Below are 72,089 nucleotides of genomic sequence, written 5' to 3'. Positions count from 1 at the left end.
GTGGTTCAGTTAGGACACCAAGTCCCTCCCTACGTCCATGGCCACTTGTCCAACAAGAACAAGTGTGATGCCGAGTCTCTTCGCTTGATCACCGTCTTGCGTTCGCCACCAAGGCTTCCGGCAAGCAAAGGCTAAGTGACCCCAAGTCACCAAGACAAGGCCACCGCCACCGTCTCTCTCGAAGCGTCACCCACGGCACCGTCTTCACTATCGGAGCTTCTCACCAAGAGGGGTCTCCTTCCCTGCACAAAGTGTCGTTGCTTCTCCACACCATGTCGGAGGGTCACATGACGAGTACACAAGATGCTTGCCGCAGCAAGACTTCTCTCAAGGGAGCTCTCACAAGAACTAATCCCTATTACAAGCACTAAGCACTCTCACAAGTGTGCTTAAGCCTATATGATGTACAATAAAGCTCTATGGTGGTTGGAGGTGTTCTTCAAGTGTAGTATGCTTCCTTAGTCTCCAGCAACCTCAAATGACCCGGCCTTGGGGGTATATATAGGCAGCCCAAGCAAATATAGCCATTGGAGAAAAGCTGGCAGAAAAACACTTAACGCCGGTTAATCCGACGCACCTCCAAAGCCATCGTCAGTTCAACCGGTGATACTAAACTGCCCGCCTTAAAAACTAGTTGTTACGTGTATGGGCAATCAACCGATGCAGCGTCGGTTTAACCGGTGAGTGTAGTTGTCATGTGAACTCTGAAAAACAAACTCTCTGGACAACTGCACCGACGTTCACCAAAACCCAAACGTCGGTTCATCCGGTGTATAGACTTTGCCTCAGCTTCTGGGTCCATTGCACCAACGTATTCAACTTTCCTAACGTCGGTTCAACCGGTGATACTAAACTTCTTGGTGTGCTCCAAGTCAATGCACCGACGTATGTAATTTTCTCAGCATCGGTTTAACCGGTGATACTAAAGTATCTCTGTCTTGATTTCTTTGACTTGGATTTCTTCACGGCCTCCTCAATTCTTGTCCTTTGGACCGGAGAGCTTTCAGGGCGCTGCCCTGAGACCCACGAGGAGCGGAACCACCGTAGGGGCGGCCCTTCGGGCCTAGCTATGCCTATCTTCTCTTTGTCATCACTTGAACCTAAAAGCCTGAGAATGGTCATCTTAATAATCACAGTAGTCCAAGTGTTGTGTTGTCTATATCAATCACCAAAACATTATATTAAAATATGGCATGAGAGGCCATTTTCGCTACAGCCGCGACTCGACTTGGTTGGGGGAGGTGGTGCGCCCCTCGTCCTAGTCGCTATCCGCGGCCATCGCGCTGTACTCCAGCGCGGGAGCACGCCTCGCGGCGATCGGAGTCACGACGACCAGAGATTGGCGAGGGGGAGACTCTTCGTGATGCTCCTCTTCGGAGTCACCCTTGGACAGAGTAGACCCAAGCCCAAAATAGACTCCAATAGCCAGAGGCGCGCATCGGCGAACGCGTCTGGGCGTGTGAAATTATAGGATTGCCCTCGTATCCAACGGTCAAAAGGCAGTGGAATGTGTGCCCCCAATGGTCGAGCTTAGGGGCATTTGCGTCTTTGTGCAAAGCGGCGACTCCTCGACTTTAACAAAAAATAAAAACAAAAAACAAAAACATGAATTATCCTTCATCTCACAAAAAAGCCCTCGGGATTTTTCTCAAATTGCAGGAACACCAAATGCTCGCAAGAGAACGTTCGAGGGGTGGCGCTTAGAGGGCACGGCTTCGCTCGCGCGTCAGTCGAGGCCGCAGCTGCTCCGAGGAAAAGCCGTGATGTGGCAGAACCACCTGAATTATCCCGGCTCAAGTGCGCAGGCCATCACCATAAAGGCAACACCAGCTCAAACGCACTTCAAACGGAACAATTCTTGGTCTGTCGGGTAACGTCCCGATACAACCACCGGTTCTCGGATCGAACAAGCATACCCCGCACGAAGGCGAGTCCAGAGATATTACAACCATAATTTTACAACACAGGCATAATAATGATTACAAACCAGTTCAAACCATTATTACAAAACCAACTTTGGTAAAACAGTTATACAAGCCTTAAGAGTAAAACTTCAGAGTTTAAACAGCGGAAGATAAAACATGACGGCTACAACACGTCGCAAAAGTATACCAAGCTAGCCCAAGCAAGGTATCACTCGTCAAGGTCATTGCCGGCCGAAGATGTATCCCACTCTACGGACCAGCCAGGAGGCAACGAGCAAGGATAGGTCAAGCTAGCGATCTGATCCTCAAAACTCATACCTGAAAAAGGGTTTCAACAGCAAGGCTGAGTATTCTAATACTCAGTAAGACTTAACCGTCAACGGGTATAAGTAGCCCACCTTAGCTAGACTATGCAAGGTTTTGTGAGGCTCTGGTTTTTCTTTTGCTGAAAAGCAATAAAGAGTAGGTCCTTACTTTCAAGTTTTAGCTTTCAAGATTCTAGTTGATTAACCATTCTATGTAAGCAACTACCATCCAATCATGGTAGAACTCTAAGCAAACATCAAGATTGATCATAATATTATTGCTCTTATTACTCTGTGTGGCAAAGAGATCAAGCAGTCCCAAACTGTGAGAAGCAGACGATTCAAATCGAATTTCTTAACCTGGCCAGGCAAACCTAACACACACGTCTAGAACACCGTCGGGTCGTTCCCAAACAACCGTTTACCTTTCTTTCTGGCTTGTGGATAGGGTCACTCTCCCCGACTACAGGGCACCAACTTCCTCCCTGCAGCCGCGGTGTTGCGCAACATAAACATAAATAAAACCTATCTCTAAGAGAGAGTGAAAGGTATATCCACTCCCCGGTCCAATCGGTTACTAGGCTTACCGCGTACCATATTTACGGCATGTGGCTAGTACGTTCAGAAACTTAACCAGCACTACCACACACCGCGACCTTAGCAAGTTCATCAACACAGACGGGGTCTCACATAAAGTCATGATATCGAACACAACCCCGTCTATCGTCCTTATATTGATAACATAAAGTAAACAAGTAGTTCCTATAAAGCTCGCGAGTGACAGGCAATCACTCGACTTTTACCGGTCCTATAAGCTTAGCAATTATTCGAACTCAGGTCTAGTGTTCAGTACATAGGTTCCTAGGATCATGCATCTAGGGTTTCAATTCAAATCCTAAGAACTGTAAATGCACAAGTAAGTAATAACAATAAATGATAATACTTTGAAATATAGGTTATGTCCGGGGCTTGCCTTCTCGGTAGTTGCTAACTATTTCAGCTCTAGGCTCTTCCGAACTTTGGTCAGGGGCTTCAGTTAGTACGGCGGTGTTCGCTTGAGCTTCGAGATCGCCTCCTTCGGAATCCGGGATCAGCTCGTACGTCCCGTCCGACAAAGCAGTCGTATATATATGTAATGCAAGAACAACATTATAAACACATATGGGCAATCGTTTACAGAGTAGTTAAATAACAATTCTAACTACACAAGGCATCATGATCAACAGCACAAGAAAGCTATACTAACTTCATAAAGTGAGTGGTGGGTGATTCCTATAGCAATTAATTCAAGGTTTGCTAATAAATAAACAACTCATAGCACAAACAGTAATAAATTTAGCAAAATTTAACCTAAACATAATATGAACAGGTTAAGCTATCCTATAAAATTCATGCCAAAACACGTAGCCAATTATTCATAACAATTCAATCATTCAGACCACACCTAGAACAAGATTGAATTATACATATTAAACTAAAGCAAAACAGAAGCTCAAAATTTAACAGCAGACCTACACGGGGATGAATTAGCTACTGTGAATTTTTCATGATTTTATCTACATAGAATTAATTCTGAGAAAATAAACAAAACAGACATCAGATTAACAAGGTTCATTTTTAGCTCCTGTTCTAGTCATGAACTGGGGCTCAAACTTTATTTACAAGCTAAAATATTCAAAAAGATCACTCAAAAATATTTTCAAGATCTACAACTTTGATGTTGTGCAAAAATTTATTTGATCAAAGATTCAAGAGCTAATTTTGAAAACATAAGAGGGATTTTGAATTCTAGGAATTTTGTCTTTTTCAATGCAATTTCAGTTCAAATTTAGGCTGGTTTGAAAAGTTTCCTGCCATGTAATGATTACACTACATTTTGCAAAAACACCCTCCGCAAAATCTATAATTTCACAACCTATTCAAATATAACTGCAGATAGGACCTTGCATAAAATCATAATTACACATATAACCTTTATAATTACAAAATGATCCTTTTTCATGCAATTCAAGCATATGATGCACACAATAGATACACAACTACAGTGCAGACACCTAGGGTGTCACAGCCTTCCCCCCTAAAAGGAATCTCGCCCCGAGATTACAGGAAGAAAAGGAATGGAAAGATTTGATACCTGAATTTGTTCTAAGAAAGTCGGGAAAGTTTCTTTGGAGAAAATTTTCAGTCTCCCAAGTAGCTTCTTCTTCGGTATGGTGATTCCACTGAATTTTGTACATTTTGATTGGATACTCCGTATAAGATAGATCGGATTCAATCTCGATATCTTGTGGTTCAGGGATCTCAGTAGGTACTTTGATGCACTTCCGGAGTTGTGATACATGGAAGACATTATGAATGGCGGCCAACTGAGAAGGAAGACGAAGTCGGTAGGCAACGGGTCCACAAGTTTCGTTGATTTCAAATGGTCCGATGTATCGGGGTGCTAATTTCCCTTTGATACCGAAGCGTTGAACACCTCTAGTAGGAGATACTCGCAAATATACGAAATCCCCTACCTTGAACTGTAAATGATCTCTTCTTTTGTCTGCATAACTTTTCTGTCTTGATTGGGCTGCCTTAAGATTAGTTTGGACAACTTTGACTTTCTCCTCTGCCTCAGAGACTAAATCTGGCCCAAAGATTTTGCGTTCTCTAGCTTGTGACCAACTCAAAGGAGTTCAACACCTTCGACCGTATAATGCTTCAAATGGTGCCATTTGCAAGCTGGATTGATAACTGTTATTGTAAGAGAATTCAGCTAGTGCTAGGCACTTATCCCAGTTCTTGCCATATTGAATAGCACATGCCCTCAACATGTCTTCAAGAATTTGATTGATTCGTTCAATTTGCCCATCTGTTTGTGGATGATAAGCTGAACTACGAATCAATTTTGTTCCAAGGGATTCTTGCAATTGTTCCCAGAAACGTGCAATAAACTGAGCCCCACGATCAGAAATGATCGTCTTTGGAACTCCATGCAAACGGACAATCTGATCGAGATAAATCTCTGCATACCTCTTGGCAGAATAAGTTGTATGCACTGGAATAAAATGAGCGGTCTTGGTGAGTCTATCAACGATTACCCAAATAGAATCATGCTTCTAAGAAGTAGTGGGTAGGCCAACGATAAAATTCATACTGATGTCCTCCCATTTCCAGGATGGATTGGGTAAAGGTTGGAGAGTACTAGCTACTTTCAAGTGACTAGCCTTAACTCTTTAACAGACATCACACTCAGAAACATATCTGGCGATCTCTCTTTTCATTCGAGTCCACCAGAAATCTTGTTTAAGATCTTGGTACATCTTGGTGCTACCGGGATGAATCGAAAACTTTGATAGATGTGCTTCATCAAGGATTTGCTTTCTAAGCTGATGATTTTTGGGTACAACCAGTAGAGATTCAAACCATAAAACTCCTCTATGATCCACACGGAAACATTTGTACTTTGCTTCTCCTTGGGATAACTTTTTCTTGATGATTTTGATACCCTCATCATGTAATTGTGCCATGATGATGCTATCATGAAGTGTAGGCTCAATAGATATATGGTTCAAACTTCCTTGAGGTACCATTTCTAGGTTTAATTTCATCATTTCCTAGCATAGAGTTTCATTGAATGGCTCTATAGATAGACAATGGCATTGTGACTTGCGGCTGAGTGCATCCGCAACCACATTAGCCTTTCCTGGATGATAGTGCACTTCTAGATCATAATCCTTTATCAACTCTATCCAGCGTCTCTGTCTCATGTTGAGATCAGCTTGGGTGAAGATATATTTGAGGCTCGTATGGTCAGTGTAAATATTACAATGAGTTCCCATAAGATGATGTCTCCAAAGCTTGAGGGCGTGTATAACAGCTGCTAACTCCAGATCATGTGTTGGATAATTCTTCTCATGATTCCGGAGAGCTCTTGATGCATAAGCAATTACTCGGTTGTCTTGCATAAGCACACAACCAAGTCCCGTACCAGAAGCATCACAATAGACATCAAAAGGTTTGGTACTGTCCGGTGTAGCCAACACTAGAGCAATAGTTAATCGTGCTTTGAGAGTTTGGAAGGCTTCTTCACATTTGTCATTCCAAACAAACTTCACTCCCTTCTTTAATAACTCCGTCATAGGCTTGGCTATTCTGGAGAAATCTGGAATGAATCGACGATAGTATCCAGCTAAACCAAGGAAACTGCGAATTTGATGAACTGAAGTAGGAGATTCCCAATCCATCACTTCTTGTACTTTAGTTGGATCAACGGATATACCATCACTGGAGATAGTGTGGCCTAAGAATTTCACATTATCCAGCCAAAATTCACACTTGGAGAATTTGGCATAAAGATGATGATCTCGTAATCATTGAAGAACGATACACAAATGCTCAGCATGATCTTCTTCATTCTTGGAGTAGATCAAAATGTCATCGATGAATACCACAACGAATTTATCCGGCTCCGGCATGAAGACTGAATTCATCAAGTACATAAAATATGCTGGGGCGTTGGTAAGACCAAAAGACATAACTAGATATTCATAGAGTCCATACTTGGTCGAGAAAGCAGTCTTTGGAATATCACAAGGCTTGATCTTTATTTGATGGTAGCCAGAACGAAGATCAATCTTAGAGAAAACCTTGGCTCCAGCTAACTGATCAAACAGGATATCAATGCGGGGAAGAGGATACTTGTTTTTAATAGTGACCGCATTGAGTGGTCGATAATCAACACATAGCCTCAAACTATTGTCTTTCTTCTTCACAAACAGGGCTGGACATCCCCAGGGTGAAGAACTTGGACGTATAAAGCCCTTGTCAAGAAGGTCTTGGAGTTGGACTTTCAATTCTGCTAACTCATTTGGAGGCATTCGGTACGACCTCTTAGAAATAGGGGCGGTACCGGGTTGAAGCTCAATAACAAACTCGATATCTCTATCAGGGGGCATTCCAGGCAAATCATCTGGAAATACATCCGCATACTCACACACAATAGGGATATCTTCAAGTTTAATTTCTTTTGTGGCATAGGCACAAGAGTTGAAGCACTCTCGTTGTGGTAGATAGAGTATGGTGGCTCCTTGATACGGTGAATCTATCTCGATAGCTCGGGAAGAAATATTTAACAGTACTTTATGTGTAGTCATCCAATTCATGCCCAGAATAACATCCATGCCTTCTAAGTTCAATAAGATCAAATTTGTCTTGATCAAATTACTACCCAGCTTAATTGGCACATGTCTAGTGATTTGATTGGAAGCTATCTTCCCACCAGGGGTTGCTATCATAAAAGATCCCTTAGTATGACAAAAGTCCAATCCTATTCTTGCTCCAAATTTGGCACTTATAAAACTATGAGTTGCACCAGAATCAAATAATATGACTGCGGGTTTATTGTGGATAGAGAAAGTACCCGTCATGAATGGTGCTCCTTCTGGAAGGTCTGCAAGAGTAGTGAAGTTAACTCGCCCTTGCCGGACTTGCACCATTTGCCTCTTGCCCTTGCCCTTGTCCTTGTTGTTGTTCTGGTTGGAGTTTTGCCCTGGATTATTTTTTCTGGTCTGCGGACAATGCTGTGGCAGAACCACCTGAATTATCCCGTCCTCCATGCTGCTGGCGAGGCTGATTCTGTTGCCCTTGGACCAGCTGGCGAAGCAGCTCAGTCTGCATGGCCATTAATTCGGTCAGATTCGGCGGTGGTGGCGGTGGCTGCTGAGATCCACTGCCACTCTCACGGCCGAAGCCTTCAGGCGTTCCACGAGTTTGACCAACCATCTGTAATTATGGAAGACATCCATTAGATACATTTTTCTTGCTCCCACAATCAATGGTACTGGTTCATCATTTGAGATTCTATGGAACGAAAAGATCTTCAAGACATCAAGATGGAACTAGGGATAAAGACATGACTCAAACTCCCTCTCTCAAACCAAGTTTTCATTCAACCCATTTGTTTAACCACACTAAACATAGTCATGAAAACAAACTCTAGAGATTCCTTAAGAAGGCTCAAGTACATTTTCCAATTCTAAGAATCAAAGCAAACATCAACCAATATGCATGCACGTCCTGAACATCCTCACAAGATAAACAATTGCCAACTATCATTGGGCTTACGGGGTTAGCACGGTGGCATAACATAGATACGGCTCTCCCTATATAGCTAGTCGATACATTCTAACCGTTCTTATCTTATCGAATCACGGTTAGTGTACCTGCAGAAGATTGACAGAACATATATATATATACATTGAACCTTTCATGCCAGCACTCATGAAAGCGTCCCCAAACATTACCGCTCACTATAGAAGCGGCAGCCATACAATTTCTGCCGTATGGCCAACGTTAACATACGCTACTCGGAGGCGTATTCACGAGTTCCTTTACTCCCAATATAGTCGACCGAGATCGATATATTGGCAGCAGCTCAAGTAGGCCACTGCTTGAGCGCAGCGTTCGGTTCGCATCGCCGACGGGAAGGTCAGACTCCCTCAGCTGACTGAGTACACTTTACTTCCAATATAGTCAACTAATAGTTGGTATATTGGGAGCACCTCAAGTAAGCCACTGCTTGAGGGCAGCGTTTGGCTCGCATCACCGACGGGAAGGTCAGACTCCCTCAACTGACTGAGGATCCTTACCTTCTTACCTCAACGTAGGTGCGTCGTTACAAAAAAATTAAGAGTTGCTTGTGAGTATGGTTTGACAAAATGTAAAGTGCTGGAAGTCAGATAACATAAACCATACATAAATAGCCATCTAGTAATTCCCGTAAATTCCCTAGGACTTTACATTCTATGCACAACCCTTAACGAATCCAATGTAGTTTTCCGAAATTCATTGTCATTCCAGTTTTATACGGAAAACGATTTTTAGGGTACCAACACCTCTGGTGTACGCTTGTAGCTCTGATACTAGCTATGGCAGAACCACCTGAATTATCCCGGCTCAAGTGCGCAGGCCATCACCATAAAGGCAACACCGACACAAATGCACTTCAAACGGAACAATTCTTGGTCTGTCGGGTAACGTCCCGATACAACCACCGGTTCTCGGATCGAACAAGCATACCCCGCACGAAGGCGAGTCCAGAGATATTACAACCATAATTTTACAACACAGGCATAATAATGATTACAAACCAGTTCAAACCATCATTACAAAACCAACTTTGGTAAAATAGTTATACAAGCCTTAAGAGTAAAACTTCAGAGTTTAAACAACGGAAGATAAAACACGACAGCTACAACACGTCGCAAAAGTATACCAAGCTAGCCCAAGCAAGGTATCACTCGTCAAGGTCATTGCCGGCCGAAGACGTATCCCACTCTACGGACCAGCCAGGAGGCAACGAGCAAGGATAGGTCAAGCTAGCGATCTGATCCTCAAAACTCATACCTGAAAAAGGGTTTCAACAGCAAGGCTGAGTATTCTAATACTCAGCAAGACTTAACCGTCAACGGGTATAAGTAGCCCACCTTAGCTAGACTATGCAAGGTTTTGTGAGGCTCTGGTTTTCCTTTTGCTGAAAAGCAATAAAGAGTAGGTCCTTAATTTCAAGTTTTAGCTTTCAATATTCTAGTTGATTAACCATTCTATGTAAGCAACTACCATCCAATCATGGTAGAACTCTAAGCAAACATCAAGATTGATCATAATATTGTTGCTCTTATTACTCTGTGTGGCAAAGAGATCAAGCAGTCCCAAACTGTGAGAAGCAGACAATTCGAATCGAATTTCTTAACCTGGCCAGGCAAACCTAACACACACGTCTGGAACACCGTCGGGTCGTTCCCAAACAACCGTTTACCTTTCTTTCCGGCTTGTGGATAGGGTCACTCGCCCCGACTACAGGGCACCAACTTCCTCCCTACAGCCGCGGTGTTGCGCAACATAAACATAAATAAAACCTATCTCTAAGAGAGAGTGAAAGGTATATCCACTCCCCGGTCCAATCGGTTACTAGGCTTACCGCGTACCATATTTACGGCATGTGGCTAGTACGTTCAAAAACTTAACCAGCACTACCACACACCGCGACCTTAGCAAGTTCATCAACATAGACGGGGTCTCACATAAAGTCATGATATCGAACACAACCCCATCCATCGTCCTTAGATTGATAACAGAAAGTAAATAAGCAGTTCCTATAAAGCTCACGAGTGACAGGCAATCACTCGACTTTTACCGGTCCTATAAGCTTAGCAATTATTCGAACTCAGGTCTAGTGTTCAGTACATAGGTTCCTAGGATCATGCATCTAGGGTTTCAATTCAAATCTTAAGAACTGTAAATGCACAAGTAAGTAATAACAATAAATGATAATACTTTGAAATATAGGTTATGTCCGGGGCTTGCCTTCTCGGTAGTCGCTAACTATTTCAGCTCTAGGCTCTTCCGAACTTTGGTCCGGGGCTTCAGTTAGTACGGAGGTGTTCGCTTGAGCTTCGAGATCACCTTCTTCGAAATCCGGGATCAGCTCGTACGTCCCGTCCGATAAAGCAGTCGTATCTATATGTAATGCAAGAACAACATTATAAAAACATATGGGCAATCATTTATAGAGTAGTTAAATAACAATTCTAACTACACAAGGCATCATGATCAATAGCACAAGAAAGCTATACTAACTTCATAAAGTGAGTGGTAGGTGATTCCTATAGCAATTAATTCAAGGTTTGCTAATAAATAAACAACTCAGAGCACAAACAGTAATAAATTTAGCAAAATTTAACCTAAACATAATATGAATAGATTAAGCTATCCTGTAAAATTCATGCCAAAACACGTAGCCAATTATTCATAACAATTCAATCATTCAGACCATACCTAGAACAAGATTGAATTACACAGATTAAACTAAAGCAAAACAGAAGCTCAAAATTTAACAGAAGACCTACACAGGGATGAAATAGCTACTGTGAATTTTTCATGATTTTATCTACACAGAATTAATTCTGAGAAAATAAACAAAACAGACATCAGATTAGCAAGATTCATTTTTAGCTCCTGTTCTAGTCATGAACTGGGGCTCAAACTTTATTTACAAGCTAAAATATTCAAAAAGATCACTCAAAAATATTTTCAAGATCTACAACTTTGATGTTGTGCAAAAATTTATTTGATCAAAGATTCAAGAGCTAATTTTGAAAACATAAGAGGGATTTTGAATTATAGGAATTTTGTCTTTTTCAATGCAATTTCACTTCAAATTTAGGCTGGTTTGAAAACTTTCCTGCCATGTAATGATTACACTACATTTTGCAAAAACACCCTCCACAAAAGCTATAATTTCACAACCTATTCAAATATAACTACAGAAAGGACCTTGCATAAAATCATAATTACACATATAACCTTTATAATTACAAAAAGATCCTTTTTCAAGCAATTCAAGCATATGATGCACACAATAGATACACAACTATAGTGCAGACACCTAGGGTGTTACACGTGACCCCGAGGGGCTACTGTTGGGGACGCCACCTTCGCCCGTCGCCGAAGGCATTCGACTGCGAGCGAGGACGCGGAGTGGAATGGCGAAGCAAACAGTGAAGGCGAAGAGGATACGCTCGAAGGCCCTGGAGCGAAGACAAGAGAACACGGGCGAGTCCCGCCCGAAGGGAAGCGAAGAGGGTGCACGCCGCGGTGAAGAGGCGTTCGGCGAAGCGGCCCCGAGATCCCCTTCACCGAGGTAGCGAAGACATTGATCGCGAAGGTGCGCGGAGCGAGGCAGTCCACTGTCAGGAATCTGTACGGAGTGTCATGTCCAGCAGTAATTCCACTACACAGTGTCGATCCTTGTAACATTACGAGAATACCTTAGGAATATTCCTAGATACTGGTAGTTAGGGGGTAGTTAAGGGATTTAAGCCTGAGAGTAGGTGAGCCATTGGGCTATAAATACCCCCTTGTAACTGTCTGATGGATCATTGAATACAAAGCAATTATGCCCTTGCTTTGATTTTCGTGCTGTCACTCTGGTTGTGATTGTCTCCCCGGGGCTTCGCCCCCGACGAACCGAGCTGTTGTGATACTCCTTCATTCCGAAGGGTGTCCTACACCAATAATGAGTTCCTTGTAGGGTGTCCTACACCAATAACTAGTGAGCTTCTCAACTTGAGCTTTGAGCATTTGATTTTCTTTCTCCAATGATGCTACACAAGCAATTGAGTTAGTAGCATTAGCATAATCATTGGACAACTCATTGCACCTATGAACCAAAGAAGCTTGTTCTAGTTTGATCTTTTCAAGGTCTTGAGTCAGAGCCTTGATTGCTTCAACTCTTTGGTCTTCATTTCCTTTGATCCTTTTCTTGCTTTTGGCCATCAAGCACTTGTGATCAACTTCACTTAAAGATGTTGATCTAGATGAAGGTTGCGCTTGTCTTGATCGCCTTCGGGAGTACTTTTTGCTTTGTCTGCGATTGTCACCGGTCAGACCGGTCTGACCGGTTCCAGCAGGGAAGCAACAGACTCAGTGAATTTTGCTCCTTGACCTTCGGGAGGAGTCACAAGTGGATGAATGCATGTTTCTGAAGTAGAACACTCCTCCAGTGACTCCTCTTCTTCTTCTTGATCCTCATCGTCACTATCTTCTTCACATATAGCTTCAAGAAACTTCCAAAGACGATGAACATCAACACGTGTCATTTGTGACTTGTCCTCTTTGTGTATAAGATCTGAAAGTTCTTTATTTATATTCTCAAAGAAGAGGTTAGTGACACAAAGATTGCGAAACCAACATTCTTTTTCCTCATTTGACAATTTTGACAAATTGTCAAAGTCCTTAGAGGAATACATGTTTCCAAAACCTGCTCAAACGAAGGACCGAAGGCACTTAAAGCATTAAGTACATGAGCTGACCAAGAATATTAGTTTGAGCCATTACATTGGAGTGGCTCAAAGGTTTCCTCACATAGGATCGACATCATGATACTCCAAGCGGTGAAGCTTCAATCTAGAAATCGAGGCTCTGATACCATGTGAAAGGATCTTTGGATGTCGCCTAGAGGGGGGTGAATAGACGTTCTAAAATTTCTGCACAAATCAGTACTTAAAAACAATGTCAGCACACTGACCGGTCAGACCGGTCAGACCGGTCTAAGACTTAGTCACTGAAATGAAAATAGGCAAGCAGTCAGACTGGTTGGAATGACTGGTCAGACCGGTCTTGTACAGAACCTGCACACAATCAGAGTTTCTCCCGTCTTTTGACTCTAGCACGAATGTAAATTGGTGTAGTTTCTCTGCAGGTGATATCAAATATATTTCGACTCCCTGCACACACAGAAACAACACAACCAAGTAGATCGACGCGGAAAGACAAAGTAAAGCTAGAGAAATGAGTAGTGAGGCAAACAACAAGGAGACACAAGGATTTGTTTCCCGAAGTTCAGATTCACCAAAGTGAATCCTACGTCTCTGTTGAGGAACTCATTGTGCTTGAGTCTCTTGCAACTCAATCCCTTGAGTTGGGTCTTTTTCAACAACTTCTCCTTTCCACAATCTTGATCCTTTCCACTAAGGGGGCAAGATCACGCCCGCACAGACTTGCCGCTGCTCACCACACCTTTGGGAGCTAGCCGGCGACACCTAGCTGTCTAGGAGGCTCACCTCCAAGAGTAACAAATGCGAATTTAATCCTTGGCGGAAAGCTATGGTTGCTCTCAGCTGCTCGAAATGGAGCTCTCACAATGGTCACTTTACTCTCACACACTCAATCTCTCAACCCAATCAATGGATATGCAATCTATATAGCACAACTCACAAAGAGTGTTGGTGAGAGCTAGCTGGTCAAGAAAATGCCTCAAGAAGCTCAGAAATACCCAAGGAACCAGCAGCCCTCGAAAGAGAGGGCCAAGGGGTATAAATACCCACCATTCAAAAACTAGCCGTTGAGACTGTAAAACTAGTCGTTACTCCCCAGACTGGTCAGACCGGTCCCCCTGAACGGTCAGACTGGCCAGGGCCAAAGAAAACCAAACCCCTATTTAAGAGAACCCTACTTGTTCCATCAAGTCAAAACATGATCATTCAAATATTTCTAAGTTAGTTCTCAGAGATTTGCTCTAAGGATTCTCACTTGGGTGACCTATGAGCACTTTTGACTAAGTCAAATAATCAATGCTGCATCCCTCTTGATAGTACGGCATACCTATACTTGAGATTAAACATACAACACAATTCAACCACTTGAGCATTGAATCACTTCAGTGTTGCCATACTTTGACTTTGTCAATCTTGGGATTTCAAAATTGCATTCTCTTTTCTTGAGCAAATCCATAATTGAGCTAGTGACTTAGGAATTCCAAATCTTAGGGAAATTTGTTCTTGAATCCAAGTCACTCCATAATATGCTTGATGCATTGCATTGCTTCTCTCAACAAGGCTTAGATATGATACTTCGAAAACCCCACGGATACTAGCAACTTCACCCTAGCAATTCGCACAAGGTAAGGCATCGCTTCACCAAAGCTTGCTTAGTCCCTCGCACTAGTCATCTCGGTTGGTTTCTTCACCACTTACCCTTGCCACATTGAGTTAAGCTTTGCACATCAACAATGAATTCCATTTGAACTTTCTATTTGATTGCTTGAGCTTGATCTTTCATATAACATTCCATATCTCAAGCTTCCAACAATATTCATGATCTAATTACTAAATATTCTCATCTACATGTCTTGTTTTGCAATCATTCTTTCAATCAAACACTTCTCAATTTATGCCAAGCCATACAAAGAAACCACTTGATGTCATTGCATGAACACTTGTTTCTTGTTTCTCTTCACAACATGCTTGACTTTCAATAATATTTGCCTTTTGTTTGAATCTATATCACATGAGCTAATGTCCATAATTGATTTGTAAATAAATCCCTGCTCATAACAACTTCAATAAGATTGTTAGTCCTTTAATTATGTTGTCAATCAACTCACCAAAACCCATTAGGGCCTAGATGCACTTACAGAGGGGCGTCCCAAGACTCTAATGCGATTGAATGTGGGAGAACTAAGCCGATGTTTGGTCGAGGCAGCAACTGGCGTCGAGCTGAACGGAGCTCCTATGGTGCCTCTTCTAGAGAGGGAATGTTTGTGTGTCTAATGGTCCAACGGATTCGATCCCTATGTAGGGGCCAGTTCTCTCCCCTTTATACGACAGGGGAGGGAACGATGTACCATAGAGAGAGAGGGGGGAAGGGAGAGAGTCCTTGTGGCAGAACCGTCCAAATTAATCCGGCTCAAGTGCGCTAACCATGTCCATAAAGGCAATACAGGATAACACGCACTTCAAACGGAGTAATCCGGCAGTGCTGTCGGGTAAAATCCCGATTAAACCACTTGAAACAGGATCGACAAAGCAGTCCAGAGCGTACAACATTCCGCAAATTTTACAGCACAGAGTATGAAATTGAATTATTATTACAAACCGAGTTTGAATTTATAAAAGTACAACAGAGTTTAAGTGTGGCAGAAAAATAAATGATAGTCTAGCGACGAAACCAGATGTCATGATGAAGCCCGTACATGACGTCATCCATATCCTCAAAAGTACCACCTGAAAAACAAAGCCACAAGCAAGGCTGAGTATACTAATACTCATCAAGGCTTACCCGACTAAGGGTATACTTAGCCCACTATCTAGGCATGCAAAGCTTTTGGCTTGAGGGGTTTGTTTTGCCAAAAAGCATCTAAAAGAGAGTCCTTACTTTCAACATTTAAGCTCAAGTTTAATGTAGCAAGTATTAACTAGGTTTGCAAGAATATCTAGAACAAGCATGGTATATCAAATTAATCCTCCAAGAATAGCATCATCATTCCATCCTCATTTCAATTTCTTACTACGATGTGACAAAGAGATCAAGGCTCTCATATCCGTGAGTCATGGCAAATCGATCCGATTTTAAACCTTGCAAGGTGGACCTAACACACACGACCTGTGTAAGCCCTAACGGACTATACAAGTCAACTGTTTCCTATATGCACACCGAATAGCTAAACTGCCATGCAACTCGGGACTGCTAGCCCTACCGTTACCTACAAAGGGTCAGCCATGAGTTTACCCACTAGCACCACTGGGAAGACAGTATCAAGTTCATACTACCAGTGTGCATATGGAACTGAGCTTACCGGTTTCGACTACCTCCTACTTCTGGCATGTGGTTAGTACTGTTTAATCCTCGATCAACACTGCCACAACAGATCGGTCCTCAACTGACACAGGCAGAGACGTACTCTCCATCCAATTCATATCCTTAGCCAAAATCATCTCCACCCGGTCTCCATTTTCTTTCCACATTGATTCATCCTCAATAACTTTTCCATAATCCAAAAGGTCCTAACTCTCACGAGTGACAGAAAATCACTCGACTTCTATTGAGTCCTATTTAGCATGGCGGTACTAACAACCTACACATACTAGTAGATCAACTGAGGGAACCTAGGAATCATGCAACTAAGGTTCCAGTCAACTCCTGTAAACTTAAGTGCATAGATACATAATAGGAACATAAATTGGTATAGCATTTAAAATACAGGAATTGATGCACCGGGGCTTGCCTGGGATTAACACTAGGTCAATGTTAGTTAAAGGATAATTGCTTGGTGAGCATCTTCCTTCGGTCGTGCACATCGGGATCCATTCGTCCATCTTCCAGATGTGTCCACCATTCACCGTCTTCTGGCTCGGCTCCATCATCACGTCCTCCACGCGGTTCATCCATCGTACCTAAATGAAATGCAGCAATGCATATGTATGAATGCAAAGTTCCGAGTTGTTTGCGATTTAGGTGTTATTATTTTTCCTTCACGATAAAGTTGCAGTCCAATAAAGCTCAAGTCAACAAAATAACCATTTCATTTCTACTTATTGGGCAGTCATTTATAGAGTAGTAATTGTATTTATACTAACTCATAAAAGAGCTGGGTGTGCTATTTTTCTTTTTATATAAGTGCAGAAAAATATTTCTACCCAAAAATAATTCCCCAGGCTAGGGAATGTAAGTGCTGGTAATGATATTTTAACTAAAAATTAGATTCCTTAAGATGAGCATGCTGTAAAATTTTCAAAACTAAAAGAGATATACACCAGGCATGAAAAATAGGATACTAATTCATTGCATGTATCAAGATAAATTTCTACAGCTAGTTCTAGTATGTTTCAGAGGTTCATAATTGACCAGAATGAATATGTACCCAAATAAAAGCTCTAGTAAAAAATATCAGAATTTTCCAGTTATAGAAACTATTTTTCCCTATTTATCACTATTTTCCTTAGCATAAATTGGTTAAGGCAGATAGACATTTCTAAAAAGTTTACAAATTTTTCTATAGCATCATGGTTTCTAGATAAGCCCACAGTAAAAATTCCAGATCAATAAACATAGTATAACAACCAGAATAAATAAAGCTACCAAGTTCTAGTAGAAACCAAGATTTATTCAAACCTAAGGTTAAAAGACTCTAAAGCCCTTCAAATTTTTACACAAGGTAATACTAGTAACGTGTGACATACTGTAAAAATTTCACAAGCACATCTTCAACATAACATGCTGAACAATATATTTTCCATTTCCTTGCCTAAAATAAGATTTATCAAAAACTAATTCTAGGTAACAGTAGTGGGTCTTAGATTTTTATAATAACACTATAATCATATGTACATCTCACCATAAAAATTTCATAGCATGACATGGCCCCAAGCATCAGTTACTAAATGGGTAAGAACAACTAGCCTTTATATACTATTAATCATAAAGCTATTTTTGTAGCAAAACTTTTTAACTAACTCCTGTCATATTATGGTTCTAGGGGTACATATTTTTATGAGGATTCCAAAAAGTCTTCATTTGCTATTTTATGATTTTTCTACCATTTACTATGAATTTTCAATGTTTCAGCCAGTTTTTCAAAAAGACCCTCCGCGGCACTATTCATATGAGTCTATGACAATGCAGAAAAGCCCCTGGACTTGACTCTGTTGCTGTAAAAAGTCCCTGGTCATGATTTTTGAGCAGAGGAACATGGGGAACGGCGATTCCGGTGAGCGCGAGGGTCGACGGCAGTGGGGGAGGGGTGGAGAGACTAGAGTAGCTCGGGAGATACCTCGTGGTGGCCTTGGACGGGGTCGGGGCGGCGGGGAAGGGCACCGGCGGCGAGCAGTGAGGGGCGGCGGTGGTGGAGCTTCGTGGCGGCAGCGCTCCGGTGAAGGAGAGCGGCCGAGGTTGACCCGTGGAGCTTCACAGGGCCATGGGCGACTGGTTCAGTGGGCTAAGCTCAAGCGGAGAAGGGTCGGGGGTGGACCTCCACGGAGCAGGACCGGCGGCCGGCCATGGAGTGCGGCGGCGGCAGTATGCCGGCGGCCCTGGGCGGCGGGAAATGGGATGGAGAGCTTCCCGGCGGCGGGAGGAAACTCGCTGCAGGGTTGTCTCAGGTGGAGGAGGCACTGAGCAAGGGGGTTTGACGCGGAGGCGGCCATGGCGGAGGCGGCGTCCGTTCTGGACGCTCGAGCAGGGTGCTCGGCTCTGAGGAACGAGGGTGGAGAGGCCAAATTGAATTTTGCTCGCGAGTGGATCGGGACAGCTTAAGCGGTGATGGAAACGAATGGCGCGGCGACGCGTGGGAGCACAGACTTCGAGAAGCGGTGACGGCTTCGGCGGCGCAGGACCGGTCTAACCGGTGCCCGCCTCCGGTCTGACCGGTCACGGCCAAACCGAAGTGAGTTCGTTTTCTAACCTCCCAAACTCAAAATTTTCAAAAGAACCTCGAAAAACTTTGAATACAAAAGTTGTTCAAATTTTTAAATCCTACAACTTTCCTTTCACGAACAAATTCATTTGAAGCTTAATTTGAAAGATAAAATTTGAAACTTGAGTGCATTTGAAAATGTACTATACACTTCGAAATTCAAATTTCTTCCCATTTTGTGTGCCAACACGTAAAACTTTGAACATGAAATTTTTTCCACATTTAAAACTCAACAACTTTGGTTTTAGGCAAAAGTTCATTTGAGCAATGTTTTAGAAATTATTTTCAGGGAATATTTGTAATAACTCAATAAAAATAGTTTAAATCTTTAAAAACCAAGATTCAAATGACTCGTCATTTCATGTACAAAATTTCACTTTCTCACTTTGACTTCAACTTGACTTTGGTTTATCATGACGTTAGTGACATGCCAACTCAATTTCATATGCACATAGACACACATACACATAGACATTCATGCATGCACATGCATTCATTCAGATGCTTCTTGGTTGCTTATGCATGATGATAGGTCTAATTTCTCTTGCTTAACATTTTAAAAACCTGGGCTGTCACAACCTACCCCCCTTAAAAAGAATCTCGTCCCGAGATTCCGATGAAGTGGTGCAATAGAATTGATATAGGATAACACAATGCATCACCTATAAAAACTTGGGGCTACCATGAGGATGCAATACAGAAGTGGAATAGAGTACAAAGATCAATGCAGTAGGGCCACATTCACATCAATCTAAGATACCAACTCATCCCAAATGACACAATCGTGTAACCTTCATTGTTCAGCACAAGTAGAGATGCACTGGTTGTCATGGTACCAGATGACCGTCCAAGTACAAATCCACATGCACCAAACCGAATAGATAGATACACGAGGTCCTTGGTTGTATCGTGGTACCCCATATTATTGCTCAAGGACCCATTACAAAAGAAAACAATTACAAAATCAAAGATATCGCATCTAGATACGGAAGAGAGAATAGAAGATTAGAAATGCTTATAGATAGCTAGCCTATTTTTTTTCTTTTCCTCAAAATGCACATGATCTAACAATGATACTAAAATTCTATCATGGAATGGTGAAATGCATGATTATTAAAAGATGCTTATGCATAAAGACATTTCATTTTCTAGTGCAGATCACAGGTAGTAGGCACCTAAATTGGTGTTATCAACCCATGGCATGATATGAAGTATTAGCAAGTTAACAAGCAAGAACCATACAGAGAAATTTAGCAGGAAAAATAACATTGTTTGCTATTAACCAAATTTCAAAACACACATAATATGATATGATACATGCACGTCCTATACGTCCTCACAAAATAAAACAACTGCCAAATAGCTTTGGACTTACGGGGTTAGCGCCGGTGGCACAACACAATTTATGTCTCTTCCTATATATATATTTAGTCGAATTCTATTCGTTCTTAACCTATCGCAATCGTGGTTAGCGTACCTGCAGAAAATTGACAGCATATATATATCCACTGAACATTTCATGCCAGCACTCATGAAAGCGTTCCCATATATTACCGTTCACTATAAAAATGATAGCCATATAATTTCCGCCGTATGGCCAACGTTAACATACGCCACCGAGATAGCGTATTCACGAGTTCCTTTACTCCCAATATATTCGACTGATGGTCGGTATATTGGCAACAGCTCAAGTTGGCCACTGCTTGAGCACAGCGTTCGGTTCGCATCACCGACGGGAAGATCAGACTCCCTCAGCTGACTGAATATATTTTACTCCCAATATAGTCAACTGATAGTTGGTATATTGGCAGCACCTCAAGTAAGCCACTGCTTGAGGGCAGCGTTTGGCTCGCATCACCGACGGGAAGGTCAGACTCTCTCAGCTAACTGAGGATCCTTACCTTCTTACCTTAGCGTAGGTGCGTCGTTACAGAATTTAAGGGTTGATTGTGCACAAAAGTAAGGTTTGACAGAAATATAAAGTGCTGGAAGTCAGATATAAATAAACCATAAGTAGGTAGTCACTTAACAATACTCCCATAATTCCCCTAGGGCTTTACGAACTAGGCACAATCCTTAACGAACCAACGCATTTGCAAACGCGATTTTTGTGGTGAAATTTTAAAAAAATAGGTTTTTAAGGTTTGTAGCACCCTCTGTAGTATACTTTGTAGCTCTGATACCAACTGCGGTAGTACCGTCCAAATTAATCCGGCTCAAGTGCGCTAACCATCTCCATAAAGACAATACAGGTTAACACGCACTTCAAACGGAGTAATCCGGCAGTGCTGTCGGGTAAAATTCCGATTAAACCACTTGAAACAGGATTGACAAAGTAGTCCAGAGCGTACAACATTCCACAAATTTTACAGCACAGAGTATGAAATTGAATTATTATTACAAACCGAGTTTGAATTTATAAAAGTACAACAGAGTTTAAGTGTGGTGGAAAAATAAACGATAGTCTAGCGATGAAACCAGACATCATGATGAAGCCCATACATGACGTCATCCATATCCTCAAAAGTACCACCTGAAAAACAAAGCCACAAGCAAGGCTGAGTATACTAATACTCAGCAAGGCTTACCCGACTAAGGGTATACTTAGTCCACTATCTAGACATGCAAAGCTTTTGGCTTGAGGGCTTTGTTCTGCCAAAAAACATCTAAAAGTGAGTCCTTACTTTCAACATTTTAGCTCAAGTTTAATGTAGCAAGTATTAACTAGGTTTGCAAGAATATCTAGAACAAGCATGGTATATCAAATTAATCCTCCAAGAATAGCATCATCATTCCATCCTCATTTCAATTTCTTACTACGATGTGACAAAGAGATCAAGGCTCTAATATCTGTGAGTCATGGCAAATCGATCCGATTTTAAACCTTGCAAGGTGGACCTAACACACACGACCTGTGTAAGCCCTAACGGACTATACAAGTCAACTGTTTCCTATATGCACACCGAATAGCTGAACTGCCATGCAACTCGGGACTGCTAGCCCTACCGTTACCTACAAAGGGTCAGCCATGAGTTTACCCACTAGCACCACTGGGAAGACAGTATCAAGTTCATACTACCAGTGTGCATATGGAACTGAGCTTACCGGTTTCGACTACCTCCTACTTCTGGCATGTGGTTAGTACTGTTCAATCCTCGATCAACACTGCCACAACAGATCGGTCCTCAACCGACACTGGCAGAGACGTACTCTCCATCCAATTCATATCCTTAGCCAAAATCATCTCCGCCCAGTCTCCATTTTCTTTCCACATTGATTCATCCTCAATAACTTTTCCATAATCCAAAAGGTCCTAACTCTCACGAGTGACAGAAAATCACTCAACTTCTATTGAGTCCTATTTAGCATGGCGGTACTAACGACCTACACATACTAGTAGATCAACTGAGGGAACCTAGAAATCATGCAACTAAGGTTCCAGTCAACTCTTGTAAACTTAAGTGCACAGATACATAATAGGAACATAAATTGGTATAGCATTTAAAATACAAGAATTGATACACCAGGGCTTGCCTGGGATTAACACTAGGTCAGTGTTAGTTAAAGGATAATTGCTCGGTGTGCATCTTCCTTCGGTCGTGCACATCGGGATCCATTCGTCCATCTTCCAGATGTGTCCACCATTCACCGTCTTCTGGCTCGGCTCCATCATCACGTCATCCACGCGGTTCATCTATTACCTAAATGAAATGCAGCAATACATATGCATGAATGCAAAGTTCCGAGTTGTTTGCGATTTAGGTGTTATTACTTTTCCTTCATTATAAAGTTGCAGTCCAATAAAGCTCAAGTCAAGAAAATAACCATTTCATTTCTACTTATTGGGCAGTCATTTATAGAGTAGTAATTGTATTTATACTAACTCATAAAAGAGCTGGGTGTGCTATTTTTCTTTTTATATAAGTGCAGAAAAATATTTCTACACAAAAATAATTCCCCAGGCTAGGGAATGTAAGTGCTGGTAATGATATTTTAACTGAAAATTGGATTCCTTAAGATGAGCTTGCTGTAAAATTTTCAAAACTAAAAGAGCTATACACCAGGCATGAAAAATAGGATACTAATTCATTGCATGTATCAAGATAAATTTCTACAGCTAGTTCTATTATGTTTCAGAGGTTCATAATTAACCAGAATGAATATGTACCCTAATAAAAGCTCTAGTAAAAAATATCAGATTTTTCCATTTATAGAAACTATTTTTCCCTATTTATCACTATTTTCCATAGCATAAATTGGTTAAGGCAGATAGACATTTCTAAAAAGGTTCCAAATTTTTATATAGCATCACAGTTTCTAAATAAGGTCACAATAAAAATTCCAGATCAATAAACATAGTATAACAACCAGAATAAATAAAACTACCAAGTTCTAGTAGAAACCAAGATTTATTCAAACCTAAGGTTAAAAGACTCTAAAGCCCTTCAAATTTCTACACAAGGCTATCCTAGTAACATGTGACATACTGTAAAAATTTCACAAGCACATCTTTATCATAACAGGCTGAACAATATATTTGCCATTTGCTTGCCTAAAACAAGATTTATCAAAAACTAATTCTAGGTAACAGTAGTGGGCCTCAGATTTTTATAATAACACTATAATCATAAGTACATCTCACCATAAAAATTTCATAGCATGACATGGCCCCAAGCATCAGTTACTAAATGGGTAAGAACAACTAGCCTTTATATACTATTAATCATAAAGCTATTTTTGTAGCAAAACTTTTTAACTAACACCTGTCATATGAGTCTATGACAATGCAGAAAAACCCCTGGACTTGACTCTATTGCTGTACAAAGTCCCTAGTCACGATTTTTTAGCAGAGGAACATGGGGAACGGCGATTCCGGCGAGGGCGAGGGTCGCCGGCAGTCGGGGAGGGGTGGAGAGGCTAGAGTAGCTCGGGAGATACCTCGTGGTGGCCTTGGACGGGGTCGGGGCAGAGGGGAAGGGCACCGGCGGCGAGCAGTGTGGGGCGGCGGTGGTGGAGCTTCGCGGCGGCAGCGCTCCGGTGAAGGAGAGCGGCCGAGGTCGAGCCGTGGAGCTTCACAGGGCCATGGGCGACTGGTTCAGTGGGCTAAGCTCGAGCGGAGGAGGGCCGGGGGTGGACATCCACGGAGCAGGACCGGCGGCCGGCCATGGAGTGCGGCGGCAGCAGTACGCCGGCGGCCCTGGGTTGTGGGAAATGGGATGGAGAGCTTCCCGACGGCGGGAGGAAACCCACTGTAGGGTTGTCTCGGGTGGAGGAGGCACGGAGCAAGGGGGTTTGACACGGAGGCGGCCATGGCGGAAGCGGCGTCCATTCTATGAGCGCGAGCAGGGTGCTCTGCTTTGAGGAACGAGGGTGGAGAGGCCAAATTGAATTTTGCTCGCGAGTGGATCGTGACGGCTTAAGCGGTGACGGAAACGAACGGCGCGGCGACGCGTGGGAGCACAGACGTCGAGAAGTTCGTTTTCTAACCTCCCAAACTCAAAATTTTCAAAAGAAACTCGAAAAACTTTGAATACGAAAGTTGTCCAAATTTTTAAATCCTACAACTTTCCTTTCAGGCACAAATTCATTTGAAGCTTAATTTGAAAGATAAAATTTGAAACTTGAGTGCATTTGAAAATATCCTATACACTTCGAAATTCAAATTTTCCTCCCATTTTTGTGTGCCAACACGTAAAACTTTGAACATGAAAATTGTTCCACATTTATAACTCTACAACTTTGGTTTTAGGCAAAACTTCATTTGAGCAATGTTTTAGAAATTATTTTCAGGGAATATTTGTAATAACTCAAGAAAAATAGTTTAAATCTTTAAAAACCAAGATTCAAATGACTCGTCATTTCATGTACAAAATTTTACTTTCTCACTTTGACTTCAACTAGACTTTGGTTTATCATGACATTAGTGACACGCTAACTCAATTTCATATGCACATAGACACACATACACATAGACATTCATGCATGCACATGCATTCATTCAGATGCTTCTTGATTGATTATGCATGATGATAGGTTTAATTTCTTTTGCTTAACATTTTAAAAACCTGGGCTGTCACAGTCCTGCGTCCTCTGCTGGTCTGCTCGTCATGGGCCCATCGTCGCCGACCACCTCCTCCACGGCCGGGTCCATCCTATCGTGTAGTCTATGGAGCGAAGAACGTAGAGGCGCCTTGATTGAGGCGCGGCACGCCCCTACCCTACGGCCTATACCGTCATAGGCCATGACGGGGACGGGCGTCATTCACCCTGCCGCCCACCGCCAACCCTGCCCCCGCGGTCCGCCCCTGACCAGAGCTAATGCCTCGCTGCCCCCAGCCACCACTCATCGACCCTAAGCAGCAGCTGCCAGGTAGTCGCAACCCCAGCTAGTCGGCGGCGGAGGAGGTAGAGGATGACACCTTCTTCTAGGTGCTTGACTACTCGATGCTAGAGGCCAACACGGATCTGCGTGACCTCTATGTGCCATGCGATCCAGCGGAGGTGGCCGCAGTGGAGGAGCTCACTGAGGCGGATCCCGCGGCGGAGGACCTTATGGCGGTGGAGGAGCTCGCGAAGGTGGATCTTGTGGAGAATTTTGGTTCCCTTGGTTAGAACCAGGACCACAAACCAAAATTCGTTGATTCCTACATCTAAAAAGAACCGATCGATTCTAGTTTCCTAGGAATCGAATTTTCAAACGGACCGAGGAACTAAACTAGAATTTTTGAAAGAACCGAGGAACCAAACTGATGGGTTTGGTAGCCCTATCCAATAGGGTGGATCGGGCGCGTTGCTGTAAAAAAATCAAAATGTGGACTAATTGCACCAGGTCAGTGCCTGAAAATAGAAGATTTGGGGTCCAATGGTGTGGATCAGGTACGTTCGTTGTGAAAAATTTTGACGTGGCCTTGTGGCATAAACTTATGAATTAATTGCACCAGTTTGGCCCATTTTGCTTCGACTTTCGAGCAGTAATAAAATAGTCTAATATGCACCAAACAAGAGTTTAGGGTCTAATGGGTAAGATCGGGTGTGTTCGATGCAAAAATTCTAGCACAACTTTAGGCACAAACTTGTGCAGTAGTTTCATCAGTTTCGCCCATTTCGCACCGATTTTCGTGCAATAACGAAATGGTCCAACACGCCACAACATATTAGTTTAGGGTCCAATAGAGAGGATCTAGCGTTTGTTGCAAAAATATCCGACATGTGGCACGAAATTGTGTACTAATTTCACTAGGTCAGGCCATTTTGGACCGACTTTCGTGCAGTAATGAAACAATCTAAAATGCTCGAAAATAGAAGTTTAGGGTCCAATAGATAGGATCGAGTGGGTTCGTTGTGGAAAATTCCGAGGCGACATTGTTGCACGAACTTGTGCACCAATCGCGCCAGGCAAGCCCATTTTTTACGCCGAATTTCATGTAGTAATAAAAAAAGTTTGAAGCATCCCAAAAAATCAGTTTAGAGTCCGATGGTGTGGATCGGCCGTGTTCGTTGCGATAACTTTTGGCGCGATTTTGATGCATGAACTTGTGCCCTAATTGCACCAGGTCAGCCCGTTTTGCACCGACGTTTGGGCTGTAACGAAACGATTTGAAACGCACAAATATAGAAGTTTAGTGTCCATTGGGGTGGATCAATTACGCTCGTTGCGACAAATTCCAACATGTGGCACGAACTTGTGCACTAATTGCACCTGGCCGCGCCCAAGAATATAAGTTTAGTGTCAAAATGGGATGAATCAGGTGCGTTCATTGCAAAAAAAAAATCCTACGCGACCTTGTGGCACAAACTTTTACATTAATTTCTCCCATTCGGTCCATTTTGCTCCAACTTTCGAGCAGTAATGAAATAGTGCAAAACACACCAAAACAAGAGTTCAGGATCCAATGGATAGGATCGAGTGGGTTCATTGTGGAAAATTCCGAGTCGACTTTGTTGCACAAACTTGTGCACTAATTGCACCAGGTCGTCCTACTTTCGCACCAATTTTCATGCAGTAATGAAACAGTCTAAAACACCAAAAAATGAGTTTAGAGTTCAATACGGTGGATCGATTGTTGTGAAAAATTCTGATGCGACTTTGTTGTACAAACTTGTACACTAATTCGATCATGTTAGCATGTTTGTACCAACTTTCGTGTAATAACGAAACTGTGTGAAACGCAACAATGTATCAGTTTAGACTCCAATACGGAGGATCGGGTGCGTTCGTTGAAATAATTCCGAGATGTGGCCTGAACTTGTACGCAAATTGCACCAAGTCGGTCTATTTTGCACAGATTTTCGTGTAGTAACGAAGCGATCTCAAACGCGCAAAAAAGCTAAATCCCTAAAGGATCTATATATAGCTCGAAACTAAAAAATTAGTACAACTCAAATCCCGTAGTCTCTTTTAATTACATGACTAAATACAACCAAGCTCTAAAAGAAACGGGAAAATATCTGTATCCACCTATTCGCTTCTCAAATTACCAAACACCTAAAGAAGATTCTAATGTTGTAATAAGACAAAGTAATACAATCAAGGATAGTTGCATCTTGTATATAATAAAGTTAGAAAAAAAGGAAATATCTAAAAGCCCCATCATAAGAGACAAAAACATCCAATTAGTAAGGCAAAGATTCTAGACACTAACTTTGTTTAGTAGATTAAAATATATAAGTGATGATATTGATATTTTAGATGATGTCATAGACATTTATAGAGATATGGAAAGATGCCAAAGAAATACCCTAAGAAGCTTAAGACCAGAGCAGCTGTACCAAATGGGAATATTTGTGAGTAGAAATAGATTATATAGAATATCTAGAGAAATAGAACTATGTGTCTGGACACGTCTAGATGAATTAAGGACAAGGACGTACCCAGTGCCGTAGGCTCCCGTACTGTGCGAGGTCTGGAGGAGGTTATTAGCGGGAGGTCTTTCCCACACATCGTGCAATGTATAGAGACCACCGCTCGACAGTAAGTAAAAAAATAAAACAAAAAATATTACATGTTAGTATGCTACAAATATATTCACCGATATGTATACTATAGGAATAAAGGGTATGACTAGAAAGAAAGTAGGAATATAACTCTTAATATCACTATTAGATAGAAGGTGGAGTTGTATAAGTAAAGCACAAATGGGATTTGTAGGAGATACGAAAAAAACAATCTAATAACTTATATAGTCCCGAACCTAATCATGACGGTAAAAGAATTCATATAAAAAATAAGCCTTAGTTTTGAGACAATGAGCTATGAACATTTCAAAAGAACAAATTTATTGGTTTTTCAGAGAGGGAGAGGGAGGGAGGGAGCGAGGGAGGGAGAGCGGGAGCAGGAGGGAGAGAGAGAGAGATGGGGGGTTGGGGGGAGGCACTTTGTTAGTGTGGCCAAATTTTCTGTAATCAGGGTTTATAAATCTAACTGACAATCAATTTAATTGAAACAAAATCTGCGTACACAAAACATAAAGTATGTTTCAACTTTGTTTATCACCAAAGTACAAAGCGCAGCTAAAGATCGTGACAACGGAAGTCAAAACCTAAGTTGGGTTCTTCACTTCTTGTCGTCTCTAAGGACAACGTAGTTGTGGCCATTCGTCTTTTGTATCTTCGAAATTTTCTTCAGAATTTCAGCAAAAGCATTCTTGTCCTGCAATGCAACCAGAACTGACGTTAAACATACATCAAAACTGGCATTTGAAAGTAAACCACAACTATCGGTAACAGCTTAATGCCTAATGGCTAAGTACCACAAACGAAGTAAGCTCCCTGATGAGGCTGCAGAAATCATAGGTTGCAGGAATCATTGTTTATGAACTGTGTTAACAATAACTAATCTTTCAAAAAGTATTAGTGATCGATAAAAGAAAGAATTATGGAATATAAAACAGCCTGTGGTTGAACAATTCTTAATTGTTCCCTAATTATTGCTGTGGGTATCTCAGCTTGCAAGTGGTAATGTGCAGACCACAACTAAAGATAAGATGGCGTCAATTATGCCTACCTCTGGACCTCGAAGCCTAGACTTGAATCTGGATACTAGATCTTGTGTGGTGACTGGAGCCACAGCAAGAAGAACACTCCTGATTTCATCCTCTGTGACAGGTATTACATTTGTCCCACTTTTTGACGAAGCAGAGGATTTTGATGTAGGTTTTGCCAAAGAAGGTGCTTCCTCTTTGATATTTGATGCTTTCGTATCCTATACAAAAAGGGATTATTATTACTTATATACGTAGAAAATTAATAGAGCATACTTAGGCTATTTCTTCTTTTTCACGCATTTAAAGTAAACATAGATTACTAACCCATTCCACCTTTGCTTTCTTTGAAGCTGCACTGCCAGAAGTTTTCGCATCATCAGCACCTGATTTTCTCTTTTGCTTGGATTTGGATGCAGGTGTGCTGCGGGCATGTCCTGATGGTGTTGTTTTAACTGGACTGTTATCTACAGGTTCATCCTTAACTTGATCCTTCTGCTTTGGAGCCAGCACTGGAGATGACTCGTCTTCCTGCTGGATGACGAAAAGATAAACTAATTTTCTTTTAAAAAATAACCTTAGTGCATAACAAATATTAAAATATTAATGTTTTAATAGAATGAATCAGTACTTCTTCTTCTTCATCCTCATCAGCATCTGACTCATTTAGTCCAGCAGCACGACCAAGCAGCTTTTTTAATTCCTTGCCAGACTTGCTCAGACCACCTTCTTCTTCATTATCTTCATCATCCTGCAAGTATCTTAATCAGAATATTGCCATTTGCAATAAAACACCGATAACCATGCAAAAGGGAGGAAATACCAACATAAAACGCAAAAGAAGAAAAGAAAATAATCTACTTATTTGCTTCAAACAGCTTCACACAAAAAACGTTCATACACATTCTGGCTCTAGGCCCCCCCCTTAGTAGAGGATTTGCACCCAGGTGATTTTCCATGGCTATGGCTAGCATTTAATACTGTTCAATCTCATACTTAGCATTTTGCAAAAAATGATAGGAATCGTATCAAGAAGCAAAACTTCCCACTACTTGATTTAAAAATTTCAAACTTGGGGACATGCTACAGTGTGCCACTAATCAACTTGTGTTAGTTTACTGAGTGATAAGTTCTCAAACTCCAATATACTCCCTCCATCCACTTTTGATAGCTATATTTCAAAACTTCAAATGTTCAAAAATGATAGCTATATTTGCTATTGGCATAGGTTGTGACAATAAATAGCACTAGAAACGAGGAGTTCCCAGTTAAAACATTGGAGGACCAACAAAAAGTCTATGTTGCATTTATAAAATTGATAAGCACACTTGGTGCCCTCGGTCATTGTGCCATATGGAAATATATCAATCAAAATTGGATGGAGTAATAACAGGTAAATTCCTGTTGATGGGCCTGGCAGGCATCATGATGCATGCTCCAACATAAACAACTCAGATGATTTCACATACAGGTAAAACTATATTGTTCCCATGGATATGTATTGGAAAATTCTGAGCTGTTATAATTTGCATTTAATACATATGTGCACCCAAAAGATCCTGATAAGACGATATGATATTTGTGAATCTACCCATATCAGGGACATCATTATAAGCATAAATGCATAATACCAATACATTATTACTTATTAGGTGGTTGCACTTTTTGTCAGCATTACGGAACCATCTTGACATCCCTTGTGCATTCCAATTTAAATGAAATGGTCATTTGGATCACATGGATCAAATTTTCACAAAACAGGTTGTTTAACTAGGATTTTTACATAGGAAAATTAGTTTTAAGTTTTAGCTAGATCTCATTTTATATATTGCATTGTTGGAGTGATATTTAATTGAAAAGAGTTTCACCAATAAATGGGCACCAAATATAAGGAAAGCACTAGTAGCTTAAGATATTTCAATAATCATGTAATGTAATAAGAAAAGTAAAAAAAAGTTAAAACCAGGGAACATCTCTTTGCTGCATACACCCAATATTTGACTTTTAACATAAACAGATTTTAGTTCTTCAACTGTACGCTATCTAGCCATGCAGTTTTTTGGTGGTAAGGCTAAAATCTGGTGTTCCATGATATAAAACAAAAAGGTAGTAGAAGAGGTTCAGTTTGTACTCGTGAGTATTTCAGCAGTAGGTATATCAACCTGCTTAATTTCAGGTGGAGCAGGAATTTCAGGAGCTAAATCCGCCCGTTCCTCTGGATCGATATCTACAGCTTCATCATCATCAGTAAATGTTTCTTCATGCTCCCAGTCATCACCTGATAAAGAAAATTTCCAAATAAGATGCCAAACTTGGAGCAATAAATACACTAATGATATTGAGGTCAAAACTCAAAACCCTATTAATATCTTCTTAGCAGGGTAAACATTTTGGAATAGCTCTACTGCAACAACAACAACAAAGCCATTCATAGCTCTACTGCAACAGGTCAAAATTATTTCATTGTGGTGGCCCAACATAAGCCATAGTTGTAAAACTCGATTGGCTAATAACAAAATATGGCAGCATAATTTGCAATCACTTAATGATTATATGGTGAATATAGAATCAAAATGATTATTGGTCGTGCCCGAGTGTGTAATTATCACGAGCATATGTTTCCTAATTTTGAGATAGAATTTAAAAACCCCATGTTTCTTGTCTTGTGGCCTCAGGTTTATAGTCAAAATCAACTAGATAGCATGCCACTATGCCAGTACCACCTACAGTAAAACTCCATCATCCACGTTGGCTGGTCAACAAAATTTAGCAACTATGATGGAGTAGCAGTGCAAACAGAGAACAAAATAAAGATTTAGTTAGCAAGGATTTTTCATAAGGAACAAGTCCAGTTTACTCCCCTGAACTTGTCAAGGAGTCTAAAATACCCCCTCGAACTACAAAACCAGACATCTTGCCCCCTCAACTCCTAAAACCGGGCAAATCACCCCCCTAGCTGGTTTTCACAGTGTTGTTCGCTAATGTCAGCATATGGGTCCCACATGTCAGCCTCTCTCTCCCCTCTCTCCGATCTCCGATCTCCTATCCACCTACGACGGCTCCAGCGCTCCTCCCAACGCCTGGTTGAACTCCCCCGTTGTCGCTGCAAGCTCTCGCCGGTGCCGCCTCCAGTTCTCCCCGCTGCCTTCTCGGGCTCCTGCCGGCGCGTGCCACCTCCAACGGCGCGGCCGCCCCTGCCCCGGCCGAAGCGGCCTCCTAGCTCATCGCCGCCTCTTCCTGAGCCGCCGCCGCCACTGACACACCTCAATCCGCCAAAGCCTGTTCAGAGCATGCGGCGGGGAGGAACCAACGGCGGTAGCACAAGGTTGTTCTTCGGCCAGGAGGAACCGACGGCAGCGAGACAGGGGCGTGCGGCAACGGGAAGGAACCGGCGGCGGTGGCGGAGAACTGGAGCGGCGGGGAGGAACCGGCGGCGGTGGTGGAGAGGACGAGGGGCGGGTAGGAACTGGAGACAGTGGCAGAGAGCTCGCCCAAGTAGGAACCGCCGGCGGCGGCAGAGAGGAAAGAGAAGAGAGGGGGGAGAGGCTGACGTGTGGGACCCACATGCTGACATCAACGAAAACCGCCATGAAATCCAGCCAGGGGGGTGATTTGGGAGTTGGGGGGGGCAAGATGTCTGGTTTTGTAGTTTGAGTGGGTATTTTAGACTCCTTGACAAGTTTAGGCGGATAAATTGGACTTGTTCCTTTTCATAAACATGCCACAAGCCAAGAAACCAGGATTTGATACAACTATGTGGCCTAAGGTTGTTAGCCCGAGTGGTGCGAAGCAACCGGCGGCACTCCACAGGTGGGGGGTTCGAACCCCCACCGGGGCGAATTTCCCTGCCTGTGGGAAAAAAACCCCCTCGCTGTGCTTCTGATAGCTTGGGCTGTGTAGTCAGCCTGGCCCGGCCTGGCATCACGGTTTCCCGGCCCAGTGGGTAACGGTCCCGGCCCGGGTAACGGTTCCAGGAAATGGCACCAGACCCAAGGTCAGAAAGTGACAGGGTTCGGGGGGTTGCCTGCGTTAGAAGGCCTCCTTCTTATAAGAATGCTCAGGGGGCGGCTAGCCCCTCGCAGGTCTAGTTTTTTTGATACAACTATGTGTATCAAACCTGGTTTTTTAATTTAATCTAAAGATATAGTATCGTAAACGAAAATCATGAAATAATTAGAGGAGAAAGTTATCAAGTAATAGCTCAACATAATAGTTATAGCTCCGGAACAAGGGAAAGAACATCAAACCACAATTTTGAGCTGAACAGTTAAGGGTTGTCAACTGTATAGGTATTATAACCCACAAAAGCAAAAAAAAGCATACCTTTCTCAATTTCATCATCTAAATCAAAGTCTAGATCTTTTCCACCTTCCTCATCATCATCCAAGCCTTTTTTAGTGAGTCCAAGCCTATTCTTGCGTGCTGCTTCCTCTTCTTCATCCTCCTCACCTTTATCAGAATTATTACCCTCCTCGTTACTTTTTCCTTTCTTAGGACGAGCACTTTCTTTTTCCCCACCAGTGGTGGCCTCAAGTTTCTTCATGTCTGAACCAAAGGCAGCTGGCCCATTTGCAGCTGCTTTCATCATCCAACGTTCATAACCAGTTGCACTGGTCTTCCTCTTATTCATCTTTTCTTCAGTCTCTTCCAGTGTCAGTTGTTTGTACTGTGCAATTTTACTGAAGTTATACCTGAAACAAGGATACAATTAACCAACAAATGGATTTCTTTCTGCAACTCCCAGGAACAATGTAACTATACTACAACAAATATAGGTAATCGTTTCAATGAGCTTTTACTAACAAGAAACACCTTTATCAAACTGTTTCCTGCTGCTAAAGCTGTATAAGTCACTAAAGAATTTTCATCCCATCTCATTATAACTTCAACATGAAAATGATTCAAGTAATTTGTTATCGATAACAGTTTTGTAGTTTCATACTGTGGTATTTAGTACTAGGCAAGTAAATGAAATCAAAATCGAATGGACAAAATTATAGTATTGGGACTTAAATAAAAGCACTTCTACTTAGCAGGCTACATGAAAGCTGATTCAAGCTAACACAACAGCAATCACAAATGCACAATAAAATGTGGAACAACTGAATTACCAAGAGCCAGCAGGATAGGCATTAAATTCCTTGCCATGCCGCATTAACAAATAATATGTAGCTGTAGCTGACTGTGATCCTTCCATTTGACCTTGATACTGATATTGGCCCGTTTCATCTTCCAAAATCCATGGTTTCCGGTTGTATTTTTCCTGTAGTTCCAAAAAATGCATGCAGATAGTCAATAGAGCCACTGCCCACTGCACAAACTAAATACAAATGGCAAACAGGATAGTTGTTTCTAAACATGCGATTCCAGTAAAAGAACTTAATCACCCAGATTAAAAAGTTGACAGAATGGAATATTGAGGAAGGTTGAAGAGTGAGTTGCTCATCAAATTATGTTGGTATCAGCTTAAATACAAATACAAATACAAATACAAATAGGAACTCATAGTAGATCATTTATTACCATACACCAAAGCACCTCATTATTCTTGAATATAGAAATTTCAGATTTTTTTTTCAATGGCCATATGTTATGATATATTGGGAGCTAACATCTTGTCATTGGAATGCATTTCCTTCTCTACCGCTAAAAATAGCATTAAGAGAACACTTTGAGTGAAACAACAGTTATTCTATCACTGATACGAGATGTAGTTTGTTTAAAGTTCCAGACATATTGCCTAGGTGATGAGCAATCATCTACTATGTAGTCAGGTACGTGAGAAGAATCCCCATCACTTAGTTCCAGCTGCGCCCAGCAAACAGGGATATGAGGAGCTTACAACAGCAGTGGTTGAGGACTGGCCTCTAGGAGTGAGGATGGAATTATAGAGGGTGTTTAATAGATGATATGGATGGACTAGAAATGACGTGGAGTGGAATCAAGGGGTGTGGATATACAAGGTTTCAGAGGCGCATCATCGTCTGATGGGTCTCTGGTGCCTCCATTCTCCATCATACTCTTAAACGAATCCCTAAATATCTAATCAAATTATATATCTTTGCTTCCTATTGACACCCAAAATTGGCACAATTCAGGTCTGCTGGACAATCTGAGCAAACCAGTCAGACCGGTCATGTAAACCGGACAAACCGATTTGGAAAACATTGTAAAATTTCCAATTGGACTGCACCATTGCGTAGAGCTCATCGAGACAATCGAAACGCATATATAGAACGTCCGATTTGGAGTCGGGGGGGGGGGGGTCAATTTATGCCTCCAGGAAGACCTACACTTGGTATGACCAGTCCAGGGGCGGTCAGACTGGTCCAAGCAGCCCAATCCGAGTTAGAAGTTGTATTTTGACACGGGATATGTTTGGTTTCGACTCCTATTAGGTACAAACCTCCCCACCCTATATATATATATATATGAAGGGCCACGTCCGATTGAGGACATCCCCAATCGAATCAATAAACTTTATCTCTACTATTTCCAAACCCTAGCTTTTCCAATCCTTTTACTATTCTTCCTACATGTCTATGGCGTTTGAAGGCGTTCTAAGTGGCCCGCACATCTCACGACAATCCTAGTTCCATTAGCTCAGATAGGGTCCTTCCTAAGCTCGTAATTCTAGGTTTTCGTGATCTCTCTGATGTACCGATGTCTGCCTAGCGACCGGCTCAGCGCAAGGAGTTTGCTAGTGAAGATCGTTTGCAATTAGCGTTTTCGTGTATTGACCAGATTTGCATCAACATACTTTTTGGCGACTCTGTTGGGGACGAAGCAATCACCATCGGCAAAGCATGGCCAACGAAGATCAAGACATTGCGAAGGTCGACCCCAAGAACGTTGTCGGCGTTAAGTACAATGACATATCCGAGGAGCAGCGCCAAGTTTTGGAGGCCCACCTCAAAGAGTTTGAAGTAGAATACATGAGGATGATAGCCTCATGCTATGGGAGGACTCGGCAAGGCATGGTCGAGAAGCCGATGCTCCCATCCAAGGAGACAAACAGTGTAAGCATCTCATCTCCTAGTGTATTTGATTAGTTCGCATCTATATTGGGAGATAAGATCAATGAGTCGCGAAAGTTTACACAAGACTTGATTATTAGTCTCACCAATCAAGTGCAAGTCTTGTCTAAGGGTAAAGGCGTAGATCATAGCAATTCGAATGGAACCCTTAACCCTAGTTCATCAGCTACGCCAGTATCTACACCACAACCTTTACACGGTATGCCGCCAAACTACTTTGCTGGGCAGACACCACCACCGCCATCGCTCCAGCTGAGCACGGCTGAACCTGCCAGACCGATCCAACAAACCAGCAACACCAACACCACTTGCATCAATTCCTTGTTCGGCTAGCCCTAGCCAAACAAATGAATTGGTGAATTTGAGTCTCCATGTACTACTATAGCATACAATGTGCAGACTATGCCTCCGCAAGTACCAGGTGTCCTTCACGGACCGATTCAGGATGATGTGTATAATGATATATTGAAGCGCACACCTATTAGTTCTATACAAACGATGGCACCCACTGATCCCATTACACATCGTCTAGCTTCTAACGCACAAACGTCTACAAGTGGAAATTACGAAACCAATCTTGCTAAGTTAAGGTTAGATCCGGCTAATATGATAAAAACCAAGTTTGGGGTGGATATGGGTAGATTTAATTTATATCAAAAACCATATTCTGATGATTTTGATTTGGTTTCTTATCCTACCTGTTGACGTGTCCCTGAGTTCATAAAGTTTAGCGGTGATGATAATAGAACTACTTGGGAACACATTAGCCAATATGTTGCTCAACTTGGAGAGGCTGGTTCTAGCAATGTTTTGTGTCTTTGCTTATTTTCTTTATCTTTAACTAGAACCGCTTTTTCTTGGTTTTCTTCGTTGGTCCCAAATTCGATTCGTTCTTGGAACGAATTAGAGAGAAAAAAAATTCATGATCACTTTCATAGTGGGGACAATGAAGCGACATTGACTGATTTGATATCAGTTAGACAAGGAAGAAATGAATCCATATTTGATTATTTAAGAATATTCAAAGATATTAAAAACTGTTGCTTCAAATTTATCGATTTCGAAAAAAGATTTGGTTAATTTGGTTCTTTGTGAAATCTGGCCATTTTCGAAGGGTGGGGGAGGTAGAGAGTTCTAGAGCGAAAAAGTCCAGCGATCGCGCCCTCGCGGACTTCGCCGGTGAGAAAAGTAGGAGAGCATGTACGCATCCTGGTGGCCTTGCGTGGGAACTAGGTGGGGTTCTCGGGAAGCTCCTCGGTGATGGGAATCCCGTCTAAGGAGGCTCCATGGGTGGTGGAATGAATGGCAACACCCAAACTTGCGGAGGAGGTGAACGCTAGCTACAGGTGTGTTGTCTTCCTATGGATTGATTCATGAGAGTGCATGTGGTGGGTGTGCCGGAGTTTTGGGCGAGGATGTCGTGAAGGGGGCGGTTGTTCTAGGATCGAGGTGAACGTCAATGACATTCGGTCTGCCCAAACACTGCTCCCCAGATGTGACGACAATCGAGCGTTGAGTTAAGCACTTCGCAATTCCTCTGGTAACTGTAGATGATTTGTATACCCTCAAATTGGTGTGCGCTCTAATCCAGCTCCGTTGGTCGAGTTGCGCCGAGTCTACAAGAGATGTGTCGGAGGTTTGTGGTGCATGGGCTTTTGATATTCGAAGAGGTAGTACCCAAATCATGGACACCATCAGACCGCCGAAGCTGGGGGAGAAGGTGGTGGAGTTCTCTGTGCTCCCTGTGAAAAGGGGAGTCAAGGAGGTGGTTACTGGGCCACCTCCTGACTCGCCTCCCGTGTCATCCACTGGGCTCGTTTCGGGTTGGCCCAGTTTTGGTTCCAACATACAAGACCTCTTTAACCATTCTTACTCCCCTGCTTCTTGTAGCAGCACCGTCCAAATTAAACCGGCTTAAATGCACTAACCATCATCTTAATACTGAATCCAGTTACTGTGCACTTAAAACGGTGTAACCTGACAGGCTGTCGGGTAAAATCCCGATTAAACTACTGTACTCCAGGATCACAATTGCACTTAGACCCGTACAAAGACGAGCACAGGTGTTACCCGCATACAGAAATCTTCAAATTAAATTACAACACCAGTTTTACATAAAAGTCTTAAATACAAACAACAGAGTTCAAACGCACAGCGGAAGTTTAAAACTGAGTTCGAAATACAATACGATAGCTACGACGACGATAAAAGGTGAGCTCCACATCCTGCCCACCGATGTGACGCCAATCTGCCCAATCTTCACGGGGAAGACGGGGCCCACTCGACGGTCCAACCTGGAGGAAGCGGCTGTCCAATCCAGGACGCACAGATCTCCTCGAAGTCCGCAGGGACACAACCTGCTCAGAAGGGTTACAACAACAACCCTGAGTATACTAATACTCAGCAAGGCTTACCCGACTCTGGGTATACATAGCCCATTACCTAGACATGCAAAGCTTTTTGGCTCTGGAGTTCTTTTGCTGAAAAGCTACTAGAAGTGAATCCTTACTTTCAATATTTTAGCTCCATTTAGTATACCAAGTGTTACTAAGTTCGCCTATTCATCTAAAACACACATGGTGGAATAGATTATCTTTTAGTAACTTCCAAACCAGTCTTTTCCATCCCGTTTTCAATTCAACTTCTTACTACGATGTGACAAAGTGACCAAGGTTCTCTTAACCGAGAGAGACGGCGAATCGATCCGATTTAACCTTGCAAGGTGGACCTAACTCACACGACACGCGTAAACCCCGTCGGGCCACACACGTCAACTGTTCCCATCATCACCCCGACGTCTGAATCACGCCTGCCAAAACCCGGGTGAAGGGTCCCTCACAGCGAACTCCCAGAGAACTAGGAGGCGACATACACTCCCACACCCGCCATCATTCCACTCCCAGAGTAGCAGGTCGCGATTCAAAGTATCGTTGCAAATCAGGTAATTAGCTTACCGGTTTCGACTACCTCCTACTTCCGGCATGTGGTTAGTACTGTTCAAACTCAGTCATCACTGCCAACAACGGAACGGTCCTCAATCGACACAGGCGGAGATTTCTTTTCATCCATTCTATACCATTAATCCAACTCACTTCCGCCCGGTCTCCAATTCTCTTACTCAACAAAACATTTCAAAGCCAAGGCTAAGGGATCAAGATCCTAAACTCGCGAGTGACAGTAATCACTCGACTTCTACCGAAATCCTATTTAGCAGAGCATTTCTACCGACACCTGTATACTAGTATAGGCCCACGGTACCTAGGAAAACATGCATACTATGGTTCCATTCAACTCCTAGAACATAAATGCACAATACTTAATTAAACAATGCATAATTTAAATTATGGTTATGCTCCGGGGCTTGCCTTGCAGGTCAGCGGGGTTAACTAGGTCTCCGGGGGCGTGCTCAACGGCGTCCTCCTGCTGCGCTCCTGCTCGGGGCTCCTGGACCGGCTCAGCGACTAGCTCGTGGACAGCGTCGTTCGTGGCGTCTACATGAATAAAAATATGTAATGCAACAAATTAGAACTCAGCGCAAAGCATGAGAGCTTACGATGCGAAATCAAAGTTCAAACATTTAGCCTGAAGTGTTTCCAACAAAAACAACTACTAAAACGACTTAGGTTAGCATGGATTAACAAGAGTTTGCTTTGCATGCACGCAACAAATAACTAACCCTAGCAAGTAAACGAAGTATAAATAGATCTACCCAAAAGCGCATAGCAACAGGCCACGAAACTTTTACAGTGGACTACACATGAAATGAGTAAGCCACTGCGAATTTTTCATAATTTTTAGAGTTATAGAACAAGTGGTACAAAATAAACTAGTTTAAACACATATTGAATTTTCACCAGAGCAAAAGTGATAAAATGCATGCTTAAGCATTTTTCCTCTGCAGATCATGATTTTAGAAAGCTAACAAAATTTACTTTGTATTTTTTGGATTTTTCTTCATTTTTCTACAAACTCTAGAACTTTTCAGCCATTAACTAAATGAAAAACACTAAAAAGATAAAAAGGGGGGGGGGACTGACAGCCGGGCCCCACTGGACAGTGGGCGCCAGCCCAGCTCGTCCCCCTCCTCTGCTCTGCCCCATGCGGGCCGGCACACACCGGGGCGCCCTGGCGCGCGCGCGGCGGCTACTGGCCGGCCGGCCGGCGGCGCAGCGCTGGCGGGCCGCGCGCGCAGGGGCCCGCGCACCCGCAGCCCGCGCGGAGGCGGCGCGAGGCGGGGCGACGCTGCGGCGGCACACCAGCCCAGGGGCGGCGGCGACTGGCGGCGGCGGCGTGCGGCGTTCCGGCGGCGGCGGCTTGCGGCGGCCGCGGGGTGGGGCGGCTTGAGCTCCGGGGAGGCTAGGCGGCCCTAGGGCGCGCGGCAACGACGAGCGGCGGCGCGCAGGAAGGTCCGGCGGCGTACGCGCGGAGGCGGCGGCGCGGCCACGGTGGCGTGGCGGCGCTGCGGCGGCGAGGGCGTGGGATTCGGCCGGGGAAAGGGTCAGGAAGGGAGAGGAGAGCGCGGTGGAGCTCACCAGGGGCTCGATTTGGGCGGAGATGGACCGGAAGAGGATCGTCGACGGAGTGGGCGGAGCTCAGCAAAGAACGGCAATGGCGGCCGTGGTCTGCGGGCTCGATTCGGCTCGGATTGGGCGCGACCGAGGTCGGGAAAGGGTGGAGTGGTTTCGGGGTGAGGTCGCGCGGCTCTGGGCGCGAAGGAACGAGGTGTGATGGTGAGGAGCGACCGGGATCGACGCCGGCGACACACTGCACGGCTCAGCTCCGCTCGTCGTGAGCTCGGGGAAGGAGAAGAAGGGAAGGGAAGGGATGAGAAGTCTCCAGTTCTCGCGCGAGGATAAGGGCGGCGCTCAGACGCCGAGGTCAAGGCGCGATCGCCGACGCGTGGACGCGCTCGCCGGCGTCCAGGCGCCGGTATGGGCGTCGCGGCGCCACAGTGCCGAACAGGGATGAACAATAAACGTTTAAAGGATTTGGACTCGATTTTGACCCGTGTTTGACCGGCCAAAACCCAAATTTTGATATAGGAACTTGAAATTTGGCCAAAATAAAAGTTGTAGAGGATTAAAAGATCTACAACTTTCGTTTTGGGCGGAAGTTGATTTGGAGCTCGGATCAAGGACAAAAACAAGATCGAACATCGCTAAAGCAAAGATTACTATGCGAACCCGATTAACGCTAATGACGAACTCGAGTCCACGATTAGCGAATTAACTCATGATTAGCGAGTTGATTAACACAGGGGTGTTACACTTCTCCCACACAGCAATCGGGATGGTTTGGATCCAATCGGCTAGGGTTTGAGATTCTACTACTGAGAGATTTCCTGCCAGAGAGAGTGAAATCCGCAGATTCGGAGCAAATTCTAGAGTTTTGAGAAGAGTTAGTGCTGTTAAAACTGTTTCTAGATCCTTCGTAGAGGTGGTTCGTGAGGAAGGGAAGGATCAACACTTTTAAAGGGGAAGGGATGGGCATGACCCCAAAGAGAAAGGAGGCAATTTAGAGATCGGAATGATTACTTCAAGGGTGGTAGACATGCTTGGGATGCTCGTGATGGTCGAGATGCTAGGGGTGGATTGAGGGCCGGGCATGAGCAGCCCCTCCCCCAGTAGGAGCGACACCCATCCGCCAGGATGAAAAGGCAAAAGGGGGAGATGGAGGTGCTCGCATAGTCAGGCAGATGACAAAAGAGGACTTGAGACACAAGCTTAATCGAGATCAAGAGGATCATCGCCGGGGGGCTGCTCCAACGCCGAATTTCAAGCGACGGGATCAGGGCCGGAGGGAGGAGAATAGATACCCTGGCAAGGAACCAATGGCGGATCCCAATTCTGGTATGCTTTATTACAACTGTCATCAAGTTGGGCATCACAAATCTCAGTTCTCAAACCCTTCCTTTTGCTATGACTGCAAGCAAATTGGACACATGTCATCAAAATGCCCCAATGCAAAAGCAAACAAAGGCATGAAGTTGTGTGGTTTCGGAATGCCAAGATAATTGTTCTATAGCATGACTATTCCATGACTATTCCAAAGGAGAGAGGAGACGAGGCTGTGGAGGTAGATAGGAAAATTAGAGCTATTGTTGCTGTACATGAAGGAAGAGGTACTAGATTTAGAATAGCTACAGTATGGGTTCAGAGATTGACTGGCAGGTGAGGAGGTTGTCTTCTACTGAGTTCATGATAGTGGTGCCTTCTATTGAAATTTTAACTCTGTAGAAGAGAATGGGTACTATCAAGTTCACTTGTTTTGGTCTGCAAGCTTTTGTAGAGGAAACAGATAGAGATCCTGACTCTTTCGCTGCCCTACACACAGTGTGGGTGAAGGCTATGGGCATTCCTACTATTGTCAAGAAAGAAATACAAGTTATGGAACTTGCTTACTTGGTAGGAGATCCTAAAGAAGTGCATCTAGAGTCTCTCAAGTGGAAGGAAGTTTGGATTAAGGTGGCCTGCAAAAAATTGAAAGCTGATCAAAGGTACCTCTGAGGTTTATATTAATAAGGAAGGGCATAAGATCTCTTGGTTTGTGGCTGATAAAGGCCCTGTAAAACCTCCTTACAAGACAGATAGCAAAGGCTAGGAAGATGATGAGTTCGCTGACGAAGAAGATCCTGAATCTCAAGACAGCTTTGGTCAGCTGGACTCTGAATGGCTCAAATTGGGCCCACCACCACAGCAAGAGGGGTCTAGGGGGCAAAGAGTAAGGAACAGGAAGAAGGAAGCATGAGTAAACAAAAACCTCAGTTTCCCAAGTGATGAACAAGATAGCCCACATGATGGACAAGATAACGATGTCTACAAGGGACCGTTGACTCGAGCAAGAGCTTGTACTACAAGATGAGGTGAATCTAGTACTTAATGAATGTGAACATGCCTCTACTAAGAATTATTTACTGCCTAATGGAAGTGCATTTCTTGTCCTTAGGTTCCAAGAGGAGGCCATGGGAAATCTGTCCCTGTGATGGCACCAGATTTTGCAACAGAAGTTCAAGGCAAGAACTGTACCAATTTCGAAGGTTTCACCATGAGTATCCTATACTGTTGGAAGCGTCTTGAAGTCTACTTTCATATGCAACAACCCGCACATCCATTGAAGCTATTTGCAGAGAGTTATGCCTATTTTGGTGAAGACTGTTCCAGAGCCACGTAGTTCAGACCGGTCCGATCTGACTTCCAACTTTACGGTGAATTCTGTATCATTCTATTAGGTTCTACCCCATGTATTATACATGGATGAAAAGCTTATCAAGTCTACTTTCATATGCAACAAACGGCACATCGACTGAAGTTGTATGGAGGGAGTTATGCCCATTTTCGTGAAGACTGTTCGGGAACAATGTAGTTCGGACTGGTCCGATCTGAGCGAGGTAGTTCGGACTGGTCCGATCTGACCAGCCCATGAGATGTTCCAACTCATGTATTTTTGGATTGGGCCTGTTTCTAAGGCCTCCGGCCCAGCTAGGAGGGATGTTCCTAGTATAAATATCACTTGTGCATCTGGTGGAAACCCTAACCACGAATTGAACTCAGAAAAATAGAGAAGCCAAATGCTCTTGTCCTTAGGGTTGTGCCATAGCTGCCCCCTTTTGAGGATTGGGAGTTTTCTCTACCATTTGTTCTTGTATTTCCTTGTGATTTGCAAGAGCATTGCCTCTACCTTGCGTGGTTCAGGTTAGGCATCGACCAAATCATGTGGTTGAGCGAAATCATTTGTCACAGGTGGCTGTTCGAACAGCTGTTGGTGCCATCGGTTCGTTAGGTTGCACGGGTCAAGTTATCCCTAGATCCTACACGGGAAGATCGGGCAAGTCCCCGCATCATCTTGGTATTCAGAGCTACGGTTTACTCGGTAGGATCTTTACCCCCCAAATTTCCCTTTGGTTTACTGTCCTAGACTCGAAAATACCAAAAATTTCCACTACCCATAACCCGATCTGAAATTTCAGTGAGTTTTGTTAAGTTCTAGTCTAATAAATCGAGTTTGGTTGTTGAACCTTTGTGTTTCCCCTCGTTTTCCGCCTCTGATTTGTTTTCCCCACTTGTTCCCCATCAAGATCTGTATTTTCCCCTTCGTTCTTGTGTTCTTGTTCAGATCTATTTCCATCCTGAAGTCATTTTGCGCGCAGATCTGAAGTTTGAGAAAGGCACACGAAAATCAGCTTAACTTCTGCATCTCAAGTCCGATTTGAGTGTTCTTGAGCTTGTTGGAAAGCTTATTTGAAATCCTATAAGAACAGCATATGCTTGCTTTCTAAATATTAGAGCTGATCCATGCTTTATCCACAAAAAGTTTCAGTAGTGAACCAAATCCATCCTTTGTGGAAACTTTGAACCTATTGAGACTAGCTGTAGGTTGTTGCTTGTGGGCTTTGCACTGCTCTTTCTGAAACTTATCTCAATAGCAAGTGCTAATTTGTTTGTCATCTGGTGACTGATCTTTGTAGCAAAAGAAGAAAAAAGAAAGAAAGAAAGAAAAAAAAGAGATTAAGCGCTGAAATCACCACAATGATTGGACTTGCTTGATAATGTTCAGTTTACATATATCTATCATTAGTGCAAATCTTGTAGCCCTGTTGATCTTGTAAGCAACTAGCTAGCATCTCTCCATAACTTTTGCAACACTGAACTTTCTCTTCAATCAAAACTTCAGTTTATCAAAACTTCAGTTTAGCTTTTTTCTTGGCTGCAATAAGTTTTCCCATCATTGTGTGTGAGTTACTAAACACGTTCTACAATTCCTCTGTTTTCAGGTCAGCAACTAGGCATCTTTCTTGATTGGATTCTAACTTAACTTTACAACATCTCGAAGTTTCAGATTACACCACCACATACATAACCTTCCAAGCTCCACAAATAAGCCTATGTTTAGGATGCACTGTGACTTTGATTTCGCTTGATCCAGCAAGGACACATAAGAACTTCGGTGGTGAGAGAATGTGAGATTGAGTGTTTCCACAAAGCCACATAACTTGAATTTGTTTCTTTTCTCGTGCTAACCATGGCAGGTGAAGATGGAGAGCATCCACCAAGCTATGTCACACATGAGGAACTACAGAAGCTAGTGCAAGGCTTCAATGACCAACTTAATGAGGACATGGCTGCAGCCCAAAAGAATATGGTTGCTGAAGTTGTGAAGGCATTGAGGGCACAAGGTGCTGCAGGCTATCCTGAAGAAGAGCTAGATGAGACCGATGAAGAGTATGCAGCTCGGTTGCAGCAGGAAGAGCAAGGAAAAAAGAATGTCCTTGGGCGAGGGCGTGGAGGAGGAAGAGGTAGTGATGCGTTTGGTCGAGGAAGAGGCCGTGGGCAAGGTAATGGTGCTGCAGATGAAATGATAGATCTAAACACTTTCAGATTACATCGCAATGACAATTTTCAACGCCATCACAATGTCAACAATAATCAGCCCAATGAAGAGAAGTTTGGAAAGTTGAAATTCAGCATGCCTAAATTTGAAGGTACATCTGACCCTGATGCATATCTCACATGGGAGTTAAAGGTTGAGAAAATATTCCGTGTACATAATTATTCAGAGGAAAAGAAGGTGCAGATGGCTTCACTTGACTTTGATGGATATGCTCTGATTTGGTGGGAACAAATTCAGAATCAAAGAGATAAGAATGGTGAATTTCCTGTGGCAACTTGGGCTGAAATGAAAAGGGAAATGAGAGCATGTTTTGTTCCGAAACATTATAAACGTGATCTCTTTGACAAGCTGCAGAATTTGAAGCAAGGAACTAAATCTGTGGAAGAATACTACAAGAAAATGGAGCAAGCCATGATTAGAGCTCGTATGCATGAGGATGAACAGCAGTCCATGGCACGCTTTCTCTCCGGTCTAAACAAGCCAATCAAACGTGTTGTGGAATTTCAGACCTACAATGTAGTGGAGCTAGTGCACATTGCACAAAAGGCTGAGCGGCAATTGCATGATGATGCTAAACCAACCAAGCATTCGGCTTTTAGCTCAAGAGCATCATCAAGTGCTCCAAAAACAGCAAAGTTCGATTTGGGACGAGGTATGTTTGCATCCGGTTCTAGCTCCAAAGCTAATGATCGTTCTAGTGCTGCTGAAAAATCTGATACTTCAACATATGTGGCGAAATCTGCAAGGCCAATATCATCCAAAACTAATGCTCCAGCAAGTTCCACCTCTAGAAGTAGTGGAATTCAGTGTTTCAAGTGCTTGGGAAGGGGGCATGTCATCAAGGATTGTCCTAACAATCGAGTCATGATTATTACTGAGGATGGAGGATATGATTTAGCTAGTGAAGGAGAGTGTGAACTTCTTGCTGAAAATGATGAGATTGATGCCACACATGAAGTTGAAGATGCTGACTACAAGACTTATCCTTTTGAGGCTGGTCACACCATTGCAGTCACCAAGGCATTGAGTGTTCAGCTCAAAGATGAGAAGAAGCACAGAGATTCAACTTGTTTCACACCCAAGCAAAGGCAAATGGCAAATTGATCAAGTTGATTATTGATAGTGGTAGCTGCCACAACCTAGCTAGCAAAGAAATGTGAGAAATTGGGACTGACCTTGATAAAACACCCTCACCCATATCATGTGCAATGGCTCAGTGATTGTGGAGAAGTCAAGGTGCAGCATATGATTAGAGTAACATTCATATTAGAGATATATTGTTGTATTTCCTTGTATTGAGTTTACTTGTACTCCAAGCCATACGGCAATATATAATAGAGGCCACCCCCCTCCTTTGGGTGTGTGGTGTTTCCCAATTCTCTACATGGTATCACGAGTCCGGGCCAAACCCTAGGCCGGTCGTGCCCCTCTCCCCACTCCGCTGCCCTAACTCGCGCGGCAAACCCTGCCTGCGCGCCCACCCACCACCTGCCGCCGCCAACCCTAGGCTGCGACATCTCCACCTCACCCCTGCGCCGCCTCCCTGGTCGGCCCCTCCTCCCTGCGCCACCTCCCTGGTCGCTCCTCCTCCCTGCGCCCTCCCTGGTCGCTGCATCAACAGATTGCATCTGCAACAATCTGTTGATGTCCTGTGTCACCAATGACGGTGACACCCTCGACGACGGTGACTCTCTCCTCGACGGCATCTCCTCCCTCTTCGTCGACGACACCCAGCCGCCGCCGATCCCCATGGCTGCGTACGCCGCCGTCTCCATCCAGGTGCACGTCCTGATCAAGCTAGAACTCCGCTCCTCCAATTACACCAAGTGGAGCAGCTTCTTCGACGCCATGTGCGGCAAGTTCGGCCTCCTCTGCCACATCAACAGCGCCCCTCCCCCTTATCCACGCACTAATGCATGGAACGAGGCCGACTGTGCCGTCCGCAGCTGGTTCTATGGCTCCGTCACCGAGGACGTCCTCGACTTCACCATGGCCGCCAATCAGACAGCACGGGACCTTTGGGTCGCCATCTCCAACCACTTCCAGACGAACAAAGCTCCTCGTGCAATCTTCTTGAGTCATGCGTTCCACGCAATAACTCAAGGGGATATGTCTGTCCACGAGTATGCCCAAGCCCTCAAGAAGGCCGCTGATGCTCTTCGCGACGTCGACAAGCCTGTTGCCGATTCTGAGATGGTTCTCACCCTTCTCGCTGGCGCTGATTCTCGCTACAGCACCACTGGAGAGATCATCGCAGGAGACGCGACCATGACCTTCTCCAGGGCTGTAGATCGGCTTGCCCTCCAGGAGCTCCGACTAGCAAATCAGTCAAAGGTGGCTGCCTCCTCCGCCATGATCGCCTCCTCCTCGGCTGGATGCGGCTCCTCCTGCCAATCTGCATCATTTTCGACCTCTATCACGCAGCAGCAGCAGCGCCCTCCTCAGCAGCAGCAGCAACGCCCTCCTCAGCAAAGCGGTCAGCAGCAGCGTCGCAGGAGGGGCAGACGCTCCAACGGCGGCCAGCAGCAGTAGCAGTCGCCTCGCACACCTAACCCTAGCGGTCCTTGGGTCTGCATCAACCCATGGGCTGCTTTCCAGGGTGCGCAAGGTAGCAGCAATGGTGCACAATTCCAGCGCGGCGGTCAAGGCATTCTGGGCGCCCCTCCTCAGGCTCACGCGGCGATCACCTCCCCTCAAGCGCCAACTCAGTCCCCTTTGTGGGATCAGGCTGGCCTGATCGCTGCCCTCCAGCAGATGGCGCTCGAAGGCAATGCATGGGTGATGGATACTGGAGCTTCTACTCACATGCACTCGGAAGGTATACTTCTCTCTCACCTCCCAGCTGCTTCCTCTTCTATTACCGTAGGCAATGGTGCACATATCCCTGTCACGTCCCGAGGTTCTTCCGTTCTAGCCACAGATACGTCTAGATTCATTCTGAACAACGTGCTTATCGTTCCATCCATTATTCGCAACTTACTTTCTGTTCGCCAATTCACTCGCGATAATCGTTGTTCCATTGAATTTGACGCCTCTGGTTTTTCTGTTAAGGACATCCGAACGGGACGAGTGATCCTTCGCTGCGATAGTACAGGCGACCTCTACACTATCCCATCAGTTGCCCCCGTAGCCGCAAAAGCCATGCTTGCCGCCTCTTCATCCTTGTGGCATCGTCGCCTTGGTCATCCTGGTCCAGCAGTCTTAGCTACTTTAAAACAGAACAATTTAGTTTCATGTAATAAAGTAGATCGCTCGCTTTGTCATGCATGTCAGCTTGGCAAGCACGCGCGTCTTCCGTTTGCTACTTCTACTTCTCAAACTACTTCACCTTTTGAGATAGTTCACTGTGATGTCTGGACCTCGCCGGTTGCTAGTATTTCTGGTTGTTCCTACTACTTGGTTTTGTTGGATGATTTTTCGCATTATTGTTGGACGTTCCCGCTTAAGCACAAATCCGATGTACATCAGCATATCGTTGATTTTATTGCTTATGCTCGCACTCAGTTCGGCCTTCCCGTTAAGTGCTTTCAAGCCGATAATGGGACTGAGTTTGTTAACCACGCCATGCACACCACCTTGCGCACAAATGGTGTTATCTTTCACCTCTCATGCCCTTACACCTCTCCACAGAATGGCAAGGCCGAACGCATCCTTCGAACTCTTAACAATTCAGTGCGAACTCTCCTCATCCATGCCTCTATGCCGCCCAAGTATTGGGCTGAGGTGCTAGCAGCAACCACCTATCTGCTTAACCGGCACCCCTCCTCCATTAGTAACGCGATTCCCTATTTTCGCCTATATAATGCTTATCCCTCTTATGATCACTTGCGTGTCTTTGGTTGCTTGTGTTATCCTAACCTACAGGCCACCTCTTCACACAAGCTCGCTCCACGCTCGACCACATGTGTCTTTTTGGGATATCCGCCTGATCATAAGGGTTATCGCTGTTTTGATCTTACAACGCGTCGCATCATTATATCTAGACACGTTGTGTTTGATGAGTCCACCTTTCCTTTCGCTCGTGAGACTCATCCACCCACCATCAGCTCCTTCGATTTCTTACTCGGTCGCGACTTGGATATTGCACCTTTGTTTACTAATCATGCAGCTGGTGGCTCTCCTACGGCTGCTCCGTCTTCCATAGACGTTGAGCAACCGTGCTCAGCACCTGGTGGGAGCGGTGTTCAACCCCCACTAGGGCCCTCGGCGTCTTCTTCTCCGAGCGGGTGTGGTTTCATGCCCCCGTCCGGTCCTTCGGCGCCTTCTTCTACGGGCGGGACGGATTCCAGCCCACTTCCTGCGCCAGCAACAGCAGCTGATCCACCTGCGCCTCCTGGAGCGCCTGGTGCTGCTTCTGGTGCGCCTGCTGGTGCTTCTTCTGGGATGCCTGGAGCGCCTGGTGCTACTGTTCCTGCTCCTGGAGCGCCTGGTGCTGCTGTACCTAGCGGGCGCTTCGGTCAAGTCTACACTCGCCGACCAGCTGGTGCTCCTACTACTACATCTGTTCCTGGACGCTTCGGTCAAGTGTACAGCCGCCGACCAGCTGCTGCTTCAGTGCCCTCTTCGCTGCCTGGGCGCCCTCTTCGCGAGCTCCCTCTACCGCAGCTGCAGGGCCACTACCTAGGCCCTCTTCCGGCGCGGTCTTCAGAAGCTCCTCCTAGAGAGCTTCCTCCACTTGAGCCTCCCCGACATCCGATGAGTGGTTCTCCTCCACCGCCGGTCCTTCGCCGCATTACTCGACTCCAGTCTGGTACAATTCAGCCAGTTAGTTACAAGAATTTGTCTGCTGATCATGTTGTTGCTTCTCCCGTTCCGGCCAATTATCGCAGTGCACTTGCGGATCCTAATTGGCGAGCAGCTATGGCAGATGAGTTTCAGGCTCTGGTTGATAATGGTACTTGGCGCCTTGTTCCTCGGCCTCCAGGAGCTAATGTGGTTACTGGCAAGTGGATTTTCAAGCATAAATTTCATTCAGATGGTTCTCTTGCACGTCATAAAGCTAGATGGGTTGTCCGTGGATTTTCTCAGCAGCATGGCATAGATTATGATGAGACTTTCAGTCCTGTGGTCAAGCCTGCCACCATTCGTACTGTTCTTAGCCTTGCTGTATCTCGTCATTGGCCTATTCGTCAGCTCGATGTGAAGAATGCCTTTCTGCATGGACATCTAGATGAGACAGTGTACTGCCAGCAGCCTCCTGGTTTTGCTGATCCTTCACATCCAGATTATGTTTGTCTTCTGCAGAAGTCGCTTTATGGGCTGAAGCAGGCTCCTCGGGCATGGTACCAGCGATTCTCTACATATATTCGTCAGTTGGGGTTTGTTCCGTCAGTCTCCGACACTTCCTTGTTTGTTTACAAGGATGGCACTTGCTTACCTGCTTCTCTATGTCGATGACATTGTTCTCACTGCTTCGTCGACAAATTTGCTTCTCTCCATTATTGGTCGCCTTCATGCAGAGTTTGCTATGACTGATCTGGGTGATCTACATCACTTTCTGGGGATTTCTGTCACCCGTACTTCAGAGGGTTTATTCTTGTCCCAGCGACGGTACGCCTCGAATCTGCTACAGCGCGCTGGTATGAGCGAGTGTCACTCTACCTTGACGCCAATTGATAGCAAGTCCCAGCTGTCTGCTACAGATGGTCCTCCGGTTGCGAATCCTTCAGAGTACAGGAGTATTGTTGTTACACTGCAGTATCTCACTTTGACTCGTCCTGATTTGGCCTATGATGTTCAGCAAGTCTGCTTGTTTATGCATGATCCGAGGGAACCACATCTTGCACTCGTCAAGCGGATTTTGCGTTATGTCAAGGGCACTCTGGACGCTGGTCTTTCTTTGGGAGTTGGCTCTGTCGACACACTCACCGCATATTCTGATGCTGATTGGGCAGGATATCCTGATTCCCGACGATCCACCTCAGGCTACTGTGTATATCTTGGAGATAATCTGGTGTCTTGGTCCTCTAAACGCCAGACTACAGTTTCTCGTTCTAGTGCTGAGGCTGAGTACCGGGCATTGGCGCACGTTGTTGCTGAGTGTTGTTGGCTCCGACAGTTGCTTCAGGAGCTTCATGTTCCCCTCGCCAAGGCTACCGTTGTTTATTGCGACAACGTTAGTGCTGTATATATGACTTTAATCCTGTCCATCATCGTCGCACAAAGCACATAGAGATTGATATTCATTTTGTTCGCGAGAAGGTGGCTTTGGGAGAGATTCGGGTCTTGCATGTCCCGTCTTCTCATCAGTATGCTGACATCATGACTAAAGGACTTCATGTCCAGTTGTACACTGATTTTAGGACTAGTCTTGGTCTTCGTTTAGCTCCGCCTACGACTACGGGCGGGTATTAGAGATATATTGTTGTATTTCCTTGTATTGAGTTTACTTGTACTCCAAGCCATACGGCAATATATAATAGAGGTCACCCCCCTCCTTTGGGTGTGTGGTGTTTCCCAATTCTCTACAATTCAGCATACATGATTACACCGACACTGTTGATTGTGATGTTGTGCCCATGACGGTTTGCCACTTGCTCTTGGGAAGGCCGTGGCAATTTGATAGGCGTATGTACATGACGGTTGTACATGATGGGTATGAAAACACACATGCCTTCAAGTGGCAAGGGAAAGGGGTCAAATTACTGCCAATGACACCAGCTCAAATCATGGCAGCTGACATGCAAAAGAAATTGAGTGAGAGCGAGAGAGAAAAGAAAAACACTAGTGTTGTCCAAAAATTGGTGAGTGAGCGCCACAAGCCAAACATGAGTGGAAAGAGAGAGCATGAGAGGAAAAGGGTTGTCATGATAGCCACCAAATCTGAAATGAGAGAAATGAGGGAGAACCCAAACATGACACTTTGTGCTGTTATACAAAGATGCAATTCTTACCACTAACGACATGACTTCTCTTCCTAGTGTTGTTTCCAATGTGTTGCAGGATTTCATTGATGTTTTTCCGGAGGAAGTACCAGCTGGCCTACTTCCACTTCATGGGATTGAACATCAAATACTCCCTCCGTCCGGAAATGATCTACGTATTTTGACTAGGAAAAGTCAAACTTTATAAACTTTGACTAATAATTAGTTAAATTATATGTATAATTAGTTTATAAAATTTATGTCAATACATATGTATTCAAAGAGGTTTTGAGATGACATTGAGTTATTCGTAATTGACATTATATTCTAAGAGTGATTAATAAGTCAAACTTTACTTCGAATGACTTTCTCTAGTCAAAATATGTAGATCATTTCCGAACGGAGGTTGTTATGAATGAATGGAGGCTGAAAATGTTAGATTATATTGACCAGCCCCAATGGGGATATATATAGTACATGAGAGCACCCAAATCCTAGAATAGGAAAAGACTAAACTACCCTTGACTATTATACCCTTAACACCCCCTCTCAAATGCAACGTGAATGCAATGGCGTTGCATTTGGAGAGTTGACACTACGCACTAGACTGAACGAAAAGAAAGAAAAAAAAATAAAACAAAGATACATCCAGAGTCCAAAATCAAAGATATCGTCAAAGCGTGCAACTCTTGAACATGTTGATGTAGACGATCTCCTCCACAAGAGGGTATTGCCTTCACAACCGTACTTCAGCAAATAGCCCGAGTCTTCACAAACCAGTACGTCGACTCTTCAAACATGAACCTTGCTTTGGAGATTTTGAACTTGACAATAACAGCGAGATGTGTCAAACCAGCCAAAGAGAGAAATGAGAGATCACTGCTGCAAGACGGCAAGCAGGGAGATGACATGATGATGACGACAAATAGATGGCCATTGGTCATGATGTGGAGCAAAACGGCTCCGAAAGGGACCAAGCGGGCATTGCCGCACCACAATGATGATGTGACTAGCTAAATCGACGGGACTCAGCTAACCATAAAACAAAACAAAGAAATTGGCTAATCTGACAATGAATTTTGTGGACATGCACGGCATTGATGAACTGAAGGTATGCAATTGGACTTGGATTAATAGTGACTTGGATGGATACGACATAATTGGACAATTAGGACTAAGATAGCAGCAGGTACAGGCAAAATCTGATGATGGATGCAAGCAGCAGCAAGCAACAAGCAAAAGATGATGTGGATGGACAGCCGACCATATGAGCAGATGAGCAGAGCAGCACAGCCGCACACTAGCAGCAGCACGCATAAGCAAGCAGCAGAATTACGAAGCAATGAAATTGGACTTAGATTGGCGTGGATGCAGCAGAGGGGGTGTTGCTGCCACGGGCGGCAGGAGATGACCGTGACGAGCTGATCCGCGACGGGCGGGTGGCCGGCGGCGGGAGATCCACGCCGGGACGAGCCGCAACGGGCAGCTCCCTCTCTCGACTCGACGGGCAGCTGCACCACCCCCTCCCTCGACAGGACAGAGCGAATGGCGGGGAGGGACGGCCGGGGAGGTAGCTGCGACGACGGGCGGCAGGAGATGACCGTGACGAGCTGATCCGCGACGGGCGGGTGGCCGGCGGCGGGAGATCCACGCCAGGACGAGCCGCAACGGGCAGCTCCCTCTCTCGACTCGACGGGCAGCTGCACCACCCCCTCCCTCGACAGGACGGAGCAGATGGCGGGGAGGGACGGCCGGGGAGGTAGCTGCGACGACGGGCGGCAGGAGATGACCGTGACGAGCTGATCCGCGACGGGCGGGTGGCCGGCGGCGGGAGATCCACGCCGGGACGAGCCGCAATGGGCAGCTCCCTCTCTCGACTCGACGAGCAGCTGCACCACCCCCTCCCTCGACAGGACGAAGCGGATGGCGGGGAGGGACGGCCGGGGAGGTAGCTGCGACGACGGCGGGGACGGGCACACGATAGGGCGGCGCGGTGGTGATCCGTTGGACGGTGGCGGAGGGATCGGAGCCCGCGACGGGCAGGGACGGCGCGGATGGAGCGGACGGCGGCCGCGCGACGGGCGCGGATGAGGGCCCGCGGCAGCGTCCGCGACGAGCGGACAGCCGCGCGGATGGAGCCCTGCGGCCGCGCGACGGGCAACCGGGAATAGCAGATCCACCCGCGACGGCGGCGGAGAGGATGGCGGCGCGGACGAGAGGATGGCAACGCAGACGAGATGATGCTGCTGCTGCTACAATGAAGATGGTGCCGCAGGGGCGACGCTGGAACGGATCTTGCTGCTGCTGCTGCTAGGACGCAAAAGGGGAAAAAATGGATTTGGGGCTGGAAGATGCCGGCCCCCAGGAGCAAATCGATGCTCCTGGGGACAGCGCTGGGGAAGATGGTGATGCCTACAACAGGATCTGAGATTTCAACCTTAGCTTTGATACCATGTTATGAATGAATGGAGGCTGAAAATGTTAGATTATATTGACCCAATGGGGATATATATAGTACATGAGAACACCCAAACCCTAGAATAGGAAAAGACTAAACTACCCTTGACTATTATACCCTTAACACTTCACTTCCAAACCGTCCACCGTACCGCACCAATCCAGAAGAAACAAAGGAAATTCAACAACAAGTGCAAGAACTACTCGACAAAGGGTATGTGCGTGAAAGCCTCAGTCCTTGTGCTGTCCCTGTTACTCTTGTTCCAAAGAAAAATGGTACTTGGAGAATGTGTGTTGATTATAGAGCTATTAACAACATTACTATCCGATATCGTCATCCCATCCCTAGGCTTGATGAACTTAGTGGTGCTGTTATTTTCTCTAAAATTGACCTACGTAGCGGATACCATTAGATTAGAATGAAGGAGATGAATGGAAAACAGCCTTTAAAACAAAATTTGGTTTGTATGAGTGGTTAGTAATGCCTTTTGGTTTAACTAATGCACCCAGCACATTCATGCGCTTGATGAACCATGTTTTGAGAATTTTCATAGGAAAATTTGTGGTGGCTTATTTTGATGACATTTTGATATACAGCCGCACTATGGAAGAACATGTGGAACATATAAAAATAGTTTTGGAGGTGCTTAGAACTGAGAAATTGTATGCTAACCTAGAAAAGTGCACCTTTTGCACCGACAAGGTTGTGTTCTTGGGCTTTGTTGTTTCAGGGCAGGGAGTTGAGGTGGATGAATCCAAAGTTGAAGCTATCCAGAATGGGCCTACTCCTGTCAATGTGAGCCAAGTCAGAAGCTTTCATGGTCTTGCCGGCTTCTACCGACGCTTTGTGAAGAATTTCAGCACCATTGCAGCCCCATTGAATGAGCTAACCAAGAAGGATGTTGAATTTGTGTGGGGTAAATCACAAGAAGCTGCTTTTCAAGAGCTAAAGACTTGTTTAACTTCAGCCTCATTGCTTGCTTTGCCAGATTTTAATAAATCTTATGAGATTGAATGTGATGCTAGTGGGATAGGCATAGGAGGTGTTTTGATGCAAGAAGAAAAACCCATAGCATACTTTAGTGAGAAACTTGGTGGTGCTCAACTGAATTATCCTGTTTATGACAAAGAACTATATGCTCTAGTTCGTGTGCTTGAAACTTGGCAACATTATCTTTGGCCTAAAGAATTCATCATTCATTCTGATCAAGAAGCTTTGAAATATCTGAAAGGCCAAGCAAAATTGAACCGTAGACATGACAAGTGGATGGAGTTCATTGAGTCTTTTCCTTATATTGTCAAGAAAGAGTGTTTTGCTAAATCAATTGGAAGTCAAGGTCCCAGGACTAGAGAACATAAAGGAATTATATGCTGCTGACCTTGTTTTTGCAGAACCATATTTGAAATGTCAAGAAGAAAAAGGATGGGACAAGTACCATTTGCATGATGGGTTCTTATTCCGAGCTAACAAATTGTGTATTCCAGATTCGTCCATTCATTTGCTCTTATTGCAGGAATCACATATGGGTGGATTGATGAGCCACTTTGGGAGAGACAAGACTTGCTGCTGAGTGATCACTTCTATTGGCCTAAGATGAGGCGTGATGTCGAGAGGTTCGTGCAGCGATGTACCACCTGCCACAAAGCTAAATCAAAACTGAACCCTCACGGTTTGTACACTCCACTCCCTACCCCAAGTGCACCATGGGAAGATATAAGTATGGATTTTGTTTTGGGGTTACCAAGAACTAAGAAGGGCAAGAATTCAGTTTTTATTGTTGTGGATAGATTCTCTAAAATGGCACATTTTATTCCTTGCCACAAGAGCGACGATGCGTCACATGTAGCTGACTTGTTTTTCAGGGAAGTTGTGAGACTCCATGGCGTACCAAGAAGAATCTGAAGGTGTGGGAAGATTGCTTGCCACATGTTGAGTTTGCATACAATCGAGCCGTCCACTCTACCACACAAATGTGCCCATTTGAGGTGGTGTACGGTTTGAAACCGATCACACCACTTGATTTGCTGCCACTTCCACTGCAAGAGTGCACAAATATGGAGGCTTCTAAGAGAGCTGAGTATGTGAAGAGCATCCACATAAAGACCAAGCAAGAGATTGAGAAGAAATCCAAGCACTATGCTGCCAAGGCAAACAAGAACCGTAAAAGGGTGACCTTTCAACCTGGAGACCTTGTTTGGGTGCATCTTCGGAAGGATAGATTTCCAGAAAAACGAAAATCAAAGCTGCTGCCCCGTGGAGATGGTCCATTCAAAGTCCTTGCAAAAATAAATGACAATGCCTACAAGATTGAGCTTCCAGGAGATGATTATGCAGTGAGCAACACATTCAACGTTGCTGATTTATCTCCATTCTTTGGAAAAGAATCAGAGTCGAGGTCGACTCTTTTTTAAGAAGGGGTGGATGATGAGGGCATCCCAAGTGATGAACAAGATAGCCCACATGATGGACAAGATAACGATGTCTACAAGGGACCGTTGACTCGAGCAAGAGCACAACTACTACAAGATGAGGTGAATCTAGTACTTAATGAATGTGAACATGCCTCTACTAAGAATTATTTACTGTCTAATGGAAGTGCATTTTTTGTCCTTAGGTTCCAAGAGGAGGCCATTCCATCTGTCCCTGTGATGGCACCAGATTTTGCAACAGAAGTTTAAGGCAAGAACTGTACCAATTCCGAAGGTTTCACCATGAGTATCCTATACCGTTGGAAGCGTCTTGAAGTCTACTTTCATATGCAACAACCCGCACATCCATTGAAGCTGTTTGCAGAGCCTATTTTGGTGAAGACTGTTCCAGAGCCATGTAGTTCAGACCGGTCCGATCTGACTTCTAACTTCACGGTGAATTCTGTATCATTCTATTAGGTTCTACCCCATGTATTATACATGGATGGAAAGCTTATCAAGTCTACTTTCATATGCAACAAACGGCACATCGATTGAAGTTGTATGGAGGGAGTTATGCCCATTTTTGTGAAGACTGTTCGGGAACAATGTAGTTCGGACTGGTCCGATCTGAGCGAGGTAGTTCGGACTGGTCCGATCTGACCAGCCCGTGAGATGTTCCAACTCATGTATTTTTTGGATTGGGCCTGTTTCTAAAGCCTCCGGCCCAGCTAGGAGGGATGTTCCTAGTATAAATATCACTTGTGCACTTGGTGGAAACCCTAACCATGAATTGAACTCAGAAAAATAGAGAAGCCAAGTGCTCTTGTCCTTAGGGTTGTGCCATAGCTGCCCCCTTGAGGATTGGGAGCTTTCTCTACCATTTGTTCTTGTGTTTCCTTGTGATTTGCAAGAGCATTGCCTCTACCTTGCGTGGTTCAGGTTAGGCATCGACCAAATCGTGTGGTTGGGCGAAATCATTTGTCACAGGTGGCTGTTCGAGCAGCTGTTGGTGCCATCGGTTCGTCAGGTTGCACGGGTCAAGTTATCCCCAGATCCTACACGGGAAGATCGGGCAAGTCCCCGCATCAAGGTTGAGGTTTGCCGAGAGGAGCATGGTTAATTCTATCAAGCATTCAGGTGAAAAACATTGATGATGGCGTTGTGTGGGAGCTGATCAACGTGTATGGTCCAATACAAGATGAAAAGAAATTGCCTTTTTCTGCAAGAGATCTGAGACAAGATCAAGTGTAACCGTCTTCCACTGATTCTGGGTGGGGATTTCAACCTTGTCAGGAAAACAGAAGATAAATCCTTGGGCAACATAGATCGCAGATTTATGGATGCATTTGATGATATGGTGGCAGAAGCAGAGTTAAGGGAATTACATAGGGGAGGCTGCAGATATACTTGGACGAATAAACAACTAAATCCGGAGCAGAGTGTGCTCGATAGAGTTTTTGTTAACAATTCTTGGGAGGATCTGTTTCCCTTGGTCCGAGTCCAGGCCCTTTCTAGAATTGGTTCCGATCATAATCCGCTTGTGGTAGATACAGGGGCGCCTGAGAGGTGTACCTTAACTTTCGGTTTGAGCCGGCTTGGCTTTTGCAGGATGACTTTGCTCCTCGGGTGGTGAGTAAGTGGCCGGAGAGATACAAACATAACTGTCTGGACCATTGGCATGTCGTCTCTTCCAAATTGAGAAGAATCATGAAGGGCTGGGGCGCCAAGTTTTAAAGTGGGAAGAGAAAACATAAACAAGAGATTTTGTTGGAGATTAAATCCACAGAAGACAAAGCAGAGAGGGTACAACTGTCTGAGGCTGAGTGGTCTTCCAAATTGAGAAGAATCATGAAGGGCTGGGGCGCCAAGTTTTAAAGTGGGAAGAGAAAACATAAACAAGAGATTTTGTTGGAGATTAAATCCACAGAAGACAAAGCAGAGAGGGTACAACTGTCTGAGGCTGAGTGGGAAAGGAGATATCAGTTAGAAAAAGAAATCCAAGAGATCTTTGTCACTGAAGAGATGTATTGGCAAAAACAAGGTGGAGAGAAATGGATTCTAAAAGGTGACTCTAATACCTCCTTTCATAAATGTGCGAATGGCAGGAAAAGAAAATCCACAATTAGTTCTTTAGAAGATGAAGATGGGGTGACTACTGATTTTGAAGAGCTCAAAAAACACATTATGGAGTACTATAAAATGTTGTTTGGTAGAGAGGAAACACCAGAAATCCACCTAAGAGATGAGATTTGGGACTCTTCACAAAGAGTCACTGAAGAGGAAAATGAGAGATTGACTCACCAGTTATCCTTGGAAGAGATTGATGCAGCTCTAAAAGAGATTAGGAATAACACAGCTCCTGGCCCGGATGGCCTGTCAATTGAATTCTTCAAATAGCTTTGGCCCCAACTGAGACTCATCATTGACGAGATGCTAGATGATCTGCATAGCGGTAAGTTGGACTTATGGAGATTGAACTATGGTGTGATCATCTGAAATCCGAACATGAAACTTCCCAATAACATCAAGCAATACAGACCGATTTGTTTGCTAAATATGATATACAAAATCATTAAAAAGGTGCTGGCCCCTAAGACTAACTGAGATGGCTGGTACAGTTACTAGCAAAAATCAAACCGTCTTAGATGGGGTAGTAATTATCCAAGAAGAGCTACATGAGTTGACGAGGAATAAGCAGGAGGGGGTTATCCTGAAATTGGATTTCGAAAAAGCATATGATAGAGTGAGTTGGAAGTTCTTGGAAGAGGTGCTGAACAAGAAAGGCTTCTCACCATTGTGGTTTAATTGGATGATTAAAGTGGCTAAGGTGGAAGAGTAGCCGTGGATGTGAATGGAGAAACAAGAGAGTTTTTCAAAAGATTTAAAGGGTTGAGACAAGGGGACCCGCTGTCACCGCTAATCAATTTTGTGGGTGATGCTTTTACAGCAATGCTTAATTTAGCCTGCCGTAGAGGAGATTTGGAGGGCTTGGTACCTCACTTAGTTGAGAAATGCTTGTCCCACTTAGGAAAAAGTCTACATAACCCCCAAAAAAAAATTAAAAAACCGGATACCGGTCAAAGACGTGAAAACAAACAAGAGCAATCCAATCCTGGCTAACAAGTGCGAGAATGGTTTTGATTAGTGTTTCAAGAATTCACAGCCGAGGTAATGTGTAATTAGGCTTGTCTCACTCACACAAGATGTATCAACAGTATGCAGCAAAACTGAAGTCAAAATATTGAGCAGAATCAAGACAGCCGATATACAATATCGCCAATGAAAGCAAGGCATGATTGGTGCACATGTTTCTCATTTTTCAGTGCAATTTTGGGCTTTGAGAAATGTTTCTTAGTACGCAAACTTTATCAAGAAACAGGACGGCATATGTTGACACACGAAATTAGCACAATTCAAGTTTGCTGGACAATCTGGGCAAACCGATCAGACCGGTCATGTAAACCAGTCAAACCGGTATGGAAAATATTGTCAAATTACCAACTAGACTGCACCATTGCGTAGATCTCATCAAGATCGAAATGTATATATAGAACGTTCGAGTCCGGATGAGGAACTTATGCATCCAGGAAGACTTGCACCAGAGTCTGACCAGTCCAACTAGTCCAGAGGCGGTCGGACCGGTTGGTGTACCGGTCAGACCGGTCGAAACAGCTCAATCCAAGTTAGGAGTTGTATTTTGACATGTGATATTTATAGACTTCGACTCCTATTGGGTACAGACCTCCCCACCCTGTATATATGAAGGGCCACGGCCGATTGAGAATATCCCCAATCAAATTAATACACTTTACCTTTACTTCTTCCAAACCCTAGCTTTTCCAACCCTTTTGCTGTTCTTCAGGCATTTCTACAACGTTTGAAGGTGTTCTGAGTGGTTTGCCTATCTCAGGACAATCCTAGTTCCATTAGCTCCAACGGAGTCCCTCCCGCGCTCATGATTCTAGGTTGTCATGATCTCTCTAACGTACAAGTCAGACCGGTCCACCTAGCCGGTTGGACCGGTCGGCGCAGGGAGTTCGCTGGTGAAGATCGTTTGCAATCTGCGCGTGCTATTGCATTCGTGTGTTGACCAGATTTGCATAAACATTTCCCATCCCTCCTTCCTACATATCTATTTCACACATGGTTATTAATGCGGTAAGGTGAGGCTAGCGACCTACCCCATTTAGATGCCAAGGCGAATAAGGTGGGTAGCGAAGTGACGCCATACACATATCCTGAACTAGCAGGAAGCAACATGAACATTGGAGAACGGCAAAGTTTTGGAGTCCATGCAACTGCGTGCAAAGGGGGAAGAAGAATTGGGTGCCGGCAAGGTGGCAAAGGTGAGAGGACGTTGGAGAGCGGCACAGGCGCTCCTAACAAGGGAGCCGCCCAGATCGGCCGACGTAGAGAAAGGAGGTGCGGATAGAGATCAGAGCAGGGGCTGGAGCCATGGATTAGGGAGCGGGCACAACAGGATCAGAGCAACATGAAATCGCCAAGGATTCCTGGTGCTGCCACCTTCTCTTCCCGTCTTGTTCTAAATCCGAGGTGTAGGCACGTGGATTCCCTTGCAAGCAGATAATTCTCCCATATCATACCCCTTTCCCCCAAGCACACGCCAAATCGCTCGCGTGGTGTCCACCTAGCAGAAAAATTACGCCATACCCACATAGGCAACAGCTCTAGATGCCACAAAACCAGGGGTCGTGGCGACCGGGATGCCACGATTCAATTTCCACCAAGACACCTAAGCAACAACTTAAAAACCACGATCTTCTATCTTCATCATGATTACAACCTTCTAATGTACCAATAATAGTCTGGACAGATAAGCAGAACACAATGAAAGCTGCAAGATGTGATAAGAGTCTTTAGTCTCCGAGGAGTACACTACACAATGAAAGTTGCAGATTGTGATAGAAGTCTTAGGCACCTAGGCATCCTATTAGCAGTGTTATCTAGTCGTCCGACTAATCACGATTAGTCGAGCTTATCGGTCCAATGACCTTGATAAGGGACACCGAGTAGGTCTGAGCGACTAGTTTTCTAGTCGTCCGACTAGTCGTCGCCTAATCGCGATTAGTCGGACCGATCAGGCAGGAAAACGATCAGACTCAGGATTGTTTTCTGGGTTGTTTGAGTTGTGGGCTTCGGCCGATGGTAGGCTGGCGAGGTGGCCCATTAGGTTTTTGGTCTATAGAGCCTGAGACAGAGCAGCTGCCGTCCACACTCTAGGAGTCCGTCGCCACCTGCTGCACGTCCGCCGGCGCAACTGCTGGCCTGCTACCCAGGAGTTCGGGCAGGACCCAGCGACCCTCTTCCTTCCGCTGCTTTATTCCGCCTCCACCAGCTGCCACCGCCAGCAGCACCTGAAGATGAGCTCCTCATCCTCCGACGGTGTCATGCTTCTGCTCTGTGCTCTCCCCTCCCCTGCTCTACTATCTACTCATGCTCGAGCTCCACTTCCACTCTTGCTCTACTTTTGCTTTCCTTTGCTATTGTTCTAGCTTCTTTCTCTCCTCTGCTTAGTGTTATGTGTATGTGCAGATGTGGATCAATGACCATCATTGTTGTCTTCATGCTTGCTTTATATTAAGTAAGATATAGCATATATATCATATCAGTCTTGGTACACATAGGACGACTATACAAACGACTAGGACCGACTAGGCTCGACTAATCGGCCTGATCGACGACTAATCACGACTAGTCGCCTTATCGGTCCCATGGCGACTAGGTCCGACTAGACGATTTGAAAACATTGCCTATTAGTGCATAAGCCACTCGACTTCAAGTATGATTGTAAGCAAGACAATAATGACAAAAACTGAAAAAGGGTAACTAAGGACAGATGGTAAAGTATTTATTCATTTCATGGAAATAGTGAGCACATTGTCAGATAAACAGCAATGATGGGTAATCACCGAAAGATAGGTGCAGTATAAAGTTCCATCTTATGAAGAAAAAAAGATTCGCAAGAAACAAAATGCATTGTTTTTTATATATTTGAAGGAGTTAAGTAAATGTGAATACATACCCGCATATTGTCAGGTATTTGACGTCCTTGTAGGCCCTCCTTATGAAGAGACCACTTGTTCTCAGCACTCTTCTTCTTCGAGAAAGGAGGTAAACCAGTGACAAATCTTCCAATAGAGTATGTCTTATCCGTAACAGCATTAGCTCGGACATTATATTCCTGCCAAAGAGCAATTGGCACTGAGTGATGAAGAAATTAATCAAATATCAAACCTAAAAATGCCTTGCATACAGGAGCAACAAAAGGAAAACAAATTATGTGGGGTAAACTGCAGCATTGACTAATTCAACATGAAGCACCTGCAAAATTGTGAAACTAGCATGACCTTTAACTAATATGTCCTTAGGTAGTGTGCCAATACACAACACATAACTAATATAACTTCTCTTCATGTCATTGGTTTCTTCCTCCATCACAGGCTACGTCCAAAGGCCAACTGATACTTCAGCGATACATCTGTCAGTACTTATTCGATACGGCCCAGCCCACCAAGACCAAGCTGCCCCCTGAATAACCCCCGCCTGGCCTGGACTCGCAAAACCAGCGCCTGGCGTCGTCCTCCTTGGGCGAACCACCCCGCGCCGCCACAAGCCTCACCTCCACCCTTGCTGCTTGCCGGCCACCTCCTGCCTAGGAGCAGGAGGCTGATTGGTTTCTCTTCCTCCTCCGAAATCCCAATCTATTTCGATCCCCATTCTTCCCATATATCTCTTCTAAAACTTCAATGTTGCTTGTTTTGCAAAATATATGGCCGTGTCACCGTAATGGTTCTCATGGCGTCGCCTAGGCGCTTCCCTTGTTTTGGGCTAAGGCGTCGCCTTAGCCCGCCTAGGTGGCTGGGCGGTGGTGACTCACCACACATCGCCTTACCACCGTAAGAACCATGGTCACCGTGTCTGCATTTTTCGAGAAACGGCAAATCCCCATGTCCGATACACGTGTCGGAATCGGTGCAACACAGGTTACCAGGGTCGACCTTTGTAAACTATCATTTTACTCATTTGACTAATGAAATCATGATCCACTCCAAGTTCTATTGGCCTGATCTCACAAGCAAGTGATTGATCTTCCATAATAATTTCCAGGTAGGCACTAGAATCTCATAACACAACCATCCTAGCATAAACTATAGATATTGCTTGGTAGTGCAGCGTCTAGGAAAGATGAACGCCAAACTTTAAACTGAATCAATAAGCATCAATTTACATGGTGAATGTGACCATTTCCAATCACATCAATGTCAAAGAAACATCAATATACCAAATAAAAGTTCAAGCCCTATGGCCATCTAATCCACTCTCTCAAATCATATATTCAGTGGCAAAGCTAGGTTGGGACCAAAGAGGGCTGAAGATAGATCCCAACCATACCTAGCTCTTCCACGCCAATCCGAGCTGCTGAAACTCTGCATGGCTGCATGTACATGTGCAAACATATCCACTACTCACACTCCCATCTCTAATATCATTAGCGCTGTTCCATAGGAATTGATCGAGCATTTATATTGCCACTTACTACATATTCTCAATGCAATAAGAAACATCGTATGGAATAAAATTGAGAGCTTAGTACTCCTAGAAATCGTCTTGCAATTTAGCATGGGACCATATCAAACAAGGGCTACGCGCACAAATGCATCCTTGCATCTTTCAATAAATCATTGTACTTCTTGGGTTATCTTCCAAAAAGATAAGGATGCAAGTAAGACAGTAGTAGTAAGTACATATAGCAATAGCTGGAGCTCTCGCAACCTTTGACATCTAGCGCTAGCTCATCGGTGGAGAGCAAGCAAGTTTGTGTACTGACTATTTTGTGTGTGCTCGATTAACAAGCATCTGCGCCCACTCCCCCCCCCCCCCACACACACACAAATTTAATCCATGTCCACCACAGCAAGTATTATTTACAAAGCCAACTGAAATATCGGTTACGCATATTAAGCAACATAATTCAGCTCATTGGGTCGTCGGAATCCTAAATCACACCAACATCTCAATCCTCCAACCCCGAACCCTAACAGGCACAAACCGCGTGAACAACACCTGTCACCGCAGAAATCAATCGGCACAAGCGAACCCTAGTCACGCGCGCAAAGGTAGCGGCCGCGCCACCGAACGCCGGTCTCGACACCCGCATGCCCGCGCCAGGAAAAGGGGGGCGGAAGAGCGGATCCGTACCCGGATAAGCCTGGTGATGGGCAAGGAGCAGACGAGGCAGCGGGCGCGGGAGCGCGCCATGGACTTGCCGCAGTCGCTGCAGAGCGTGGTGTGCTTGCATCCCGTGCCATAAAGGTCCGACGTGTTGCCGCAGCCCTCGCACGACGGCTTGAGCACCAGGTCCGCGCTCCCCATCTCGTCTGCGCGGGGGCACCGACGCGGGCGGGTTGGGAGCTTCGGCTTCTCAGGCGTCGGCGAGAATGCGGTGAGGAGTTCGGTCTCTGACTCTCTGCCCAGGGCGATTTGGGACCGGAAATACTCGGGTATATTAGACCGTCCACAGTGGAAGGAGGAAATGAAGGAGCAAATACACTGTTTGGCACTGTAGATGCACTATTTGGTACTGTAGACAGAGAGGGCGTGGGAAACGAGGAGGGTGCAAATTTGCTCTTGCTCCCTCCGCTGTGGTCAGCCTTATTCCTTGTCTTGGAAAAGCAGTTTTTCTCCGATCAAAGGGATTGACGCCCTCGGAGGACCGCTACATCGCCTCGACTTGCGTCCGTTGGATCGAGGCGATCCATCCGTCCGTAGGCAGGCAAGTAGGCTCTCGAAAATTTTCAAAAAAGCCTTTTTTCCTTTTCTGAAATCATCCCACAGTCCAAAGAGGCCCATCAGTAACCGTGCCTGTTTATTTCGTGCGCAGCCCCTTATAGTGAAAATATTTCAATTCGAAGAAGAGAAAATTCGAGATTGATGACAGTCTTGCACAAAACCGCTCGCCTGTCATTTTCGCTAAAACACCCTTCCTGCACCTGCTGCTGCCACGGTTCGAACCCCCGATCTGTTCCCATCTCCTATTTCGTGCCACGAAGTCGTGTCAGAATTTGTTGCAACGAAAACACATGATACATCCCATTGGACTTCAAACTCATATTTTGGTGTGTTTCGTAGTGTTTGGGTGCATTTGGAATCATTTCGTTGCTGCATGAAACTTGGTGCAAAACCGGCTGAACTGGTGCAATTAATGCAAAAGTTCGAGCCACGAAGTCACGTTATAATTTTTCGCTACGAACGCACCCAATCCACAACATTGGACCCTAAACTAATGTTTTGGTGCGTTTCGTAGTATTTGGGTGCATTTGGGATCATTTGGTAACTGCATGAAACTTTGTGCAAAACATACTGAACTGGTGCAATTAATGCAAAAGTTCGTGCCACGAAGTCACATCTGTATTTTTCGCAACGAACGCACCCAATCCACCCCATTGGAGCCTGAACTCAAGTTTTGATATGTTCCATAGTGTTTGGGTGCATTTGGGATCGTTTCGTAACAGCATGAAACTCGATGCAAGACGGGGTGAACTGGTTCAATTAATGCAAAAGTTCGTGCCACGAAGTCACATCAGGATTTTTTGCAACGAACGCACCCAATCCACCTATTGGACCCTAAACTCATGTGTTTGGTGCGTTGCATAGTGTTTGGGTGCATTTGGGATCGTTTCCTAACTGCATGAAACTCGGTGCAAAACGGGGTGAACTGGTGCAATTAATGCAAAAGTTCGTGCCACGAAGTCACATTGTAATTTTTCGCAACGAACACATCTGGTCCACCCCATTGGACCCTAAACTCATGTTTTGGTGTGTCTTGTAGTATTTGGGTGCATTTGGGATCGTTTCATTACTGCATGAAATTTGGTGTAAAACGGGCTGAACTGGTGTAATTAATGCAAACATACGTGCCACGAAGTCGTGTCGGAATTTTTCGCAACGAACGCACTCGATCAACCCCTTGGACCCAACACTCATGTTTTTGTACATTTCATAGTGTTTGAGTTCATTTTGGATGGTTTCGTAACTGCATGAAACTTGGTGCAAAACATATTGAACTGATGTAATTAATGCAAAAGTTCGTGCCACGAATTCGTGTCAGAATTTGTTGCAACAAAAACACACGATCCATCTCATTGGACTCTAAACTCATGTTTTGGTACGTTTCGTAGTGTATGGGTGCATTTGGGATCATTTCGTTGCTGCATGAAACTCGGTGCAAAACCAGCTGAACTGGTGCAATTAATGCAAAAGTTTTGGTGCATTGCATTGTGTTTGTGTGCATTTGGGATCGTTTCGTAACTGCATGAAACTTGGTGCAAAACTTGGTGAATTGGTGCAATTAATGCAAAAGTTCGTGCCATGAAGTCGTGTTGTAATTTTTTCGCAATGAACGCACAGGATCCATCCCATTGGACCCAAAATTCATGTTTTGGTGCGTTTCATAGAGTTTGGGTGCATTTGGGATCATTTTGTAACTGCATGAAACTTGGTGCAAAACGGGGTGAACTAGTGCAATTAATGCAAAAGTTCGTCCATTAAGTCACGTGGTATTTTTTTCACAACGAACACACACTATCTATCCCATTGGACCCTAAGTTCATGTTTTGTTGCGTTTCGTGGTATTTGGGTGCATTTGGGATCGTTTCGTAACTGCATGAAACTCGGTGCAAAACGAGGTGAACTAGTGCAATTAATGCAAAAGTTCTTGCCACGAAGTCACGTCGGGATTTTTCACAACGAACGCACCCAATCCACCCCGTCGGACCCTAAACTCAGGTTTTGGTGCGTTGCATAATGTTTGGGTGTATTTGGGACCGTTTCGTAACTGCATGAAACTTGATGCAAGACGGGGTGACCTGGTTCAATTAATGCAAAAGTTCGTGCAACGAAGTCACACCGGGATTTATCGCAATGAACGCACCCAATCCACCCATTGGACCCTAACCTCATCTTTTCGTGCGTTGCATAGTGTTTGGGAGCATATGGGATCGTTTCATTGTTGCATGAAACTCGGAGCAAAATGCGGTGAGCTGGTGCAATTAATGTAAAAGTTTGTGCCACAAAGACATATTGTAATTTTTCGCAACGAACGCACTCGATCCACCCCCATTGGACCCTAAACTCATGTTTTGGTGCGTTTCATAGTGTTTGGGTGCATTTGGGATCGTTTCGTAACTGCATGAAACTCGGTGCAAAACGGGGTGAACTGGTGCAATTAATGCAAAAGTTCGCGCCATGAAGTCACGATATAATTTTTCGCAACGAACGCACTCGATCCAACCCATTGGACCCTGAACTCATGTTTTAGTGCATTGCATAATATTTGGGTGCATTTGGGATCGCTTCGTAAACGCATGAAACTCGATGCAATACAGGGTGAACTGGTGCAATTAATGCAAAAGTTCGTGCCACGAAGTCATGTCGGGATTTTTCGCAACGAACGCACCCAATCTACCCCATTGGACCCTAAACTCATGTTTTGGTGCGTTGCATAGTGTTTGGGTGCATTTGGTATCGTTTCGTAACTGCATGAAACTCGGTGCAAAACGGGGTGAACTAGTGCAATTAATGCAAAAGTTCGTGCCACGAAGTCACGTTGTAATTTTTCGCAACGAACACATCTGGTCCACCCTATTGGACCCTAAACTCATGTTTTGGTGTGTCTCGTAGTGTTTGGGTGCATTTGTGATTGTTTCGTTACTAAATGAAACTTGGTACAAAACGGGCTGAACTGGTGTAATTAATGCAAACATACGTGCCACGAAGTCGTGTTGGAATTTTTCGCACTCGTTCCACCCCCTTGGACCCAACACTCATGTTTTTGTACATTTCATAGTGTTTGAGTTCATTTGGGATGGTTTCGTAACTGTATGAAACTTGCTGCAAAACATACTGAACTGATGCAATTAATGCAAAAGTTCGTGCCACGAAGTCGTGTCAGAATTTGTTGCAACAAAAACACACGATCCATCTCATTTGACTCTAAACTCATGTTTTGGTACGTTTCGTAGTGTATGGGTGCATTTGGGATCATTTCTTTGCTGCATGAAACTCGGTGCAAAACCGGCTGAACTAGTGCAATTAATGCAAAAGTTCGAGCCACGAAGTCACGTTGTATTTTTTCGCTACGAATGATCCCAATCCACCCCATTGAATTCTAAACTAATGTTTCGGTGCGTTTCGTAGTATTTGGGTGCATTTGGGATCGTTTGGTAACTGCATGAAACTTGGTGCAAAACATACTGAACTGGTGCAATTAATGCAAAAGTTCGTGCCACGAAGTCACGTCGGTATTTTTTGCAACGAACGTACCCAATCCACCCCATTGGACCCTAAACTCATGATTTGGTGCATTGCATAGTGTTTGCGTGCATTTGGGATCATTTCGTAACTGCATAAAATTCGATGCAAGATGGGGTGGACTGGTTCAATTAATGCAAAAGTTCGTGCCACGAAGTCACATCGGGATTTTTCGCAATGAACGCACCCAATCCACCTATTGGACCCTAAACTCATGTTTTGATGCGTTTCATAGTGTTTGGGTGCATTTGGGATCGTTTCTTAACTGCATGAAACTCGATGCAAGACGGGGTGAACTGGTTCAATTAATGCAAAAGTTCGTGCCACGAAGTCAGATCGAGATTTTTCACAACGAATGCACCAATCCACCTATTGGACCCTAAACTCATGTTTTGGTGCGTTGCATAGTGTTTGGGTGCATTTGGGATTGTTTCGTAACTACATGAAACTTGGTGCAAAACTGGGTGAACCGGTGCAATTAATGCAAAATATCGTGTCACGAAGTCATGTTGTAATTTTTTCGCAATGAACGCACGTGATCCATCCCATTGGACCCTAAATTCATGTTTTGGTGCATTTCATAGTGTTTGAGTACATTTGGGATCATTTCGTAACTGCATGAAACTCGGTGCAAAACGGGGTGAACTGGTGCAATTAATGCAAAAGTTCGTGCCATGAAGTCACGTGGTAATTGTTTCACAACGTACGCACACGATCCATCCCATTGGACCCTAAATTCATGTTTTGGTGCGTTTCATAGTGTTTGCGTGATATGCACATGCCTATGCAACACGTGTAGCAAGTTGTGTGGCCCGATCTTCTCGTAGGATTTGCGAACTTGATAACTTGTCGCTGCGTGACCTGGTGAAGAGGCAGTGCACTGCGAGGCTGTCCACACGACGAACTATCGAAACAATCACCCTTCCACGTACCGACGAAACAGCCCACGCAATCACGCCCTATAGATGTGAAGGCACGAACTGGGTGAACCGTAGTTCGGCGTTCTACAATTCCCTCAGAAATCGAAAGAACAAGTGTTGTAAGCCTCTCAAGACTCACGCATAAACAAAACTCCACGAGTTTGTGTATTCTGAATTCAATCAATCAAGCAAACCTATCCTTTCATTGTCTAGTACAAGATATATATAGAAATAGGGGCGTTTGTTGACGGTCCTTAAGTGCAAAATTTATGTCGTCAACTCCTGCATAAAGACATGAAGAATGAACATCAACAGTAGTGGTAGGAGTTATTACTAATGAATTCCACGAATTTTGGTGATTCTTGGATTGCAGGGACACAAGTCGAAAATAAGTTGAAAACACGAAGAATACGCAGATGAAACCACAGAAGATTGCATCCTGCGTTACACTTGCAAGATGGGCCCATTTGACATAGAAAACCGACGTACGAAGCCCCAGCATCGACCTACACAAGTTGGAGGCCCACCTGGCAGTGTCCAGGACGAAAGGCGGCGCGAGAGGCGACACTCATGGGCTGGCCGAACCACAGAGTCGGCCGGCCCCATGTCGGCGCCGTCTGGCCTCATCTTTGGCAGGAAGATCGCCACCACCATCCCAACGTCGGTTCTTAGTGTTCCCATATTTGTTTCTCGCGGGAACCAACCTATCCAAGCTATAAAAGGAGGTGGGGAGACCCTCTCAAACACACACCACCAAGGAGCAACACCACCATTCCAAGATGTAGTAGAGTAGTACTAGCTGGAGTTGGGAGTTAGGGAGAGTAGTGCAAGGTTTCGGAAGAGTCCTCGGAGGTCTGCCTTCTCGGCCCGTTTGTAAGACTCAAGTGCTTTATCTTATTCTTCTCTATTTACTGAAATGTCTTCATGGTTATCTATTTCATTCTTAGTGCGTTAGTTAAGCATGGTTAAGTGTAGTGTTTATATTTTGGCACGGGATCTCGGTTCGACTGAATGCTCTGGTTGTCAATTGTGGCTAGAGTAGTAATCGATAGTGTAGACGTGGTGTCTATACTATCGGTTATCTGAGGTTGCGCCCAACCCCATGGATAGTTGTGGTAGCCTCGGAGGTGATAGCTCCGACCAGGCCTTTGTATTCCACCACGTTCGGGTTGGTGTTTTTGTAGGGCTGTTGGCTGCCTGACCCCGATCACCCCTTCCCAGTATTTTCGAGGATCGGAAAGGTACCGTCACTCTGATGTGCCAAGGTGTAATCGCTTTGTTTGACCTCTACTTAGTTAACCCCTTTGGTGTGAACTAGAGTAGAACCGCAGTAATGGAGAAGTAAATAGGAACCTTGACCTCTCTCGTTGACCTCCTAGCTTTGCTTGTCTGCTCTGCTATCTTATCATGGAGTTATCCTGTGTGTGTCACCTATCCAAAACTCCTATTTCATCTTATACCCCATATTAGTCTAGTCGGTATACTAGCTAGCAGTTGCATGATGGCTATTTATCAACTTCTTTAACCATTGCTTCCCTGAGGATAAATATGATATCCTGAAATACTCTTGGGTGAAATCTACAACGGCATCCGTGCACTTGCGGATTTATCTGTTTGCGTTAACAAATGCCAACAAGCTTTCTGGCGCCGTTGTCCGGGAAGCAATTGGCGTAAAGATTTTGATATTTACCTTGATATCTGCTAGCCTAGTTTACTACTAGCTTTTGTGGACATATTA

The 72,089-nt window shown here is 44.5% G+C and overlaps 1 protein-coding gene across 5 annotated transcripts; it reads right to left on the bottom strand.

Annotated features, from left to right (window-relative positions):
• Positions 1-28,347: 28,347 nt before the first annotated feature.
• Positions 28,348-65,620, bottom strand: LOC120690285 (transcription initiation factor IIF subunit alpha-like). Of its 5 annotated transcripts, none has more exons than XM_039972881.1 (9): positions 65,322-65,620; positions 63,145-63,303; positions 34,057-34,208; positions 33,269-33,636; positions 31,108-31,223; positions 29,577-29,696; positions 29,273-29,476; positions 28,969-29,166; positions 28,348-28,614 (listed from the first exon to the last, which is right to left on the bottom strand). In XM_039972881.1, exons 1-9 carry the CDS (start codon positions 65,493-65,495, stop codon positions 28,519-28,521), a joined length of 1,587 nt encoding a protein of 528 aa, XP_039828815.1. In that variant the 5' UTR covers positions 65,496-65,620; the 3' UTR covers positions 28,348-28,518. The 5 variants fall into 5 exon arrangements, with proteins under 5 accessions (XP_039828815.1, XP_039828817.1, XP_039828816.1 ...); XM_039972883.1 differs by having other exon boundaries at positions 29,282-29,479; positions 65,322-65,613; XM_039972882.1 differs by having other exon boundaries at positions 29,273-29,479; positions 29,580-29,696; positions 65,322-65,613.
• Positions 65,621-72,089: the final 6,469 nt, after the last annotated feature.

The sequence above is a fragment of the Panicum virgatum genome, chromosome 9N (assembly GCF_016808335.1).
Source record: "Panicum virgatum strain AP13 chromosome 9N, P.virgatum_v5, whole genome shotgun sequence".
Classification (NCBI taxonomy): Eukaryota; Viridiplantae; Streptophyta; class Magnoliopsida; order Poales; family Poaceae; genus Panicum; species Panicum virgatum.
Note: the sequence above shows the minus strand (reverse complement) of the source record. Positions and strands in the feature narration are given on the sequence as shown.

What these genes read in the sequence shown, in the direction of transcription:
- LOC120690285 (XM_039972879.1), bottom strand. Translation starts at nt 65,495, where the DNA reads ATGGGGAGCGCGGACCTGGTGCTCAAGCCGTCGTGCGAGGGCTGCGGC. An exon ending in CCATCACCAGGCTTATCCGG is followed by an intron (nt 63,304 to 65,321) that starts GTACGGATCCGC and finishes GCTCTTTGGCAG; the next exon opens with GAATATAATGTCCGAGCTAA. An exon ending in CTCCACCTGAAATTAAGCAG is followed by an intron (nt 29,697 to 31,107) that starts GTTGATATACCT and finishes AGATACTTGCAG; the next exon opens with GATGATGAAGATAATGAAGA.